Below are 71,918 nucleotides of genomic sequence, written 5' to 3' on the forward strand. Positions count from 1 at the left end.
CAGAATGATCATTTTCTTCCTTTCTTTGTCACTGGTTCTTCTGCCCTACCTTTTGGCTGATTGCCATCCAAATTTTGAGATGGACCCAACTATCTTGCATACTTATCCCAACCATATCAGCAGTCACATCACTTGTAGTAGTTTCTTTTGCACTTGCCTGCATAGATGGACTTGTATCTTGTGCACTTTTCTCCTTTGCTGAACTTGTATTGTCCCCTCAATAGTTCGCTTATTTTTATTTGGATATCCTCTCTTGTTATGTCTGTATTTTTTGTAGTGGCTCCAATTCATCATGTGCCAACCTTGCTAACCTTATGAGGTTTACTTGCATTGGCATAGTTGTTCTGTCTTTCTTCTTTTGGAGCCTTTTTCCTCATCTTCTTTGGCCTTCCAGCAGATCTTCCATAACTTGGAGGATTCATTGGTGGTAGGTCTATGTGCTCCCACAAATTAGGACCATTTATTGGATTAAGTACAAGTTCATAGCTCTGTAGAGAGGTAGTCTTCAAGTAGTGCTGGAAACATGCTTCTTTGGTGCATCGTGCCTCCTGTTGATGGCAACTACAACATGGCCACATGGTATTCCCCTTAATTACCACTTTATACATGAACAGGTTTTGCTAGCCATGTTAACAGTATACTATTCCCCAAATGGACAACTTATCTGATACTTCATTGTCCCAACATATGACGCTATGCATAGACACTGCTCTTGCTTAACTTTTTCCAGTATGTCAAATATTGCTAAACAAAGGAGACATGAACACAGCCAAAGTGAAAACAATAAATTGGTCATAAATTTGCCACAGAAGTTATAAACTTAATACTATTACTTGATAAATAAAATGTTTCTTAACCTTCGTGCTTGGACATTGCTTCTCTATTCCTCTCCATCCTCTTCAACAGGTACAAATAAATGGTCTGCAGCATGGCTGGCTATGATAGGTAGCGACCTAGCCTCTAAAATGACTGCATTAAAGGAATCACATATGTTGTTTGCCAAAATATCACCGTCCAATCCACATCTGAACTGGCGAGCTGAGACACTATAATTGAATGGCCTAGATGTCTTCTTATTATTATTGTTTAAAATTACACACCATAACATTCAAGTCAGTCAAGGGGTTAATTGACCAAAAATATCACTTTAGAACTTAAAGTGATAGAGGCACTAAAACTTAAGGACTAAAGTGTTAACCACTTTCTTCTTTTACCTAGAGGACTTGCTGCAACTTGAACCAATATTTGTCACCAAATTTCTTAACCCTCGTGAACGGCAAAATTATGATTCGCCATAAAATCGAACTCCATCAATTGCAAAAACATGTTTTCAGAATTTGGCTCCCTTAATAAGCCTGAAATATTTCATTTAAGCCAATCCAACAAAAAAAAATAATAGGTTTTTTTCCTAAGGCAAAAAGGGTCAATTGACAAAGACACTAACTAAAGAGTAAAGAGCCAGAAGGGAAAAAATTGGAAATCTAAATCATGTATCCCCATAATAAGTTATAGACTAATTTGTATGCCCTGAGATAAAAAAAAAAAATTTGAAAAAGGAATTTACAGCCTATTGTTGTTTTTAAACGCAAACTTGATTGAAGTGATTTTTTTTTCTTTCCTGCTATTTTTTGCTTGTTTATAACAAACACATTTTGAACTTGGGTAGCGCATTTGTTGTAACGAGTCGTCCTGCTATTTTTCCAACTCACACAGACACATATGCACACTTCAATAATAGAAGATAGGAAAAATTATTCGCAATAATAATCATTCGACTCATTTTCACAACATTCTTGATCCAACCCAAAAAATTTGCACAAGACAAAAGAATATGAATCCTAAACAAAACGAAAAAATGTAATAACAAATCATTCTCCGGCTCAAATTATAGTATAAACTATAGAAGAAAGAGCTTTAGAAGCTGGATTTCTTGATCTTGTATCGATAGAATGCCTTCTTTTTCTTGCTTGAAGAATTCTGGATATTTAAGAGGATTTTCCCTGGTTCATGGTTCTTGAAAGTCTTGCGAATTGGTTCTTCATTTGAGGCCAGTTTCTTCTCCTTCTGTACGATAATGGTATACGAGTTCTCATCAGTTGGCACAAATTCTTCTTTGTAGCTCACCTCCCATCCTACAACTGTCAGATCCCAGACGAATGTGGTTCCAATCTGCCATTATTCAACCAGAACCAATTAGACACAATCGCTTTCTTGAGAAATCCTAATCTAGTTATATAAAATCAAGATTGTTATATCTGTTTTTTCAGTACCTCTGGTGCTGGAATTTCAACAATTTCAGTTGATCCACCCTTGATGACAATTTCTGATGCTTCACCATCAGCAGTTGAGAACTCAAAATCAACATCCCTCTTCAGGCCACCATACTGAATAGGAATTTCCTGAATTGGAATATACCTGTTTTCAAGTACAAAAATTTAGTCCCACTTTGTTTTCAATCATTTGATCAGGTCAGACTTATTATTCTGAAACATAATGATACTTACTTCAGTAAGGTCTCAGTGACCTTAGCCGGGCGAGCGATGATGAATTTGCTCTTAGTTCTTTGAGTTAAAAATGGTGATAGCAGTGCATGGAAGGCATAGTACCAAAAGGGAACATTGATAAATATCTGCAGATTCGGAAGAAAATAAAAAGGTAAGAAATTCAAGAACCTAAGACAAACCAGATACAATCATACAAATGAACTAAATGAAGGCCGAAATTTGGAAAGAATGTGGAACAAGTTCTTACATTTTTGGCTGCAAATTCAGGATAGTTGTCTTGGAGAAGAGCAACAGCTTGTTTTGTAGCAACACGAACTTCCTTCCTGGATGGCCCGGGTGAGTTCTTGAGATCATTGATCTGAAGCAAGGAATTGACACCTCCAGGCTTGAAATCAAGCTTTTGAATTCCCTTCTCCATAAGCTGGACTCTCCATCTCAAGAACTGAGTGCGCTTCTCCTCAGTCCCAAAAGTCTTCTTGTAGAGCTCCGCATCATCCAAAACTCCAAAAATATTGTAGCAGATGGGGCGGCCTTCACGATCAACTCCATTCATGTATGTAACAGATGCAAGATCAGCCCCTAATTCTTCATCCAAAACCAAATCAATGTTCAACTCTTTTCTCCATTGAAGAGTTTTCTTCAGCATCTCAAATGCCTCATTGACTTTGAAGTCCCTAGCCCTTAAAAATTTCAAGAGAACCACATCAGTTCCCTCATGCCCTTTACTAGCCAAAAGGGGCACTCCCCAAATGAAGATATCCTTGTCAACCTCAACATCTACATCAGCCTTCTCACTCTCCTCACCATTCTTCTCATCACTCTTTTCTTCGGTATTTTCCTCAGTTTTCTTCTCTTCATCACCTTCCTCTTCCTCCTTTCCATCTTTCTTCTCTTCAACTTTTTCTTCACCTTCTTTTGCAGCCTCCTCTGTTTCTTCTTTCTTCACTTCACCTTCCTTTTTCGGTGACACCTTTGGAGCCTCTTTTGCCACTTCTTTCTTAAAGAGCTTGTTCCCCAGAATGGCTTCTTCCAGCTTCGACTTCAAATCATTCAAAGCCTTCTTCTCAAACTCTTTCAGATCAGAAGGAAAATTACTTTCTTCCCTATAAGAAGAACTCTTCTCAACCATCTTCCCTTCTTTGCATTCTTCACCATCAATCACATCCTTCACTTGCTGCACTTTCTCCATCTCCTTTTCTTCCTTCAAAACCTCTTCCTTTGTAACAGCCACTTCAACCACCACCTGAGTTGCCTCTGATTTCTCCTCAACAGTCATGGTAACAATGCCTGAAATGAACGTAAAAACACCAACAAATAAAAAAAAAAACCCATTCAATAAATTAACCAATTACAAACCAAATACGTAAATTAATGAAAGCCCAACTCACTTTTACTTCTGATATTGCTGTATTTCTATCACAAATCCTCCTCTTGCTTCTCCACTGCTGGTTCTTCTTTGGCCCTCTGAAGAGTTGAGAGAAGGAAATCAAGAATGGTTTGAGAGGAAGGGGAAGGAGTAGGGGGGAATGTAACGGTTATATATTTTTTTGAAAAACTGGGTTGTAGGGCCCACAACGGTCAATTAAATTGCTGCCACCGCATGTTAAGAGCCGTTAGGATTCTTTTCCGGGGCTTGTGCTAGTCTGGACTCCAGCAAAATTTGGTTTGTCACAATCATTTTGGGCCCACACCTAATATTTTTTGAAAAACCAAAAAATGATTCAATCTGTTCCAATCAAATTTTAAAAAATCCATTAATTTCATTGAAAGATGTAGTACTAAATGCTAATTAACCTTAATGTTGTCTTTTATTCCTATCAATTAGAACAATTATTCTTTGATTGACTGACCTCAATGATTTTCCTGCATGTGCTGCAGCTCATATTTAACTTTGGTGTATCTTAATATTTATTTATTATTGATTACTACTATTTATTTATATTTCTTTCCATAATAATGTATTGAAAATGTTTGGTAGATTGACGAATACATGAGAGAGATAAAGATTAATAGGACGGCCAAATATTCATGGTATAAAAAATTGGATTTTTCTAACGGACACCCATTGATATATCTAAAATTTTCCTAACATATCAAGTATATACATATACTAACAATTATTATCGTCCATTGCATTTATATACTTTTTTTATTTCATTTTACCTATCCTCTTTTTGTATTTATTTACTTTCCCTAATTAATCTCACATTTTCAAAAATATGACGACTGAAATATATCTTAACAACATCCTAAGAAAAATTAACATGGATCCCACTTTATAAAGTCTTGAGGCCTTGTTTCGATTACAATCATTCTCCAAAAAATTTCTAGTTTTTTCGTGAACATATTTTTCAATCTTTTTTTACCTCATATGCATCAAATCGTTATAATACATTTTTCTACAAAAAAAAAAACTTCAAAAATTTGCTACGATATCTTTTTACTTTTCTTGCTTTATATCTTTTTGTTTTTCTTTTCTTGGGCTTATACATTTTCTCAACTAAAGACAAATTATAATTTGTAGTACACAATTTGTGAAACCCTTAAGGGTCCACCTCCATGAAAGAGAGAGAAGACTTTGTCAAATTAACAACTGCATCTTTTTGGCAATGCCCAACAAATAGTGCTATATAACTCACCAAATTTTGGAGTTTGTGAACTTGACAGAAAGATATATTCTAGCATTTCTACTCCCAACAGCCATAATTTCCTGTCAGTTGTGCTTGCAAAAGAGACCAAATCACTTTCTTTAGTTTCTTTCCAGAGGACCAGTTCATTGATTGTTCACCTGAGGATATATTATTCATATTCTTATGTGGGTTCCAAATAATAAGTGTCTCTTATTATTATTATTTTTTTAACTAAAACGAGGATTTATTTATTTTTTTTCAGCATTTAGATTAAACTCACACATTCAATTAGATTAGAAACACTCGAAAATTACAGTTAAACGCCCCATTAAGAGAAATCTAAAGGGGACCGAGGATTTATTTTATAATGACACACAATCCAAAATCAGAAATCAATTTGTGACTAATAATACCATCTTGTTGAATTTTGAAACTCTTTTGTTAGTTATAGGCCAACGCTAGTTTAAAATTTGGTTTGGACTGCACATTTAATTTCTCTTGTTATTATTAGTAAAAAAATATTATATAGGTTTCATATTTCAAACTTATCTAGCCCAATTCAAACAAATTAAAAACTTATATTGGGGATCACTACCCTATTATAATTTAACATTCAATCTTCAACTATGATGCTAGTAAATAGCAGAAGAATTATGTATTCCCTCTGTTCCATTACTTCACCATTTCAAGAGTCACCAAAATAAGAGTCACCATTTCAAATGTAACACGTACTTTTCAATTTTACCATTTTTAAAAAGCAAATTTTTAAAATCCCAATGCACAACGAACAAGAAAATGTTTTAGATTCAAAAGATATATATCTATATATGTAAATTCACTAATGCCATCTCATCTAAGCATATAATGATTATTATGATTTCATGAAAAGTTGAATTCCCAAGGAACGAGTACTTTGTTGCAACTACTGTGGCACCATGAGTGTACATCTTAATCCAACAGGATGAGCATTTCTTCTTTCCAGACAAATATTAGAGAAAGTTTTGAGCATAATTTCCCTCATTTGTTGGGTCAAATTCCTTGCATTCACTGCTCAAATCTCTTTTATCTTTGTTACTTAAAGAATTTTCTTTAAATTTAGAGCCAAACTTTGATATTTTAAGAGCAAAAAAATCAGAAACAACAGAGAGATGCAATAGAATATGAGCTGCCCATCTGCAAATTCTTTCAGCCGAATCAAACTTGCCAGCAAGACTTATCAACATCCCTCAATGGTCCATCATCCACGAATATTCAAGATGCCCATATATTCAACAAGCAGCAACAGGAGACATGAAATCCTGATTCTGGGCGGCGGCCAATATACAAGCCAAAGCCAGACATGGTATAACTAAGCAAAATGGTCATAATACGACAGTCAAGAATCTGCCTGCAACCAGCAGGGATTTTTGATGCTCAAGCATATTGTTTTTCTAGCATCTTTTTGTCATTGTATTTCTGCCCATTTGATTTCTGGTCTCTTCTTCCCATATTTAGTTTCTATATATGTGATGAATCCTTGACATTGGTCACACGAAAGCATCACAAGTCCCAAGTATCAAACAAAGACAAACACCGTAATGTACAGACTATTTCTGGGAATAGCAGGCCATGCAGAATTTTCTATTTTGGAAAGTGAAAGGTAAATGATGAAATCCCTTTTACAAGTTGTTTTGGTGGGTGGGGTTGGGGGGGGGGGGGGGGATGATCAGTCAATTAGTCCATGCATCAGTTTTTGTACTCAAATACTAAAACCCAATAAACAGATCTAGTTATACTTGTCAAAGATGGACTTGGGCAATGGAAAACTTCTGCAAAGCATCACAGCCAAGTCCTCTGTTACAGCAATGCTGAATAAAAACTAAAGCAATTGCAGAGCTGAAAAGCAAACTTCAAAGAAAGCAGTTCAACGAGTATAAAATTAACTGGATAACAAACCCCAATTAAAAGATTAATGTATGCACCACCTCCTTCAAAAGTATTTTTTGCAGCATTGACTGTACAGAAGTTGACTGCCCAAGAATAAGTCGAAAAATGTACAAGGACGATAACCCACATGCGACACCAAAAGCAAAATATTAATTACAGAAGAAAAACTAAAATACGCGAATAATATCAGGTGTCAAGAAAGTGGTATGTTAACCTATATTTTTTGGTGAATGAGTACCTGACCACTTTTAAATAGCTTAGCAATGATTTCTCCTATTTTACGAGCACGGAAACCACACAGAGCATTTCAGCAGCTTGGATTCCACATTAAGGAAGAGGCTTCTGTTACAACAATGAAATTAGTAGATTGACCTGTGAGGCGCAAAAACATTATCTCCTGCCTATTATCTCTTTCAAGCATCAATGTCCATGTATTCACCAGTAACCCTGTGCAAAAGGAAATTTCAGCATCTAGACCAGAACCAAAAATGATTTTATGGAGGAAAGGGGTAGGTAATACATGTAATTCAATGGCAACCAGCGAGAAGATGAGAAGAGAGTAAAGTTTTCAACTACCCAAATGTGTCATACTACATGTAAATTGATGCAACTAAAGCAACATGAAACAAACAGTTGGTTTCGATAAAAAATTACATGGACCATGACTATGAAGGGCAGAAACCACTTTGATCACGAATTAGCATTAGGATTAAATTCTAGAAGATTCCCACAATTCAAAGAGGTTGAACAGAATTCTTCATGGTATAATGTTATTAAACCCAGCCCAAAAATCAAACCAGTTAAAGGGGCCAGGTAAATTGTTTAATCAAACAGTCCAGGCAGAAGCATTGTAAATGTACTTTCCAATTAACTAATTAATGCCATTTCAATATCACAACTATGGTAATTCTATGAATGTATCAGCCAAATACATGTTCATTTGTTTATGGGAAATACTAATCAATCAATAAAGACAATTCGGTTTCTGGCGTCAGTTCACATTTCCCAACTCAGAATACTGAGAAATTTCTACAGGAAATATCCACAAACATTTTAGGCTACTATGCTTTTTATACTTGAACTAGCAAATATTGAATTTAGAACTATTGGCATATTGTTTATTTAATCCCACAATTGTGCTAAAAGTCATTATACTTCAGAGTATTGCAATAATGGTACATACATGTTTTAAAATCTTTAGTCTCTTTTGGAGAAATATGTTATTCTATTTGGACAATTAGAGTTAAAATAAATTAAGTTCCAATACGTGTTATACCATAACTTTGGCCATTGACAGAAAAAGGAAGGGAAAAAAATAATTTCAAAATTAACTGAAATTGGTGAGTCAATAGCGAAAAAGACAGATGCCTATGTGAATCGAGGACCGGTTTAGCATGTTAAGTCTTTCAGCAGTTTACTTAAGGTCCAAGCTACAAGTCCTGAAAACCCTTACATAAGCCGTTAAAACATTCGCTTGCCAGTTTCACCAAAAGCCATCAACTGACCCCAATTACCCGGAAGGCTGTCTCCTTGGTTCTACCAGTTACTTGAACAAGTCCCAATTAGGCAACTGCCTCGACCAATAGCCAGTGGCTTGGTCAGGTTTGATGGCTATCCACTAGAGAAACTTACAGCATAAGCTACCAAAAAATTCAGATTTAGATATCAGAGAAGGCTGTAAACCTTTTACTATAATACTCTGATGGTTTTTCTGTTGTTTTGCAGAGGTTTGTTACTTCTACTTTCAAAATTAAATGTTCTCCGACAATGGGATTCCAGTTAATAACTCCCCTGTCCTTTATGCAATATCATATCGATGAGATCTTTTCTATACTTATAATTCTGTCAAGGTAGTGGGTAGTTTCTCTAACTAATATCAATCTCCAGTATCCATAAAGAATTTTCAAACAGAAACGACACACATTAACAGCTAACATTGCATATGTCCCAGCAATTCTTTCATCTTTTTTCTTTTCACCCACCAAACTATAACAGTATCTAGAGAAGACAACTATCAAAATGGAACACTTGGAAAACAAAAGTAAACTGCAGTAAAACGTCTAACCCCAAAAACTGCAGGTCAATATTTGGTAACTCAAGGACATGTTACGGCACAAGGTAGATAGAAGATAGTACTACTACAAAGCTATCAAACCATCCATCCAATGAACTGCATCATCACCACTTTGAGAACAAATTAATAAACATACCTATTATAAGATAGCCAAGCTTCACCTATGGTTCCTATGACTTTATTTCGTACTTTCCGCACGCAAACCTGTATTAGTAAGCTCAGAGTTTAGAAATCCATCTCCAGAGAGAGAGAGAGAGAGGGAGAGAGAGAGAGAGAGAGAGAGAGAGAGAGAGAGAGTCACCTGTACTTGATCAATGGGGCCAACCTCAGGATCCCTGTTACGGTGAACGACAATCCCATTGTCACATTTGTTTATAAAGTGAGCACTTCCGCTGATGTCATATAAGTTTGGCGGACCGCCAACCCAATGATGCAACTATTTACAACGTTAAATAGTTAGCACTTTGACATGTACTGTAACAGAACAAATAATTGCTAACCAGATACTCTAGCAATATTTTGCCAACCTGTCTTGGATGTGCAACAAACCACACATGACATGAATGATGTTGAGCAAACCTTTTGATCTTTGTTAGCATCTGACTAACATACTCCGTCTCAGTCCTGTCAAGAAATAAGTTAAAAGCAGGAGACAAGACTATACTAGCGATAGAAATAAACACCAAAGAAAGACTTCAAATTTGCAAGAGTAGAACCATTGGGTTTATGTAACATATATAGTTTCTCAGAGAAATAGTCTTTCTGTATGTACTCAATGAAAATGGTAACAGGAATTTTGACTTAACCATGAGTAGCTCACTATATAGAATGGGATAAAATTATATCCACCGCTAGAGCACAGACAGATATACCACCACCAAAGGAAGGAGGGGGAGGAAGGGGAGTGGAAGAGTCAGCGTCAAATTTATCAAGAGAAAAGGATCTGCCAGCTTCCCCATAGAATACCTCAATTTATCAAATCCATGACAAAGCAAGAGACACTACATTGACGTGGAAGTGAATTTAAAAGAAAGCTTCCCTGATGCTTTCTACAATGCCTCAATTCATCAATCCTATGACATAGCAGAGACACTACAACATTGACGCGGAAGTGAATTGAAATGCTAGAGAAACTTGATATACTTTCTAAGAAGTTTCACAAAAAACTAAAGAGAACCCTTGAGCTCACTCAAGAAATGTTTTAAGTCTTGATGATAAGCTATTGCAATACCTTAGCTAAAGAGCATGTAAAATATTTAAGGAAAGATAACATAAAAAACACAGACAATAAAAGCCGCGCATTCCCCTGAGGAAGATCTGGCCCACGATGCGGTTTTGGGACCCATAAGGATCCAGTGCCATATTAGACTTGACTCCAATTGTCCAGCACCATGCTCAGAACTTTCCAAGCAAATGGTGCAACGGACATAACTAGAAAACAAGAAAAATAAATAAAAAGATGTAAAAACTACAACAGTTTATGTCGGCTACCCTAATTAAGAAACCTAAAGAGGTCAAGTTAGACCCAAAAAACTAAGGCTCAATGTTCAACATCAAAATTTTACATACTAGTTTTAGGTGCCTTATTAGTTTCCCTTTCATGAATTTATGCATTTAGGAATATGTCCTACTCAAATGAAATAAAATGCTTGAACACCAACGGGGATATCAAAAACGCGTTCATTGCATAGTAATCAAAAAAAATTTCTTTAAAAAAAAATTGAAATCCAACACTGTTCCCAGTATCAATCATCCACAACTTAATATGATTAGTGCAGTACTTGCTTTAATCCAAGCTCACAATCTAAAGAAGCCAATCGATTTCTTCCCTTGCCTCTTTGCACTAAAACCACCCTTTAATGTTCATCCACCTCTTCCTCAAATTTTCTTCTGTAAGAGAAGGATTGAGAACACTGGTCCCTTTCAGCTATAACTTTAAGTTGTAACGCTTGTCAATCAAATCCAGAAATGCTGCAAAGTGCATGTAGATCATCTATGCAATGCGTTATAACCATAAGAAGATATCGAGCATATAACCATAAGAAGGGAGATCTGATTTTCAAAGATTAGCTTGGCAAGAGTGGAGATTTAGCTGGGGAGGATATTGAACTCAGGTCATTTTCTGTCTTAAGCAAGCTTTTCTGCCAAGGATACAGTTCAGAACTACTTTCACAGCAACAGGCTATAGAATGGGCTATTTAATAAGTACTATAGTTGTAGGCTTATAGCTACACAGAATTGCTAGCAAAAAGTTGGCCACCACGGTTTGCTTCAGCGCCAAATTTGACTTGAGAGCAAGTATTACAGATCTCCCAACCTATTGGTTCCATGAAAATGCTATGTCTTAGCTTTCTATGGACAACTTAGGTTGTCTTGAGCAAGCTAATGATAGACCTCAGCTTTCAGATTCAGAAGAAGATATTTTCCCACTCTTAAGCTCCAAGTTCACAAATCAATATCCTATTTCTGGCAAAAATCAGCAGCATGGCAGCTGTCCAATCCCTCCATCAGCCAATCTTACACCAAATAACAGGCTTATAAGGCATACAAAACATTGCCTATTAACACAGATTTTCCCCAGATTTTGAAGCCCCATGACATATAAGATGATCAAGATTCACATTGTATTGTGCTGAAATCAGACTGCAATAACCATATTTCTAAAGTGGTTAGTGTAACAGCACAAATGTTTGTAGTGTGTAAAAAAAATGTCAAAGAGGAGATTTCATGCTGGTAATTCACATCCGTAAGTTTCTTACGTTACTACAAGCAAAGCAAGTGTCAAGTTGTGCAGTGCAAGAGACTATAGGTTGAGACAGATTTATCAGACTATTTTCACAATTTTGGAGACAAATCACATGTAGTTCACTCACTGGCTAACAGGGCGCTGATGATCAAGCTCATTGTATGGATCAATAACCAGACCATTGATACCATGTCTGAGAACAGCTGCTCTTGCAAGATCAAGAACCCAGTTTATATTTGGAAGGCAATCATTCTCGCACCTGTGGCATAGAAGAACATAGGTTTTAAGGGCAGTCGAGGGAATGTACTTTAGAATTAACTGTACATCAAGATCATACACCATCTGTAACAATTAAGCTAAAGTTACCTAATCAGATAAAATGTTTCGTTGAGCCACACCTTTCCTTCTTCCAATTCCTCCACGCCCATTCTTTCAATAGAATCCCCATACCTATTTACCAAATAAATGAGTAACTAAATCAAATACAAAATCTGAAACCAATGTACAAAAAGGAGAAAAAGACAATAACATCCTTGAGGTAATTAGCAAAAAGGGCAAAAGAAAAACACTAGCAGGAAATTTAAGCCAGCAATTCAAAAGAATAACAGCCCAAGTGCAGAATTTAATGCACTCTATAATCCCCGGCTTATGATAACATAAGATATAATTAAAAAAATTGGTGTGAATTTGTGCAAAGCAAATTGCCATGATTCAAAGGCACTATTTTGGAACAACTGGGAGAGCTTGATATAAATTTGCTATTGGCATCAAGGTATTAATTTTTGACAGGTTTGAGCATATTATCCTGAGTCATCCCACTAGAAAGCCTTCTTTTTTCTTTTCACTCCTCTCAATCCAACAAATTGGATTAGTTTGACAATGCACTAACATTAAAGAAGCACCAAAGAGCAAGGATGCTGCACAACTTGTGCATTTAGAAACAAGTGAAGTTAGCACCCAAAACTGAACATACAAACTGCTGGAGGGAAGTTCAAACTTACCGCACATCAAAGAATGGCTTCCTAACATGCTTCTCCAAAAGTTTTCTTGCATGGTCCCGTACCTTTATATAAATAAACCATTCTATGGTCAGATAATTGCAAAAACATGTGTAAAGAAATGCAAATCAGAAAACAATTCTCAAATATTCAGGCAGTTCTGAGAACACCACTTTGAAAGCAATCCATAACCACATTCTACATTAAAAGTGTCACTAGTTTAACCCCCAAACCTAAGTTTATCCACAAATATCAGATCGAAAGCATGCGTAGATGCCGAAGAAGAAGAAGAAGAAGAAGAAATGCATTTTCATAAGATAGACATCTGTAGGAATCTTGAATGAGTAATCTTAGGAGATAAATTAGTGGAGGAAATCAGGGTGAATGTAGGAATCTTGAATGAGTAATCTTAGGAGATATTTTAGGTAAATTAGTGGAGGAAATCAGGGTGAATAAGCTGTCTCCAAAATTAAGGGAATTAGATGTAGACTTTCCTTGTTTAGTGTACCAGAAAGTTGTATATATAGATTAGAATGTATTGTAGAAAGGAACAGAATTAAATAAAATCTCTTTGATTCTTTTCCAACATGGTATCAGAGCCCGTCTAGGGTTCTGGGAAAAATACCACCTTTGCTTCTTGTCAATTCCAGCCTTAATTGCTGGTTCCTTTCTTATTCTCTCCAGCCTTCATTGCTGTTCCTTTTACTATACATTTTTTTTTTCCTCCTATTCAATCATGGCAGATGCTACATCCTCAACGCGGCAATTGTCTTCAACTGTGGAAGAAGAACAAAGTACACGGAACACAACAGAGCTTCAAAACATCCAGGCAGCATATAGACTAAATGGAAAAAATTATTTGAAGTGGTCTCAATTGGTTCGAACATTCCTGAAAGGAAAAGGAAAGTTGAGTCATCTATTGGAAATAGCACCGGATAGTGAAACGGCGGGGTTTGAAGCATGGAAACAAGAGGATTCAATGATCATGTCTTGGTTATGGAATTCCATGATTCCTGAAATCAGCGATACATGCATGTTTCTTCCTACAGCAAAGGCAATTTGGGATGCCCTTCATCAGACATATTCCAAGGTTAATGATGCAGCTCTTATCTATGACATCAAGACAAAGACAACTGGAGCAAAACAAGGGACAAAAACAGTGACGGAGTATGCCAATTTTCTGCAAAACCAGTGGCAGGAACTGGATTATTACAGGACACTTGATTTGAAGTGTAGCAAATGTGCAGTGTTTATCAAGAAGTTCATAGAAAGGGATCGAGTTTATGATTTTTTGGCTGGCCTAAACTCTGAATTCGATCTTGTACGAATTCAAATTCTGGGCAGGCCAGAATTTCCCTCTTTAACAGAAGCAATATCGCAGGTACGTGGAGAAGAAAGTCGTAGGGGTATTATGTTAGAGCTACCTTCAATAGAAAATTCAGCCCTTTTAAGTTCCAAACCTCAGCGGTTGGTACTGAACAAGGTTGCTGCAGACAAGACCAATCAAACAACTGGGCAAAAGAATCGTGAGGAGTTGTGGTGCACATACTGCAAGAAACCACGACACACCATAGATCAATGCTGGAAACTACATGGGAAACCACCCACTCGTGAATGGGGACAGAAAGGTGGCCAGCAAAGGCAGGCTCATATGTCGGTTCAAGATCCAACTCAAGTGATTGGAGGGTTTAGTATGGAGGAAATTGGGAAGCTTAAAAGTATGTTAGAGACAGTGGATAAACCAGCAACTAACAATTTTCAATCAAGGAATCCGGGTATGTGTTCATTGACACTTTCAGGTAAGGCTCTAGTCTCTTTTGCGTTTAGTGTTTTAGGCAATGAGCTTAGGAATGTCTGGATTCTTGACTCTGGTGCTACGGACCATATGACTCATTTTTCAAATAAATTCAAAACCTATAACCCCTGTCCTAGCAATAGAAAGATTGTTGTTGCAGATGGTACTACAACCACTGTGGCAGGTATCGGAGATGTCCAAGTTACTCCAAATTTGATTCTTAAAAATGTTCTTCATGTTCCTCAATTATCTACAAATTTGGTTTCTGTAAAAAAACTTGCCAAAGATCTAGCTGGCTCTGTTATATTTGATGAATCTTGTTGTGACTTCCAGGACCGGGGCTCGGGGAAGAGGATTGGACTAGCTAAGGAGCATGATGGACTCTATTACTTGGATACATCAAGTCAACCAGAATTTAGTAAATCTGCTCTGTCCACATTGTTTTCAAGCTCCAATAAGGATGTCATTTGGTTACATCATAGACGTCTAGGTCATGTGTCTTTTTCTACACTAAAAATAATGTTTCCCTCCTTGTTCAAGGGATTTGATGTTCAGTCTTTTCATTGTGATATTTGTGAGTATGCTAAACACACTCGTGTACCATTTCCTATCAGTAATAAACGATCGTCTTTCTCCTTTCTTTTTAATCCATAGTGATATTTGGGGGCCATCGACTATTCCAAACATCTCAGGATCTAAGTGGTTTGTCACATTTATCGATGACTGCACAAGAGTCTCTTGGGTCTATTTACTCAAACATAAGTCTGATTTGAGTCATATTTTCCCTGTTTTTCATGCAATGATTCAAAATCAATTTGGCACCAAGATAAAACACTTTCGTTCAGATAATGCTCGTGATTATTTCAATCAAACCTTGAGTCTGTTTTTCCAAAAAGAAGGAATCATACATGAATCATCCTGTATTACAACTCCACAACAAAATGGAGTGGCAGAACGGAAAAACCGACATCTTCTTGAGTGCACTAGAGCCTTACTGTTTGAACAAAGTGTGCCAAAAGCATATTGGGGAGAAGCTGTACTCACATCAACTTATGTCATAAATAGAATTCCTTCCAGGGTCTTGGGGTTTCAAAGTCCACTAGAGAACCTATCCAAATTCTACCCCGATATTCGATCTTCCTTTAATCTCACTCCTCGAGTTTTTGGATGTACTTCCTTTGTTCATGTCCATAGTCATAACCGTGGGAAGTTAGATCCTCGTGCTCTTAAGTGTGTCTTCGTGGGGTACTCATCTACTCAAAAGGGTTACAAATGTTATCATCCACCTACTAGAAAACTCTATGTCTCGGCAGATGTTACATTTGTTGAAAATAAGCCCTTTTTCATCACTCCTTATCTTCAGGGGGAGTTAGATACACTTGAAGATAAGGAGTTAAAATTTCCCTCCTTAGAGTTGTCCACATCTGAGTCATCCAAATCTGAATTCCAAGAGTCAATTCTTCAATCTGATGTAGTAGAAGAAAAAAAGGAAGATCGTAAAATCTATGACTGGTTCCGGTTTGACCAAGTGTATACAAGGAAAGGAGATCCCATCGTGGTTACAAGGCAAGAACAATCCTCTAAACCAAGCTCCAGGAATGAGGTAACAATGAGTGAATCAATTCTGAATTCTACACCACCGACCGACCATTCTTCCAGCTCTGAATCACCTTGTCCTGAGCCTCTTAGCCTTGATCAGGACCTACATCTACCTATTGCTGTAAGGAAAAAACCCCGAGAATGCACCAAAAGACCCCTATACCCATTGTCTCACTTTGTGTCTTTTGAGAAGTTTTCCCCAAGCCATCAAAGCTTCCTTTCCACCTTAAACACAGTCTCTATTCCTAGCTCATTGTCTGAAGCATTATCAAAGAAAGAATGGAGACTTGCTATGGAAGTAGAAATGGATGCATTAGAGAAGAATGGGACCTGGGAATTAGTTGATTTACCAAAGAACAAGAAAGTAGTGGGCTGTAAGTGGGTGTATGCAGTAAAGTTTAAAGCAGATGGGTCCCTAGAACGCTACAAGGCAAGGTTAGTCGCGAAAGGATACACACAGACATATGGAGTAGATTATCGGGAAACGTTTGCTCCGGTAGCAAAGATGAATACAGTAAGAATTCTGCTATCCTTAGCTGTTAATTTGGATTGGGAATTACAGCAGTACGATGTGAAGAATGCTTTTCTTCATGGAGAGTTAGAGGAGGAGATTTATATGAGCATTCCACCGGGATTCAGTGGGGTTGACAAGAACAAGGTTTGTCGGTTAAAAAAGGCATTATATGGGCTGAAACAATCCCCACGTGCTTGGTTTGGACGATTTGCCAAGGTAATGATAGCTAATGGTTACAAGCAAAGTCAAGGAGATCATACCCTGTTCATCAAGCATTCAGCCTTCGGGAGAGTTACTGTTTTGATTGTTTACGTAGATGACATTATAGTGACAGGAAACGATGAAGTAGAGAAGAACACTTTGAAGTGGTGCCTAGCCAAGGAATTTGAAATAAAGGATTTAGGAAAATTAAAGTATTTTCTAGGAATTGAAGTGGCTCGATCAAGGCAGGGAATTTTTATTTCTCAACAGAAGTATGTTATGGACCTGCTCAAGGAAACAGGCATGACAGCGAGCAAACCAGTTGGAACTCCCATTGAGCAGAATCACAAATTAAGTGAGGCTCATGGAGATACAGCAGTGGACAGAGAGATGTACCAAAGACTTGTTGGGAAACTCATTTATCTTGCACATACTAGGCCAGATATAGCTTACTCAGTCAGTGTTATTAGTCAGTTTATGCATGATCCTAGAGCAGTTCATCTACAAGCAGTTTATCGAGTGCTTCATTACTTAAAGGCACATCCAGGGAAAGGAATTTTATTCAAAAAGGGTCCTGAAATTGATTTGGCAGTTTACACAGATGCAGATTTTGCAGGGTCTCCAGTCGACAGGCGATCAACTTCGGGATATTGTACATTTGTTGGAGGAAACTTAATATCATGGAGAAGCAAGAAACAAAGTGTGGTAGCAAGGTCAAGCGCTGAAGCAGAGTTCAGGGCTATGGCAGCAGGGGTATGTGAATTATTGTGGGTTAAAATTATCCTAGAAGACTTGAGGATTCAATGGAGCAAACCGATGAAGCTATACTGTGATAACAAATCTGCTATAAGTATAGCTCACAACCCAGTGCAACATGATCGGACAAAGCACATAGAGATAGACAGGCACTTTATTAAAGAGAAGCTAGAAAGTGGACTGATTTGTACTCCGTATGTTTCGACAGGACTTCAACTTGCAGATGTGATGACAAAGGGACTGTGTAGCAACACGTTTCATGAGAGTGTTGTCAAGCTGGGAATGGAAGATCTATATTCACCAGCTTGAGGGGGAGTGTAGGAATCTTGAATGAGTAATCTTAGGAGATAAATTAGTGGAGGAAATCAGGGTGAATGTAGGAATCTTGAATGAGTAATCTTAGGAGATATTTTAGGTAAATTAGTGGAGGAAATCAGGGTGAATAAGCTGTCTCCAAAATTAAGGGAATTAGATGTAGACTTTCCTTGTTTAGTGTACCAGAAAGTTGTATATATAGATTAGAATGTATTGTAGAAAGGAACAGAATTAAATAAAATCTCTTTGATTCTTTTCCAACAACATCACATGCAGATTCTATCATATTCCCAGGAAAACTCAGTAACAGTGTATTCAAGCATCTCCATATAACATTGATGCCACCAAAAACACAAGCTTTGCTGGGATTCCGTGGTGCACGAAAGGATAATGGCAGTTCTATTGAACACTAGTTTTGAAGCTTCATGGTCATAGGTACCATTCAGAATCCAGAAATGAAAACCTCGGGAATTGCAGTAATAGCACAAAACAGTACTATAATTTAGTTAAGCTTATTTTCCCATTCAAATTTACTATGAGAATTCAACTTTGTTCTGTCAATTGTTCAGAATCTCTCTTGCTCGGACTCTATTCCTCCCATACCCGTGTTGGACATGACAAGACACAGGTACCAGTAAAGGATCTGGGTCTGACACTTCATTTAAGTTTTCAACACCTCAAAATTAAGAACACGAAAAACAGAGGAGGCAAAAAGAATACAAAGTTTATATCATGATTGAAACCACTATGAGTGCATGAGTTAGATTTTAATTATGATGTCTACCTTCTTTCCTTCTCTCATATGCTTCTTTTTCCCAGTGCAACACTGAGAAATGATTTAACACAACACATGCACACATGTAAATATATACTTTCCTTTTAAACATGAGGCACAAAATAATTTAAGCTGGTTGGTATTGTCATATTTTTTTTAAACATGTTACTTACAAATGAGGATACAGAATGCGCACCTCTATCCATGTCCAAGTGTTTAGAGGTGTCACCATATCTTAGTTTTAGAAAGTTAACAAATCTGACACCTAGACACCTAACCGTGCATACCACCAATACCAAGTTGAGGTAACATTGCTTAGAATCAGTCTTGAGGAACTTGGATCTTACAAGGACAAAAAGTTTTTGAAAGGTCAGTAATTTATACTTAAACAAGAATTAAAGTGACAATAGGAATGTTGAGCTTGAAGCATTTTATACACCCACTTTATCTTTTCAGAATCTGCATCAGATATCCAGCATGAACAGATTCCAACAGGTTTAATTAGTGGTTAAACTTCTTTTCCAGTTTACTACCGATAAAGCTTATATGGTAAAGGATTTCATCACTGTGACAAGAACTAAAAGACAAGAATCAACAGTGGTGGTCCTAGTGCACCACTAACAATCTAACACAGGCACTTCATTCTCAAAATGTCAGCAAATCTATCTGGCAAACCAGAAGAGTGCTTGGGACTTGGAAAGAACCAGCTTACCCTGTTTTCCATAGAACAAAATGCAAATTTCCAGCCAACTCTTCGGTTAAGATTGCACAAAAGAGCATCAATCCACTCACTTTTGCCTGAATTGGGAACTCCAGTAACGACAGTCAATTCCCCTGGCACAACCTGGGGAGGGTAGAAATTCAATTACTGGAATGCAGCAGGACATCCGAAGTTTCTACTCTAGCACGAAGAAACCAATCTCTAAACATCAACATGAAGCTACAAAAGCACTGAACCAAATCAAACCGTGACGCAATCAGACTCTAATTTGATTTAGTTTTATTTGTGCTTCAGTTCCAGCTTGAATTTAATACTTACTTGATATGTATTCCTTTCATTGTCATAGCCTCTATGCTCAGGCACACACCAAAGCTCAATAAAACACTTGCACAAATTTTACAAGATCTATTCAAACCCCTAGGTGTTAGTTTACATATTACAAACAGCAGTTAATTATGAATCCAGAACATGGACACATTTGTATTATACAAGAACCATGGTAAGTCCATTCAAAGAATGTCTTTGTAAGACAAAAATGTTCACAAGTCAGGCTAGATATTTTCAAGCTTTAGATTTCATTAGTTAAATCCATGCTGAAAAATTTAGAACTAAAGTTGCATGCAGATTCAACCTTCAAATCTGACCATTAAGGCCAAAGTATTTTTGCAACCCTGTTCAACACAGCCAATGTTTCACAAGCACAACATCATACATTTCAGAGACTAACTAACTATTCTAGTTCTGGAGCTCCAAATTGAAGTTGCCATTATCCATGCATTAAAAAGAAGAAAGACACAGGAAAGACCACTACGTCATATTTTTAAATGTCAAGTCCCAAGATAAGAGTCGTTATGTCAAATCAAGAAAAAATTAGCAACACCCCAAATACAACATCTTAACCTTTTACATATATATACCAATTAATTCTCAATTAGAAGCAGTTTTGTATTTTAAAAAAAAAAGCCCAATCACATATCACCATAAAAGTTTGGCTTCCAGAAAACAGCTATGACGGATAAAATCATAAATGAAAGAAGAAACAAATGCACAATTTTCCTAATAGAGGAAGACCACTCCCCATGACCCATGTTTAATGTTATTTTCCTCCCTTCTGGATGTCCAAAGATGAGGGGTACTATGTAAAAGTCAACACGAAATATTAGCAACTCACCAAACATGCCATATTTGAAAAAAAAAATTGTTAAAAAATACCAATTAATTCTTAGTTATTAAAAAATTTGCAACAAAAAATGCCTAATCACGTATCAATACAAAAAAGAAATTGAATTCTAGAAAAAAGACTAAGAAAGATAAAATCATTAAAAAAATGAAAACAAAGTATATTTTTCTCCAAACACAAATTTATCTCCAAGATCAGAATACATCTCTAACTAGCTTCAGAGGACACAAGAATATAGACCACCTGCAGACAATGTTCACAGAAACTCAATATGACTTTGATTTAATAAAAAAAAAACTAACAACTTCACTGTTTAGATAACCACATGACTTTGCCAAAAGGTTCATCGGATAGTGTGCCACTACTCCAGAACAAGGGTGATCCCAAACATAAACTGTTTTGTTCATATTGCGATTCAAAGTTATAAATATATAAGAGAAGTTATCAGAAGTCTCCAGAATTAGATACATCCTATTAGCAGTCATGTACAATAATTTCAGAACCAAAACAGTTTCAGGGCAAGGCAATTGAAATTTACTGCCATAGAGTTCAAGTTCAATGTCAGACAACAGTAATAACTTATCTAGGGTAGTAACTTCAACAGAAAAAAGGTCTGACAAACTGCCCACAGAGTAAATTTCCATGTTAAACTGCCTGTGGAGTAAATAACTTGTACGTCATGATAAACTGCCCATGGAAGTACTGCTAGTAGTCAATCCTATTAGCAACCATATACAATAATTTCAGAACCAAAACAGGTTCAGAGCAAGGCAATTGATATTTACTGCCATAGAGTTCAAGTTCAATGTCAGACAACAGTAATAACTTATCTAGGGTAGTAACTTCAAAAAAAAAGTCTGATCCTCCCAAATCACTGTGGCAAAAGCACCTATAACCACAATAATAATCATGAGATTAAGCATCAACTACAGCACTTTCTTCTATCAAAATCTAAAAGCCAAAGTTAATATGAGAATTTGAAACATGTGATTGAAGAAATTCAATTTATCCTGATAGCTGTAGCATTTTTTTTATGAAGACATTACTAAAACAAGTTTCTTCAAGAAAAGCCAACTCAAAACGTCTGGAAGAATGATCGATGGCAATTTAAACTGAGGCTTAGAAAAAACCAGCTTGCACTCACATTGTATAACTGGTCCAAAGCCCTCCATCCAGTTGACACTCCAAGGTCATACCCAAGGGTTTGATGATAATAAGCATCAATGTCAACAAAAAAATTTTTGAAATCGAATAATCCTCTTATCGGATAAAGCTCCGCATTTTCAATAACTTCCCTCAGCACACCAGGTCCCAAAAACATAAGCACCTGTTATGATCAATGCAAGGGACAAAAAGAGTGAAAACCTGAAGCTACAAAATTTTTTATAGCTATCAAGTTATATGCATGCTAAACTACATAAAATACAGTAAGGAATGGTATAAGAGGCTGCTACGGTAGCATAGGCTTAAACAGCAAAACCCCTGCATGCAATCAGGTATTTCTGCATGCAGACATCCAATTATCAGAAAAATCATCAAGTGCTGCATGAGGATTTGTTAAAGTGTCAATCAAGGTAGAGAATGTGTAGTAGGTCATAACTGTCATCCTAGAATAGCATAGCAAGTGAAGAATTTTAATAAAAATATAAGCAAGTTGTACATTTTAAGCTTCAATCTATAATTTAAGTAAACAACCCCAGCTTCCCGCTCCCCCAATGAAAGGACCAGGGGAGAAAAATGAGGCACAATAGTTGGGCAAATAGTACTAAGTGGCACAGATCAAGGAAAACGTTTTTGTCATTCACAACCAGATCAAACAAATGATAATACAGAAACCAGAGCTGCATTAGAAATTCCATACACCAGGAACTGAACAACACTACCAAATTTTTAGCTCAAACATCAAATGCCGACTGGTTCTTGAAATCCTCAATATGCCATCATGCCCTTTTCCCACCTCCCCAGGATCTCACCACCACCCCAACTGTTCCACTTAAGAAAAAGTCAGGAAGGAATATGATCACTTGCCAAAAAGAACCACGTTTACAACCAAGAAAGGACATCACCTTCAGTAAATAGTCATATTCTTAAAGCTTACCTACCACAACCACAACTTATTACAAGATCTGAGATTGAAAGCAAAAACGCAGGTGAAGTACCTCATTTGCATCTTTGAAATGTTCAACATCATTCTTCTTAGGCCATCTCACTCGCCAGCACCTATTTAGCCAGCAGAAATTTAGGAGAATTGGTTAAAGAAGGCACATGACAATAGCTTCTCTATACTGTTTCCAAGAAAAATCTGACTAGTTAATAAAACAAAAACCTTTCTCTTCCTAATCGGCGTGCAAGTTCTTCTGCTAAGGCTTGGCCAGGTGGATCACCATCTGTCGCAAGTATTATACGAGAGGCCTATATAAACATAGAACAAAAAAGCAACCTAATTCAGCAACTTCTTACTTGATATAAACAAATTGGAAAAGCAAATAAAAATTGGCAAACCTTTTTTAGGTACTCCTTGCAGTTCCATAGATACTGGTACTTTGTATCCTAGCTTTACCAAATCCATCAAAAAACCATTAGACACGAGAAATAGGAAGCCAATAGGCATTTCACTAAACCAAGACAACATTCCAGGTCCACTACTAAAATCAGAGACAGGTCTCTTTTCCACTCATTTACAGTGTTAGTAATAGAAAGCCCTGAAACTCACAAGAAAGTAGCAGCAGAAAAGGACAAGCAACCTAAGAGAACTACTAACTGGGAGAGCACAGCTGCCTGTCAAAATCTAAGTTAGAATAGCACAAGAACTCTAATACATTGTGCTTACTAAGAAGCAAAAGAACCATTGGATTTCACAGCTACAAAAGCATATGCTGTTGACAAGAAATGCTAGAATTAGCAGTTCTGTGAAAGCAATCACTGAAAGAGAGCAATAAATAGCAACATCAAATGATAGAGACCTTTTCTTCAGCTGGCAAATCTTTATCTGAAACTTTTGGCGGTGCACCATCAGGAACGCTTACACAGTTCTTGAAGCCAGCCTCTTCCATTGAAAGCTTGTCCATTTCACCCTCAACCTACATATGTTATCATGTATAAAGTTAATCAACTTGATACAAAATTTGTCAATGTACAGACAAAAGGGAAAGAAATCAAATTTACAATAATGATATCACTTGCTCCCTTTATATCATCTAGCCCATAGAATATCTTCTCAGTGTTGATCTCCTGAAAATTAAAAGCATTAAAATAATGAGCTTTCAAGTAGTACATAAAGAATTACATATTCTGCAGTCAAAAGCTAAACATATTTTCCCTCTTATCCTGTCTAAAACTAAACTATCATCAATTAATTGAAGATTATTACTTAAAAGCACACAGAAAGCATATTCTAAGATTCTGAGTTCACTTTGAACATCCCCACAAACATAAACTTTTAAGTTGTGATAGTTTCAGGTACAAGGCCCAAATTCAAAAGTTCTGCAAATCTCATTATCTGAAGGCGACACTAATCATTCCAAAGGATAATGGACAAATTATATCATCAATCAAAACAAGAAAATATTTATACTACAACTGGAGCATCAAGCCTATTTTCAACCAATGGTTTAGGAGAAAGATTATTTGATCTTACCAGCCATCAGCTAGCAGGACAATCTTTACCCCAACAAAAAAAAAGGAAAATTGTAAACATGTACAATTGAAAACCTGCCAAAAGTTTTTGGTGCTATCCCGGTACTTGCAGCTTACGAGTACTCCCTCCCTCCAGTAGGTAAATGCAATAACACTCTGAATACAAATATCTACAAATTAGTACATGAACTACAAATAATGCTATATTTAAAGCAAAATCTTATTAGCATAATTTTCAAAATGTATATTTTTCTAGAAAGGGAAAAGAGTGAGGGATACGATAGAGAGACATCCCTACAATTTGCTTGGCCATACTTCAAAACTCATAATAGACATTAAAAGATAAGCTATATATTTCCCAAACCAGAATGGAACAGTATGGCATACCTGATTTTCTCCATATCTTCTTTGCATCACAGAGTTCCTCCTTAAAGTTTCCCCAGATATCATTCTCTCAGAAAAGTATTTGTGCAGCTAAAATCGAGTGAAGATAAATAAATATCAATGTCATTCCACAAGTTGTTATGAATTATCTAAGCACAGAATTTGAAAATTTCACATTAAAGTTAATAAGCTGACATATAACAATTAATTCAGTAAATGATAAATTTTTTTTCTCAACCTCGAAAAGTTAAATTTGTTCTTCAGAATGAACACCATATGGCATCATAGTCACTACAGCTGATTGGTTGCCATTATGTTCCCTCATGACGCTATCTTCAACAACAGATTTGCTAATCTACATGTAAACAGAAATATGACCTATAGGTTCTTTTTTGGGATAGACAGATAGAGAGCTTTGGAGTTTATTGGCTACCATTTTCAGGTGTCCTTGTCTCACATACTTCAAACTCATTTCATAACACCAGCATGTCATTCAAGGAAAAAAAAACTAGAATCGCACATTATGCAGCCATTTACGCGTTACTGAGCACCCAATTTTTTGTTCTAATTAGGATTAATATTTGTCCATATTCAGAAGAGAAATTTCTTAGGAATCATTTCATGTGCCTATTTATCTTGTCCTTGACATACAACTTAAGGTAACTTTTATATCAATTGAGGCTTTTGTCCTATAGTCATAGCAAGCCCTGAAAAAGAAGGGACGAGTTGAGATTTCTTCTCCCTACTATTTAATTTTTCAATAACTATCAATTGAGAGCAACTCTTAACCTATAAGAAAGCTTTACTGCTTCTCCCCCTCTCTCTGAAGGGATAAGTTATTCTTTCTCCAATCTCCAATGAGAGGCCTGAGAAACTAGCAATCAGTAAAGACTTCTTGTCTCTTGATTTCCCCTTTCCCTAAAGAATACAGCAAAAGTTAATCTTCCACTTCCTTAAGTATGAAGCAGACACTCAACACATTAACAAAAAAATAAAAACACAAAAAAAACTCTGATAATATAGTACACATTTTACAAGACGTACACTAACGATAAGCAATTCGAAAGAATGGTCTAGAACAGCAACTGTCAAATATCGTGAGTGGAAAGCCTGGAATGGATTTTAGATAACTTTAACTTTTCCCGACACTACCCCAAATGAAAGGACAAGACTATGTGTTGGACTTTAGATAATTTTGACTTTTTCCCCACTTATTTCGATGAACAACAATGTATATTTACATGAATATTTTGGTAACTTTAGTTTAGGCAAAAGGTTAATTTAAGTTTGATTGATTTAAGATATTTGAACTTGTAGTCCTTATTTATTCTTGGTATTTGCCAAAGTATAACTGACCAATATAAACACAATAGAAATAGTACTGAATTAATACAACAATACTAACACGTCTTCATTAATCTTCCTTATAGGGTTGGTGAACGTTTTACCTCAACCAGCTCAACACCAAAACCATTTTCTACGTGTGGTCTTGTAGCATCCATTAGTTCTGATCTCCATTTCTTCATGAACTATGAACCATCCCAATTAAATGGAGAATCTGTTTGTTTTAAACTTTTCACAATTATCAAATAACAAAAACGAAGGTCAATCTTCTTCCTTTTTTTTAACTCTAAACAACTATGCTTTAAGCAAGTTGCATTCTTACTTGGAATATAAGATCACAATTACAATTTGTCTAACTTAAGGATTGATTAGTTCATTATTGTAACCAGTTTTAAGGGCACACCCAATGTATGTGCAATTTAGAAATAACTAAAATGAATTAATATCATATAAATTTTGTTTTCCATATAAATAAAATTTATATAACTTTATTAAAGACCTTTGATGTATAAGGCTATAGTAATATGGTAGTTACAATACTTAAGGTAGTTATGAGTAGTTATGTTGGCAAAATGTGATTAAGGTAAAATTAGTTTCTATAAGGATAAAATTAGAAGCCCAAAAAATGACAAAAAAAGTTTACACTAACTGCCCCCCCTCTAGCATTATATATTGTATAGATATTCATTAATTAATTATTATTGTAATATTTTCTAAATTGTTTAATCAAAACTGTAGTTTTTAGTGACTTTAAAGGCATTTGCTCTAGAGAGATGTTTGAGAAGGAAGATAGGAATTCAACACTTAGCAACCAAGAAACTAAGGAAGACAACTATGAGAGTTGATTATACCCAAAAAAAAAATCGTATTGTCTATGAAATGAGCAGAGTTAAGAAAAAAAAAAAACTAGTGCAAAAATGAACTTTTGGTATCATCATATCATCATCTCTTCTGTGTTACCTAAGAATACATGCATTACTTCTACGCTACATAAATGTTTATCTTATGTTCCATCTTGTAGAAAACTAAAATGCCTGGTATATGATATTCGTCCCATTGAAAAGAAAATAATTCCAGCCTCCAATCTGACCACCCTCACCAGCAAAGTCACACAAACCATAGGTTATAGCTTCAACAAAATCTTCATCATACAAAGTCATGGTTTATTAATCAAAAAAATTAATCTCCCATTTCCCAATATATTGAAATTATATTGCGAATCCGGGGCTCAGTTATTTACAGGACAGAACATGAACATGCCATTAATAGTTTTTTTATGAACAAACACAGCAGTAAGAAAATTGGAGACCGACACATTCAAAGCAAACCATTGAAGGGGACATTAACACGAAATGTACTGTCATTGTAAAATTAATATGAGAAATTCAAATAAAGTTAAGTATGACTACCTCATTGGATAAAGGTTCCAATCCCAAACTCTCCTCTGAGATCTCTCTATATGGCTGTTTGACTTTGGAGATCATACTCAGATTTCCATATGTTGACTTACCATCAGCAAAGGCCTGCAGATTTTGAACACTGAGAGCTTACCAAACATCTAGTAAATTATATAGCATGTAACCCACAGGAAAAAGTAAATTTTCTTAATACCCGTGTGCTTCCTTTCCACCCACATTTAGCCCGGAAGCAGGTCCACATAGCTGCATCACTGTGCCATATCAACATATATCACTTAGGTTAATCTTGAACAGGGACAAGATACAGGACCACACGAGTACATTAAGGAAATTATGAACTTACCCTTCCTGAGTGATGAAAAGAGATAAGCTCTTCTCCATTGAATCACCACCTTTGCACTACAGGGACAAAGAAAATGTTCAATATAGGAGCATTAAAACACTAAGTAAACGGAAAACCAAGAACAGTTTACAGAACCAAAGTTCCTAACTTCTGGAATGAAACTAACACTCAAACATTTGAAGCTTATGCACACATTTTGCATGGTCCTATTTTTCCTTTCTGGTACCTTACTTAACTTATAGTTCGGGCTGCATTGAGAAAGACAACTTGAGCAACATTGAAGTCTTTCCTATTGGTTATTTTCTTATTGTATCTCATAGAAATCAGTTGGTATCAATACAAAATTAGCAAAACGAGTTGAATTCAAAATCATATCTAAAGTAACCAACTAAAAACCATTCAAGCTTGAATTGTCTGCACCAATAAAATCAAAACAAATGGGGATTAAGACAATTAAGTCAAGAATTTAGTGTCATAACATAAAGACATACATTCTGTAAACAAACAAGCAAAACCACACAATCCTCTTATTGAGAAACAAAACAAAATGGAACGAAATTCAATACAAAAGGCATGACAACTTGCCGGAACTGTGAGAACCGCTACTTCAAGTTCTTTCACCTCTGTGGTAACAAATAAATGAAAGGCATAAAAATTGGTAAGATTCTTTCATAACCTAAGTTTGAACAATTCCATAAATTCTTCTGTCTGGGCAAACTAACATCATTTATTTAATAGAAATTGCTGGTCTTAGTAAACAAACCCTGTCACAATGGCCCTTTCAATATTCAATCTCAATATGTACAGCCACCAACATAAAACATCTCCCTACTTTTACCCTAAGTCGTGATTAAAGGGTTGAAAAAACTATGGAAGAATGAGAAGAACAATGAAGCTATTGCAAATTTTCATTTCTTTACTTCTCATTCGTCTTTCTTGACATCCCAAATGTATGAGCAAACCTTTAGAGTTCACCTATATGGAGTAAGTTTCGTCTCATTCATCCTCAATGAGTAGTCCAAACGTCAAATCAACAACAACCATTAGTCAAAAACCAAGGCCAATGTTGATCTGATTATTTTACGATTGTTAATGCCAGTGGCAGAAGCAGAAGCGGGCCCCCCAAACTTCTGAAAAATTGATTTTTTTAACTAAAACACTTTATAACATTTTGATTTAACTCCTCATTCCCCCCCCCCTGGCCAAAAAATTCTTGAACTTTCTCACCCCACCCCCCTTGGCCTGACTTTTTCCTCCAAAATATTATAGTTCTTTATTCACTTTAAGTTTATCTTTGATTGATTTCAATCTGTCCATAATGGATTAATTTTTTCTTTTCACCGTATGCAGCATTGTACCATAGGTGCAATTTTTGTACTTTCGTTTGTGACATTGTACATACGTGTAATCTTTATATTTTTTTTCCATCATGCCTAGAAAAATACTCCATTTGAATCAACGAGTTTATATTTAAAACCATCATTTGTAGAAATAAATATTAAGCTTTTACTTCTTTATTAACATTTTTAAGTAGAGAGAAGTACATACAATTTACATTGTAGAACAACTTATGTACAGCTATTTTATCCCCAAATTCACCCCCAAACACTGGCTCTGCCGCTGATTAATGCAAGATGCTAGTTAAATCTTGGAGACCTTAAATTCAGTATGCAAAGATGGTAGAAAGGCAGGTAAAGGATCAGCAAGAATTAAGATTGGCAATGCAACAAGAGAGAACTTCGTTCTCTGCCCAAGTTAAGGTATTGTAAAACAAAGGGTTTACATGCACCAGGGTTGGCTTGAAGATTCTCAAATAGTAAATGTAAACAAAAGATGACAGATATAGCTATGAAACTGGTCATCTTGAAAGTCAAACAAGGAACGCACCATCAGTTTTAAGATTCATACCATGTAGCCAAATATCTACAAGAAATTACTTGTTCAACAATATAACATTTGACCAATTTAGAAACCGAAATTTCATGACTAAAGGAATTCTTCTTTCAATTGCATAAACATGTCAGATCTGACATCCCTTTGCAGGGCCTAAGATCATAACCTCATGTGATACTACAGAGTAAGGCGATAGTATATGTCTAGAAAACCATACTACCTTATGGTAGTAGCTAAATCCAAGATATCCAAGAGAAAAGTAACTGGGCTTAGCTTGGATCTAAGGGTTTATGCTTGACCATCATCATTGATGTTTTTAACAACTTCAAAGTTTTCCTCAGTGTGTTTTGGACAGTAACCAGAAATTGCGCACCAGACATGCATTCAGCAACAATTCAAGCCCTAAAATTTAGTACTGCATAAGAAACCAGGATTCCACTTCAAAATGACTAAAAGAAGCAGAAACAAGTACTTCATTGTGTCATAGAAGTGAACGCCCAAACCCAAAAAATAGGTTTTAAAATAATAGATACTATACAAACACAACACCACACCACAGACTTATACATCAAATAAAAGGTTAAAAACCAAAATCATCCAAAACAACATTCCTGGAGACTTACCATCGGACAAATCAGACCATTGTACTGCCCCGGCATACAAGATTCAGAATTAAGACCAAGCTTCTCCAACTTAACCCTCAAGAACCTCAATTCTGCTGAATCAATTACATCTTCCTCTCCAGTCTCCAAAGACACTCCAGAAACAAAGCCAAAACACACAACAACAGTTTAGCAATAACTAAACAACCAATGTCTGACAAACTTAAAAGTAAAGAAGAGACACAAACTCTGCAATCCAAATTTGTTAGGACTTATCAACCACTTAAAAACATGCTTACAAGTATATAAATACACCTCAACGAAATTAACAACAAGAACAGCTTCAACCCCAGTTTAAATTACAGAACATATAACCCAAAATACCAAAAGCTGCTGAGGACATAAAAACGTTTAAGTAAAGGAAAATACAGAAAGCAGGGTACCTGGCATGGGAATAGGAGCATGGGGTGTATACGACAAGCGAGACTTTCTACAAAAAATTGGGGATCTGGGTTTTGCTAGAATGGTGGAAAAGATGAGTTTTTTAGCGGTAAAAGGGTAAGTCTGTGAGTAAAAGTTGGCTGCTTTGGGTGGTGTAAGAGTGTGGAAGAAGAGGGACGACTTGAGAAAAACCAAGTGTTTGGAGCCAGCCATGATGAAGTTGTTGGAGTTGTTGAAAAGGTGCTTATAACGAGGAACAAGATGCATGTTTTGCAGCAGTTGTTAAGGTCTATGTTGTTGTTGTCTGAGAGAAGCAGAAGAGGAAGCCAGAAGCTGCAGCTGCCATGGAGTTTGGGCAAAAGCCTCTGGTAAGGGGTTTTGGGAATCGCTGCAGGGGTTAAGGGAGGGATGTATTTGGGCCCAACTGTTCCTCTACCGGGTTGGCCTTTACCCGACCCTGTTGAGACATGATTTGGGATTTGAAATTGCAGCCACGGATTTGTTTGCCCGGTGGAAATGGTATTGGTGCAGGTACCGTAAATTGGACCGCATTTTTTTGAGTGTAAGTGGGAGGAGTATAAAAATTTCGAATCGTCACGCTATAAGGTAAAGTATAAAAATTTCCTTTAGTTTAGTATGTATTAGTTTCTTTGGTTTTAAAATTTACTATTTAACTCTTTACTTATAGTTGCAATAAAAAAAAACTGTTAAATTTAACAGTCAAACTTCAATATTCAAATTATTTTAGATAAAATTATTATGAGATTACAAAATCATCATTTAAACTAAGGTTAACATAATGTTTTAAATGAAATTTGATGGCAAATTATACTTTTAGAAAAAAAATTTAATTAAAAATGAAATTTCAGATTATAGCTTGTATTTATTTTGTCTTCAATGCTATCTATTGGACTGTTGGCACTATGATTTTTTTTAGAAAAAAAAAAACTTACATTTTTACCGTGATTTTTTCTTGCCAATTTTTAAGAAACAAAGTAAATGTAAGTTTTTTTTTTGTAATATGGTGATAGCAATCCAACAAATAGCATTAAAGATGAAATAAATATAAGTTTTTCCCTAAAATTTTATTTTTATCTCAAATTTTTCTAGAAGTATAGTTTGCCATCATATAACATTATTTTAACCTTAGTTTGAAAGGTGACTTTGCAATTTTATACTAATTTTATTTGAAAATATTGACTATTTAAATTTGACCGTTAAATGTGATGGAGAATTCAATGGTCTCAATTCAATTGCAACCATAAGAAATTAAACTATAGGTTTCCAAACCACAAAGAGTTAAAATTTTACTTATGTCAAACTATAGGGCATTTTTTTGTCGTATTTTATTCTTGTATTTTAATAGGATTAATCGTTCTTACATTGTATGGGTAGTAATTTCTGGTACGACTCAAGCACAATATGAATTAATAAATTAAACACAACTGGAACATAAGTGAGTCTGTTAACGACATGAATGTAAGCACGTTAGGTTGGATCAACATGTAGGTTAACATGCCATCTCGATAATAATTCAACATAAGCTGCACCTCATCTTGTTATTTTTTCTATTATTTGTTATTATAACTTTCATACCTGATTGCATGTGAATGTATTAGACTTTATTTCTATTGAAAACTCTAAATCTTGAAATTTGTTTTATGTTTTGAATTACATATTATGTTTCAAAAAACTTTGAAGACATTTAAATTATGTGTTTTATTATGTTGTATCTCAGTGATTGATTGTCTTGGAATTTCCTTTTTTGCTTTAAATTTTGAAAACTGTTTCGTGCATCTTGTCATTAAAAACTTTTCAATAACAAGATTAAATGAGTTAAATTGTGTGTTAAATGGACTTATTTGATAATAATTAATTTTTAAAAAAAACATGAATTCTAGGACGAAAACATGAAAGTCATCAAAAAAAATTAAGGTAAGAAAACATATTTTGTCTAAATGAACTTAATGAAACCGAAATGAAAGAAAAGCTTTCTCGTTGTATTTTTCTTAATAAACTAAGATGCAAAGAGAAGAAGAGTTTTATGACATTATATTATAGTAGAAAGAAACCAAATAAAATTTTCGACCAATTTGGCTGGAAATTCTGTGCTTTAAGATCGCCATTCGTTGTTGAAGAATTGTATCTTATAATTTTCAATGTACAGGATTGCATTAGAATATGTCACTCCCTTTTTTTTTATTTTTGGTAACACGGGTTTTCTTTCTTATTTTATTTTAAATGTGCACGTTTATTTTTAGTCAATTGTTTTTATTAGGTACCTAAATGTTGCCAGGGCATGTTTGGATCTACGTAGAATTATGTAACCAAAAATAACGAACTGGACAAAATCGAAATAGAAGGCATGAAACAATTTTTGGAATAAAAATAATTTTAAAAATCTAGGAAAAAAGAGTGGAGAGTTAGAGATTCAATGAGAGGTTTGAATTGAAAATACCTCCTCAAACAGATAATATATAGATATTTACTCTTGCCTTGACTTATGAGATTTTTTTTTTTGTAAGTAAGAGGTGTTGAATTCAGAATCTACTATCTTACCAGACAACCCAACCCTCCATCTTCTTTTACTTATATCCTTGTTAAAGTACTCTTAAATAACCTAAAAAAATTTTTTGTTTAAAAAACTTTGGACTAACCTGATCTTGCCCCCGAAGCCCGAGTAATAAATAGGTCAAGATTGGCATAACTCCGGCTGAGCTAGTCTCCAGCCAATACCAACCTTCCATCTTTTTTTTTTATGCATAGCGTAGAGCCCTCTATTTTTTTTTCTCGAAAATGTGAGAGGATTTTATTGAATTAGCTAAACTTTATAGTATTTGAGCAACGGCTCAATCATCTTTACAAAAGTGTACCCCGACGCTTAAGAAGTAGCAAAAATTCTCTCCTCATCTCTAAATGTGTTTGACGCGTAAAGCCCTCTCAGTAGGCCAAATTTTGCTTGTATATATAGATTAATCTATTAAGGATAACTCCTGAGCCTTGACCTCACCAAAAGGACTTATAGTGCAGGAAGGATATAAAGGCCACTCATATATGGGACAATAGAATACAATTACAAAAGAACCTTCTTATGATGCATAATTTAATTATCTTACCACCTAAAATAAGCAAACAAGAGTAACATGCTAATTAAATACCTAGGTCAATAGATTTTCCACCCTATTCTTGAAGATTTATTAGCATCAGCATGCAGTTTGGAAGCTTTGAACAAGAATAAAATGACACCTCTCTCTCCTCTCTCCCTCAACACAAGAGACCTATTTCTGCAATTCTGCTTCTTTGCATTTTGCAAGACTAGCATTTTTTTTTCTTATCCTTTTAATTGTCTTGAAGGGTAAATTAGGGAAGTGATGTTAGTGCTTCCAAAGCAGCCTCTCATACCCTAATTCACTCACGGACTAAAATGTCATCACAGAATGCTAGAGGCCATATATATGGGGGTGCAAATATCAATTTTGAACACATTAAACTTCAGCACTAGGGTTGCTAATGAATCGAATCGCTTGCGAGCTGCTCGAGTCGATCGAATCGCTTGTGAGCTACTCGAGTTAAAGCTCGACTCGAACTCAGTCAACATCAAACTCGAGTTGACCAAGTCGAACTCGAGTTCAAAGATACTCAATTCGTTAGCTCGCGAGTCGGCTCGATTATATATTTTTATTTTTTATCTTAATGGTAAAATTACATATATATATATATATATATATATCCCTAATATTTTATTAATCGTTAAGAAAAATTATTATTTTATTTTTTAAAAAAAATAAAATAATTATTTTTTATTTTTTAAACTCGAGCTCGAGCTGTTATATTGAGAACTCATCGAGAGCTCGAGCTCGATAAAACTAAGTCAAAAATCAATTTGATTAGGTCAAAACTCGACTTGACTGGGCTCGTTTGCAGCCCTACTCAGCACATGATATTCAATAGGTCAACAGCCAAAGAAGGTGCATTACCATGCAGTTGTAAAGCTAATTAAAGTGGACAAAGAAAAGAACCCTCCCATATACTTTAAGTACTTAACCTATAATGCTATAATCCTCCCTGATTTGCTCATCTAATATCAAAACCAACTATACAATAGTAGAATTTTCACCCTCTTGTCCAAAACCTATTAGCATTTACATAACGCTTATAGCTTTACTGGTCTAGCTAATTGAAAATAACCCTTGGTATTTACTTGTTCTGATTTAGACTAGACAATATTCACGAATGGGGCTACATGATTTCATCAATCCCAATGGCCAAAACCTGAAAATGTTATCCAATTAATCGTCCTAGGGAAACTCAAAGCCACAATCTCCAACGTTCAAGACTATCACAAGCCTTCTCTATATAAAGGTCACTTACCCCTTCACCAATTCCATCAATCTTCAGCAACCAAGTTACTCTACACATACATCTTCAATTTTGCTCACACAGTAAAGAAAATCAACCATGAAGAGCCTTTGCTTCTCAATGATCTTGATCCTCTCTCTTCTCTTTGCTGTTGCTCATTTGAGCAATGCAGCAGCCCCAGATTGTGGCACAGTTGCCGCGAAGGCTGCAGCTTGTGTGTCATTTGCTCGAGGTAAGGACACAAAGCCAGCTGCTGCATGCTGCACTGGGCTGCAACAGCTTGCTCAGACTGTCAAGAACGTTAATGATAAGAAGGCTATCTGCAGATGCCTCAAGACAGGTGTCAAGAGCTTCCCTGGTGTTCAGGACAAGTACTTGAGGAAAATCCCTGCTGCTTGCCGCATCAATGTTGGCTTCCCTGTCTCCATGAACACCAACTGTGAGGCGTATGTGTGACACTCTTTTCTACTTTTTAGTTTAGTACTAGTTACTTTTACAGGGTTGATCGTAAAGTAATATGGACTATCTCAGATAAATTGTGGACTCCAGAAGGGAAAGTTTATGTGGGCTAACTTTTTTTTTTTTTTGGTGAGATAATCTGTATAAATTTTTGATACAGCTTTTTTTTTTTTTTTTTTTGCATTACTTGAGTTCCAAATTGTAGATATTGGTATTTGTTTGTTTTTCACTATACAGCAATGCTCTAAAACTTAATTTTCTATTTGCAGGATCCACTGAGATGCTTTGGAAATTTGAAGCATGGATTGGCAATTTGTCAATCATAGGGAGTAAGATTTGAATAAAACACTTGTACTGAGGACCCTTGGATTGGGGCCTTTCTGATGTACCATTTGGTTGTTTTAGTAACTCAATTTTCTTGAGCATCATAATTCCACATTTTCTTTACTTCTGGATCAACCTTCCATTCAGTGTGTTTAAATTTCTAATAATTTTCTTGCTGTTTTTTGGAATCTTGATTAGTTTCCACCAAGTGGTCCATCTATAGAGTCTTACTCTCACTTCAGGTAAAACTATAGTGTCATTTGGATGAAGAATACCATTGGGAATAGAAAAACGAAATGTTTCAAACTGAAAATCAGGAAGGGGTAGATTTAACTATCAATCAAACGGAGACAACATAAACAAAACCCAAAAAAAAAAAAAAATCGAAGACTGCAAAATTTGATTAGAATTTCAGGGGTTCTAATGCCATTAATTTTGGCTAGATAATCTACCATGTGGCCTCATCACTGGCTGGTATTTGGAATATATTCAGAAAATAGAACTACTTGTACAAGAAAATATGTTCTTGCATTTGATTCGAAATGAAAAGAGAAGGAATGGTAGCATAGTTGAGGTATAACATAGGAACTAATATCCTTTCCAATCCAATTATCCCATTTTTATTTTCCTTTATACCTTTTGCATTTAGCCCTTTTTCTCTATCCAATATAAGAGTTAAAAGGCAGTAATCTACAATTTAAATTTACAGAAAAAGAGAGGAAAACAAGCCAAGCTTAAGCCTATGATTCTGATGATGCAAATCTTGACAAGGACATGTGAGTTCTTGGACATGAAATTCTCATATGCTCATCATTGAGCATTCTTTTACATTTTGCATTTAGTGCTAAAGAACAATTGTGGAGACTTTGATCGACTATAAGATTCTATTATCTTTAAGAGTCAACAGCAGAAATCTACTGAGCTGAATAACCACCTCCAAATTACCTTAAAGATTAAACATGATCAAATGCACAGAAAGAAAGTCGACTTAGAACATTGGTGGACCAAACATGAGAAAATACTAGAGAAATCAAATATTTTTCTATTATTTTCTCATGTTTGATTGAATTTTTTGAAAATATTTTCCTCACAACTAACAACAATTACTGCAAAATTTATGTCCTTTTGGAGATACATGATACATCCACCAATATGTGAAGTGCTGCATCTATTTAAAAATATCCATCGATGTATATTAGAGAAAGAGATGAAGAGGAATCGTAAATTTTGTGTGTGAGAGTGAAAAAGAAGATCCAACCAAGAATCATAGATCTGTGTGTGAGAGCGAGAGTAAAAAGTAGATCCAACAAGGAATGGTAGATTCGTTGCTAGGGAGAATAAGTAGGAGAAAAAATGGTTATAGAGGCAAAGGCTTTGTTTTGGAAGAGCAAACAGTGTTAGAGTTGGAAAAAACCTTCAGTAGAAGCTTTGCAGAAGCTGTTTTCCATTCGATCGGGTAATACCTTCTCCCTAGGAAAAAGTTTTCTGGACGCTTTTTGCAGCCAAACATCAGAAAAAAGGAAAAACATTTTCTGGAAAAAATTTTCCATCGAAACAAACAGGCCCATAATTCCTTGGTATTTAGTTCTCCAAGAGACAAAAATAGGAATGAATATATTGATTAAAATTTGCAACAGTAACATCATTCGTGTAAAAAGTAAAAACTCTCGAGCACTAGTAACTTGGTAAACAATACAACCAAACACGAGCTACTTCAACATGGCGCATGTTTGCACCCCGTCTCCCCTCCCCCCTCTCAATTCATTCCGCTCATAGGAACCAAAAGGTAATTGTAATTTTTGTATCTGTTAGCTGAATTACCAGGAGATTTCTGAACCATCCCAGGCAAAAAATTTGCCATTATCAGGGTTCTTTGCATTATTAATGATGCTCAACAGTTTCTGCACTGAGAACTCTTTGGAGAAAAGCTTGTCTTCTGGAACATTTCTCTGAAATGGTCTCGAGAGATCTGTATCGACTGTCCCAGGATGCAAGAGCAGGCATATAAGTGGATCTTTTCTACGAGCAAATTCCACACACATTGTCTTCGTCACTGCAAGTTTCAATTAGAAATTGAGAAATTTAGAGCACATGCATGAGGTGGACCATGCAAATACAATTGTAACAGTCATACTTCCCAAGGCATATTACTCAGTGCAAAGTATGGGTGACATATTGGTGTAGAATTGAATGTCTGTATGAGGTAGAATCTTGCTGATCTTTCAGATCAAAAGCATATCATCTACCCAAACCATTTGTTTGTGAGGCCAAATGTAGTCATTTCACTCAGGCCAAAGCAACAATGAATGCATATCAAGCTTTTAAGCCCATAGTAGCTGTGAGAAATGAAAACAAAACAAAAGTAGATATGACTTCATTACCTCATGAAATCGACATAATTATCTCACTTGGTACCTAATTGGCTTTAAGGTATAACTACATTTGGAAAAAACCATTAGGGTTGAGCGTCCCTTAACAAACAGTACTAAACCTCAGCTTTTTACAGCTGTTTTTGAGGGTGTTTTTAAAAAATTTTACTGTAGCAGAGTTTTTAGAGTATATTTTGGAATATATTTTGGAATATTTAAGAGTAGTAGAGTTTTTAAAATATATTTTGGGATATTTTTTAAACATTAAAAAAAATTAAGACTACTTTTTAAAAATTTTTATAGTATTTGAAAAACTAATTTTTGAAAAACTCAATGATCCAAACAGAGACAGTACTAGTATTTGGACAGGATGATAGGAAAATGACATTGAAATGCTACTTGTTACATAGGAATATCAGCAGATGGAAGGAAAATATGGACGAAAATGATATTCTTTCCCCTCATATGAGTTCTAGACTAGAGAAATTCTGTCTGCTATACCATATTTTACTTTGTGGGATTTCACTGTATGCAATAAGTCCCCAAACCAGATCCCAAGACCTAGATTAACAGATGGTTCGATTTGAACATGATGAAATAAAGCTTAGATAATCATACTTTTCAAACATAGTAAAGCAAATAAGATTCCTTCTCTAATAAAAAGCAAAGCACGGTTTGATGGTTAAAAAGTATTAATGTTGTGCAGAACTGGTTGAGGAAAGCAAAGCTTTTTCAATGAAGTCTCAAGAAGCAAATGAAGTAAGAAACCCATGAAAACAAAGTCAGATCATACACTGATTAAGTGCTGCCTTTGATGCACGATATGAGTGCCAACCTCCAAGTCGATTATCTCCAATTGATCCTACTCTGGCACTTAAGTTTGCCACAACAGCAACCTCTCTTTCAGTCCCAGAGCCACCTCCAACCTTCAGCAAAGGCCACATGTGCTGTTCATGCCAATCATAAGGATCAATTCAGACAAGATAGTGAAGACCCACATCAATAACAGTAGAATGGAAATTTATCTGCCTTGCTTACAAGTAATATGAAAATATGGTCTTTAACCAGCAGAAAACTAAAGCCTTTCCTCATGTGCTCAGAAAAGTAATCACCATAAGCGCCATAAGCTCATCCACTTTTGTTCTCTTTCAATTTCAATATTCAGGTAGCTTTGAGTTATTTTCCAAATTTGGCAAATAATTTCTCCCCACTCCTACCCTTTCTCTCTCCATCGTTACAAATAAAAACTTGATATGCATGAGCACAAGAATTTCTAAATTCATGGGTTGAGAATTCAGATATCAAGCAGGCAATGGGACTATACCTCTGTAAGAGCAAGCAAAACTCCATTACCAAAATAGCACAAAAGAATTGATCTAGAGAATCCTCCTAATTAAACCATTTTTGCTAATCAATAACTTCATTAATCTTACCTTTCAAGCATTAAGGATTCTTTCACTTATCAGAGAGAAAATATGTTTATCATCTAAACCTGCTGCTAATTGCTCAAACTGAACACAGGGTGTATTCTGCACCATGATAATTAAAATTATGCAAACCTCTTATAAACAATACGTTGAATACCTAGGAAACTTAAACAGTGATGTTTTACTAAGTTTTATACTTCTTCCAGATATTGGGTCCGAAATTTTCCCAATGAGCAAGAAATAAATGTTCTAGCCTTCCATATTTATTCCTTTTATTGCTACTGATTTTATTTCCAAATGTCAGCATTCCAGGGGGAATTTTAATTGTTAAACAACAGGAATTCTGTAGAGAAGAAACTAATTACTTTCAAAAGTTTACTTGAAAGATTATCCAACTGTATATGTCACTGGACATAAGAATTCCACACGTTTCTAGATATACAACTGACTTTACCTGCCTGATATGACTTGTTCTTACTTCTAAAAATTATTACAGATATGAATATAAGGTAAGCACTACCAAATCCATCATGATGAAATTTGTTAGCCATCCATTCTCTTTCTTCTTTGGAGTCTATCCAGGAGATGGATTCTAATTGTGTGCATTTGTAAACAAGTGTGTGTGTGTGGTGTTGGTTTTCTTTTTCTTTTTTTTGGGGGGGGGTGGGGTGGGGGGGGTTAGAGAGAGAGGATTTGGCCCAGAAGGATCAAGTCACTTCGAAGAAAAAGTTAATGTCCTCTACATGACGTACAGTCACTCAAGGTTTTCTCATTTTTCCTTTTGGCTTAGTATAATTCAAGAAATAGTTCTTTAGGAAGCTCAAATCCAATGGCAGCCATAGCTTAATAACTAGAGCAATAATATTTCAAAGGGATTGCATCCAAACATGCAAAGGAAAGCATGAAAATTACTCTGAATAAGCTACTAAACTCTACAAACCATTGCCAGACCAGTCATGCATTTTTTCTAAAATATGGTCATTTTGTATTTTTCATTCCATTTTTGTGATTTGTTCATTTAGCGGTTCTTCTTGAATTTCATTATAAAACATGATAGCAAAAATTGCAGGAATAGGAACTGATTTTCAAGAATTACACGAAGAAAGAGGTTATCAGGAAATAGGTTTAAGGAGTACAATAACCTAGGATTTACCAGAACCACCTTGAAAAGTTAAGGAATCATGCCTAAGAAGAAACTGTATCACACCACATCTAGAAACATATTCTATCAATTTCTCAATGAATATGAGTTGCATCTCCTTTCATAGAGAAGGTGTACATTGCATTGCCTGCTTGTTGATTTTACCTCACTATGCCTGGGTCACATCAACTAAAGGGCTTCATTGTTAATTTTGACTGAAGAGTCCCAGTTTTACAAGGAAATACCAACCAAACAAGCTTGAAGTTGTCAATTAGTACAAGTAACTAAGTCTTGGACATTGTAGCAGGCAAAAGTGTTGACCATAGGTACAACAGAAATTCAAATGGACCTCCACATTCTGCACCATTTGTGAGCAAGAACATTGCAGACATCAGCCTTTATTGATCCTCAGAGAATGGTAAGACTTGAATGCAATGAGCAGATAAAATGGGGCATGCTACATGCCAGTTGTATTGAACTTATCTCAAGAAATTGAGATACTGACCATTCAGTAAGGAACTATCATGAAAAGTACAACTAAGATATGCCACAACCAAATACGTCATTCATAAGCATATCTCTAGATATTGAATATTGAAATCAGTGAAGAACCACAGAAATGATATTCTAACAAAAACCATAAGCTTCTTTCCATAATTTCTTCCTTCATCTATGCCAATGATATATGAGTTTAATGTTTTCCATGAGCCTTTTGATCCATCTGTATGAGGCTAAACCTAACGTAAAAGGCTCAGAGCAATAGGAAACATTTCATCTTTTCTATTTGTTTCTTTATGCATCGATGAGGACAAGAATAGGTTTTATTCTTATTCCAAAATCAGTTCTCCAAGATACAATTGTAAGACAAGTAATTGGTGTGCCTCAAAGGCCAAGGCTAGATTACAAAAAGGGAATGCTGGAGGTAATGGCAATTTAATTTCTGTTATTGACACTCAAGTGATGACTTGAAAGTTTGTTTAATCATGTAACCAGTAGTAAGATACCCTTTTGTCTATTAAGAGCTAATTGTACCCACCTTGGTGACCAGAATAGGACCGACAGCATTAACTTCATATGCAAGAAGCAAGGACGACTGTTGCACTTTGCTCAATGTAGTTTCTGTACTGGTAATTAAAGAAACAGGTCATCAATTTGCTGACTCTACCACATTAAAAATTTTAAGCTGGCAAAAAAAAATCTGACTCAAATGTTTGCTTTTGTTGTGTGTCAGTGAGACCAAATTTTACAGAGCTTTGAAAATTTGATGATAGGCAATGGAGAACAATGAAGAAATATTCACACCTGGATGCAGAACATCAGGTATTGAGAGAATTCCGGATGTATTGATAAGAAGGTTTAGAGAGCCATATTTGTTTCTGACAGCATTAGCTGTTTCCTGGAAAAGAGCGGAAGACAACAAATAGGTCACTGATCACAGATGATAGTAATGAGACGTTTCCGAATAATCCTAGATTCAGACCCATTACACACCATTGAAGAAATTAACACTTCCATTTACTTCAAAATGACATCTTCCCTGAGATTTTCAAATTAGCCTTTTGTCATTGAAAAAGTGGATAACTTCACATAGAAATTAAAATTTGCCTGCTAGGCTCAAAATTATTCCCCCAGGTCTTACGCTAGGTTTTTGCATTCCCCCCCCCCCCCCCCCAAAAAAAAAATTAGTCAACCACTGTACTAGAGCATGTGATAAGAGGACTTGAAGTACCTCCATAGTGCTTTCAATTGTTACATCCAACCTCTGTATGTCAAGCCTTTCAATGAACTTATTTTTCAATTCCATTAGCCCTGTTGCAGCACTAGGATTACGGCATGTTGCAACAACATATCCTTCATCCCTTGTCTCTAACAACTGTCTAACCTGACAACGAAGAAGCAATTACTACCTTACTGTATAAATGACTTGTAAGAGAACTGCGTCAAAGCACCAACTTCCCATTTGAATAGTCCAAGAAAGTACAGTAAAACATGAAAAGACTTCTGTGTACAAAGGACTTCAGGGAATTACATCAGCAGGAAATTGCTTCTTTTGGAGCAAGAAAACAAATAATATTTTTTTTTACCAGTACTAGCCAACTACTTGACCCAAAAAAAAAACAGCAAACTAAAATGAACTTCAAGTTTTAAAATGAAACTTGCAAGTCACGTGAAAATGATACCAAGACACAGTGAACAGAGAAATCATTTACGATGCCTTCAAAAATAGGAGATGCCTGAAACAGAAACCGATATGTGAAAAATCACTAGAATCAGTGCAATGCAAATTGTCATGCCAAAGAAAAAGCAGCTATAAGGTAAGGACCGTCTTTTTTATCACTTTCAAGATTTAAAACCATCGTGCAAATCCTCATACGATTTCAACTATTTTGAGAGGGCTTTCAAATTTTGAACAAAAGCAATGAAAAAGATTTGGGATTCACCTCAAGAAGCATCTACATGAATAATTGTAAAGCTTGACTTATAGGAAGTCCTACATCTAATGTTTGATATTTAATTGGATATAAATAGTAGAAAGATTACAGAGTGCTCAAACAGAAAAACGCAAAAAAAACACACTCACACGCACGCACGCACACTGAAAGTTATCCCATTTGTTACATTTTATCAGCATCAATCCAGGCAGTTGCTGCCTAATCAAAATTTGACAGTGTCATGGAGAAGCAAGAATTTGAGGCACCTTTGTCGAGACATGAATGGGAAAACTTCCTCCTCCAATCTGTAAAAGCTATTATGGGAACGTTTTAATCTATCAACAGAAAGAACTTATCACAATTCTGCTCAACAGAAAGAACTTATCACAATTCTCCTCAAACAGTTGGTAATCTATCAACAGAAAGAACTTATCACAATTCTGCTCTAATGATGCTAGGGTAAAATGCAGCATCTAAAAATGGCAGCCAGTGCCAAGAAAATAACTGGGGCACACTTGGTGCATTTTTGGAAGTCCAAAGCAGGAAATGACAGAGGCCCAATTTTTAGTGTGTAATCCCTCCAGAATGCAAGACATTTTTCTGCTTTTGGACTTCCAAGAAACGAGCTTTATGTATGGGTATTAAAAAAAAATCAATATTTGTTGAGCATGCATGTCAGAGTGCTTCTCATTTTAACTATTTTAGTATCTTAGAAGCCTTGTAGATTCTTCCAAGTTTTTGTGTCGCAAAGCCAAATCAGACCTATGATTTTATTATTTCATGTTAATTACTGACTTTATCTCACAAAAAATTAAGTGTTTGACTATATTGCTACAAGCAATAGACAATTACGGAGAAATCATTAACCAGATTACAGTTTCTAAAATTTCAGTTGACCAGAGAGAAGGTTATGTATTGTCGTGAAACAGAGATAAATGCTGTAGATAATTCGCAAGTTTCTTGTTAAAATTCCCCCTCTCCCTCCAACCTGTTTCTAGCACCACCATATTAACATATGTTGCCCCCCCCCCTCCACCCCAATCCTCAAGATTATAACTTTCTGAAGTTTAAGAAATAAAACCCAGAAATCTACAATTACTACATAATCCCACCTTTACTATAACTCAGTCCCCACTGGACCCAATTAACAAATGTTGCACAATTATCAGTACATTGTGGTCAACAAAAATATCTTAACACCAGGAGTTTTGTCCAATGAGTTCATTGTGTAAGGATGTTTAACCAGCATTTAACACACTTGATATCTTGCATTCCACTCCGAGCTTATATTATCTCTCTATAGGAGTTGAAAATGGTAACAACAGCAAAACTATGATCATTTGAACTTCAGTTTTGCGAAGGTGTATAAGTTAGATTTCCTATCAGTTTGTAAGTCCCATAGCAAGTGCAAGAAGTCTCCACATTTCCAAAATAAATCAGCATTAGCGGGCTCAGTCCTATATATTCACTCAATAAATCTAGGCCCAATCAACTATCCATTACAGCTACAGGAAAAAATGATAGCAAACGAATTTCTAACAAATGATGCCACAAGAGAGCAAATTAGAGTTTGTGTTTGATATGAACAAATGTTGAACCAGAAGAACAATTGTGAAATGAATTTTCACTACTCAAATCTTCCACATTAACCCACTTAAACCAACATTAAATCAACCACCGGCTCAGTAATATGGCTTTTCCACAAGAAGTTATTATCCAAAAAAACAAACAATTTTGCCTAAAACGCAACAATTTTGCTCATCACACATACTAACAATGCTTAACAAAACTCTTACAGAACTGGCAAACAGATCAAGAAAATCCAATCCTTGAATTGAAAACGGAAAATCAAGAAAATGGGTTCAGAAACGGAAATTAATCTCACAAATTCAAGGCCAATCCCTCTTGAGGCTCCTTGAACCATTGATACACCGCCATCCCATTTGGGAACAGAGGATGCTGAAGTAGAGGAGGAGGAGAATGTTCTTGAGGTCGCCAAGTGTTTGAGTAAAGGCCTCAAAACGCCGTTGCTAAGGCGATTTAGCTTCATGGCGGGTTGATTCAGGTGGGAATGGAATAAATCGGCAGTTTCCAATTGAGGGAGCGTTGTGTGGGAGTGGCAGAGCGAGTGACGTGGTTGAAGTAGCTGCATGGCATGGGGATGTGGGGGAGAGAGTGCCAGATGGGCTCAACAAGATGACTGGCAACACAAAATTCTTTGGAAATACTTATGGCTTTGGGGTGTTCTTGACCTTGGATACTGCTTTTTGACAGATGTTTTTACTAGGATTTTCTCGTTTGCTTTTATGCTTAAATATTAGATGATGAACTCAAAAAAAAAAAACATGTTACTAGATCATGCTAGAAATTTTCTTTTCCTTTTTCTTTTTCTTTTTGATGATATGGCTTGTTTTTAATTAATTATTTTAACTGATTATAGATTCTAATTTTAAATAATCAAAATTTGCGATGTTGTCGATTGCTTTTTAAATTATTTTGATTATAAAACAAAATTTGTAAAATCTAAAACAGCCAACAACAAGGCCAAAAGATGGAGTATTAGAGTTTCTAGTAAGTGAAAAAAGTTGTAATTTCTGTTAATTCTGATTAAATCATTGTCTGTACCATTATGTTTAAAAAGTCGATGGTCTATCCACTGCTTGTAAGCAATGTTTTTAAACTCGGACCGGTCAGTGAACCGGAGAGGTGGCCGGTTCGCGGTTCGACCGGTCCGACCGATCCAACCGGCCGGTTCAAAGGTTCACTGTTTTTTTTTTTTTTTTTTTTTTTTTTTTTTTTTTTTTTTAGTGTTAAGTACTAAGCAGGTTTCATTCTACACTTGAACTTTACCAACATAACTTAATTTAAGTTATGATAATAATAAATTTTCTAAAAGTTATACACAAAACATGGAATGATAAATATAATTAAAATATCATAATTCACCACAAGTTTTCATAAATACATTATAAACATAAATAGATACAATCCAAATGTGCACCAATTATCACAAATAAAAACACAAAAAATAAATAAATTAAATATTAAAATTCTTTTACAACCCTTAAAAAAATCCATAAAAGAGTTCAAGTTAAGACAAACTATTTGAATAGCAAACTTTTATCAGTGGCATGATAAGCAACCACACCACCTTCACAATTTCATCAACTTAAGCTGAAAAAGTTAAAATTTTATTATAAAAATATAAATCTAATTGCTCAAACTAAAAAAAACTAAAAAATTTTGAAAAACAAATATACAGTTAAACACATAAAAAATTAATTGCTACTAAACATTACTAATTAACATGTTATATTAAATTCAATGATCCTATACCATTAATTATTTTAAATTCAATTATCAATAGCTTCGATTATGTGCCAACTACCATATTTTTGACCAACCCAATGTTATTATTTGTAATTCCTACCCAATTCCTACACGGATGTGCACTACTTTTGCAAAAATTTCATCCTTAATTAATCGAATAAAAATAAAACAAAAATGAGGGAAACATATGAAAATTGAGGGGAAAAAGAAGAAAATGCAAAAAATCAACTAAAGATAATAATATAGAAAAAAACCTTGAAAAGAAAAAAATTAAACTTACTAAAATGTTGGAAAACAAGAAAAGTTGAAATTTTCAACTTGTTTACAATCTGCTAAAGATAATAACCTGATAATAATGGTGAAGACTTGAGAAAATCTTGTTGTGGATATTTGGGTTAAAAATGGTTAAGAAGAAAAAATTGAAAAAAAAAATAAGAGAAGAACTTGATGTTTTAATATATTTTTTAGTCAAGTAAAATTCTCAACAAACTTAAGTATAGTCTAGCGGTAAGATTGTCATATTTAAACTTGGAGACCCAGGTTCGAATCTTAGCTACACCATTCTTGATATTTTGTTGAAGAATTTTAAAAACCGCCGGTTCACGGTTCTTAACGGTTTGCACGGTTCGTCCGGGTTTCAACGGTTCTCCATGAACTTCCGGCTTTAACATTAGACCGGACCAGTGACATGGCCGGTTCGCGGTCCAACCGGTCGAACCGGCCGGTCCGGTCCGGTTCTGAAAACATTGCTTGTAAGCAGAAAATTTCATCGGAAATTGGGTAGGTTGTGCATTCATAAACAAGTATGTCTGCGTTCAGAAAAGAATATGGAAGCAACGTGGCATAGTGTTTTCAAGGCTGTGTGCGGATTGCTTGTACTTGGAAAAATTAGTTTTTCAAATGCAAGTCTATAATAAGACGTGTCAATAATATATGAAAATACGTCAAATATATTTGATCAAAAATACCAAAAAAGTAATGGAAAAACCACCACCCCTTACTCATTTCACCACCACGTCACACATATTGCCATCGTCTCCCTCTATCACTGTCAGACACTTACTATCACCTCCTCTCTCCAGATCTGGGAAAGACGAGAAGTTGGAGCGAGGTTAGGAGAATGAAGAAAGGTGGAAAGAATAAGGGAGGAAGAAGAGGACGGAAGGAGAATAAGAAGAAAGGGGGAGAGAAAAGGGGAAGGAGAAGTGTGGTCGGCGGGATTTGGGGGAGGGACGAGATGAGGAGGCAGTAACAATGGCAGAGAGGTGGGGAGGGGATGGCCTGAGTTTGAAGTAGAGTAAGGAGAAGAACAAGTTTTGAAATTTTAAAAATACTCTAAAAGAGTTCTAAATTTTGAAAACACAAACAAATACAATTGTATAGTAATTTTTTTTTTAAAATGCCAAAAACATCTAATCCATAAAAGGCCCCATGTTAATTGAGGAGTTAAAGTTGATTGTGAATTCCTTACAAACTAGTTGTGAATCAAGGCAAGGGAAGGCAGGATGTAATAGGATTGGGGCTCATGCACCGTGGTATAATTCATCCAATAAAAAGATGGAGTATTGCATACTATTTGCACATATTTATCCAAAATACTGTTCAAGAAAGTTATTGGATTTAAAATTCAAGAAAATTAGGATCAATTTTATTTTACATCTCTTAATTATATCTCGATTTCTACATTGGTTTCTAAACTATAAATTGGGATAATTTAATCCTTAAACTATAAAAAAAATATCCCACTTAGGTACGATGGCTAACTGATTTTCCAAAAATAAGCGGAACATTAGTCAAGCAAGCAAACATGGTTGCATGTAAAAAGGGCATAAAAGGAAAATTGAATTAAACAACAAAAAATCCCAAAATTAAAGGGAAGAAAGGAGTTAGAGACCGACGTAGGAATTGAAGTATAATATAGGACCAAAGTTTTCTAATTTAGAGTTTAGAGACCAAAACAAAAATCATGCCATAATTTAGAGATGAAGGTATCCTAATTTACAGTAAAGAAACAAAGTGAAGATTCGAGTATAATTGAAGGGTATAAAATGAAATTAATCTACAAAATTATTGTAGTTAAAGTTTTCAAAGTAGGACTTGCACTAGATCAGGTCCGTCCAAACTCGATCTCTTTGGCCCGCTAAAACTTTACCTATTCTAGTATAAAATTGGGTTGGACTTAGGGGCTGTTTGGAACTTGGTTTTTAGCCAAGTTTGTATTATACTCGTTTTTTAACAATTTTTTCTACAGGGACCCCCAAAACTTATCAAAATTTTTAACCTACACACTTTAAAATTATCCAAAACACCAAAATAAAATCCCTTTCCCTTTTCTTCTTCTTCCTCCCCCACCCCAACCCAACACCACCTCCGTTGCCGGTCACCACCTCCGCAGCCAGTTCCGGCGCCTATCACCTCTTCCGGTGCCGTTTTTTTTTCTCCCTCCCTCTCCCCCTCTTCCTCCCCTGCCATCCTCCCCCTTTGCCCGATTTTGATCCCCTCTCTTTTTTTTCTCCCTCTTCTCTCCCCCTCTCCTCCCCCACCACCCTTCCCCTCTGGCCGATCTGGTCGCGAGACCAGATCGCACCGAGGGAGGGTGAGGGTGGTGGGGGAAATGGAGGAGAGGGAGAGAAGGAAAATTGCAAAAATAAAAATAAAAATTTCCTGTTGCTGCTTCGGGCGAGGGAAGGGGGATGGGGAGAGGGGTGGCGGGGGAAGGAAGGGAAAGGGGAGAGGGAGAGGTGGCGGGCAGAGGGGGGTGGCGGGGGAGAGGGGAGGAAAGGACAAAGAAGAAGTTCAAGATGAACAACAGCAACAGGAGCAGCTCCGCAGCTATAAAGCCGCCATCTCCAAATGATGAGGAAAAGAAAAGGAGCAGTGGCTCCATCAAACCTGCTTCTGTGCACGAGCCCAGCGATTTCCGTAGTAGTACTACTAGTAGTAGTAGTAGTTTTGGAAATCAGAAAAGCTGGAGTTGCAGTTCCACTAAGGCTGCAGCAGGTGAGGCAGAGGGGTGGCGGGGAAGAGGGGAGGAAAGGGGTGGCGGGGGAAGGAAGGGGATGGGGAAGGGGAATGGAGAAGGAAAAGAAAAAAGAAAGAAAGAAAAAAAAGTAAAAAGAAAAAGAAAGAAAGAAAAGGAAAAGGAAAAAAAGTTTTTTCATCTCACAAAAGTTTTTCTACAACTTCTACAGTGATTTACAGTAAAGTTTTATACAAACACTCAAAAAACTCACCTTTCAAACGGGGCCTTAGTTTGGGATTAGAACTTAGGCATGACTTACAAAGTCAGGTCACGCCAAGTTCAACCCAATCTAAGTTTGGCATATATGACATATACATACTTAGGTCCAATGACATTTGAAAGATATATATTACTCCCTCCCGTTAAAATTGTCATACTTCCTATTTTAGTTTGTCCTAAAATGAATGTCAATTACCATAAATTTGTAGGGAATGATATTGAAGGTTGAGCCAGAGCCAATGTAGAAATATGAGATATAGGCTCTTCCAGTTACCATGAACGGTTACGGTTACGATTCTGATTTCTTTCGGTTATGGTTTCAATTCTTTTAATTATTTTTAAACTCTTGTCGTTATAAAATTGATTCTAAGGACAATGAATGTAGAAAAAATAAAACTTTATTGTATTATCATGTGCAAGAAAAAGATAAAAGATAAAAATTTTATTAAAAAAAAACCTCATTATTGATTAAATTGGATTAGTCTCGAACTTAGATTTAATTATGCTGCTTAGGCTTACTAATGAGATGAGATAAGATTAATTATAAGGCTTAGGCTTACTAATGAGATGGGATAATGAGTTGTTTAGTTAGGATGGGGGTTGTAGGTATTGGGTGTTGATTGTTGATATTGAACTCTAAACTTGTCAAATAAATTTAGGTAACAAGTGTTTTTTAGATGATTTAAACGGGTTCTAAATTGCAGATTTCGGTTCTAGTTCAAGTTTCTGTGATTTTGAACTTAAATTTTTAGCCACGATTATGGTTCCAATTTCGATTTCTAAAACTCGATTTCTATTTTGATTTTTACAAACCACCGATCCAATTTTAGTTCAATTTCGATTCTGATTCAAACTTGAATTGTGGCCACCCTAGCCAAAGGTTTGGAGTTTCAATTCTAGAGTGTATTTATCTTGACTTGGTTTAATTTGATAGAACGGACAAATGAAACTTGCATTTGAGTACGCTAGTCTCCATGTAATTTGCCTCATACACAATGCAGGGCCTAACGGTCATTTTGAAGCAAACAGATACTCCATAAAGTTGTGAAGGATACAGTGTCTCTTAAACTGATGACAAGACTATAGTTAGAAATAGCCAAAAAGCAACGTTAACTAAAACTAATAAAATGTAGCTTGAGTCATATTTAAAAACACTGTCCTAAGAAACTATTTCATGAAGTTGAAATATTTTTCCAAAATTAAACAAGCCTTCTTCTTGTTTATAACAAGAAGGGTCAGAACTTTAGCAAATATCAACTAAATCCAGCAGAGAGGGAAAGAAGGAGAAGAAGAGAAGCAGAGGAGAGGAAGAAAGCTGTCAGGAAGGTATCTACTATCAACTATTGGTGTTATACAAAGTGGAAGCATAGCTGCTCTTTATAGGTAACAGAAAGTGTACGTTGGTGAAAAATAATATCTAACAACGTAAAAAACATGGCTAATTTTCTGTGTAAGTAACGATGGAAAATAATATCTGATAACATAAAATGTGTGTAACTAAAAGCAACGATTAATTTATGCTAACAAATGGTAATATTAAAAGGGAATGTTACGAAACGTACCAGTCTTTCATAACCGATGAAATAAATAATGTTAAAGGTGAACGTTACGTAACGTACCAGACCTTCGGTTATGATAAAAAATTTATTTTCTTAGGGAAGAGTCAAATTTTGATTTGTAAAATCAGTAAAACTCACTTGGGCCGCGTTTAACCATCGCGCAGGGGGGGAAAAATCTGTCAATTTGTACTGAAACGGCCCAACTCAGGTTCATTCTCATGTGCGCGTGCCCACACTAGTTACCAACTTAACATAAGCCCAATAACAAACTACACATTATAAATGATGAGAAGTCATTTTAGTTTTTCGATGTGGGACAAGATCTTTTGAAATATCTCTTTTATTTACAATAATCTCCTTCCTATTTCAAAAGATTTTGGTCAAAAGAAATAGTCTACTGGATTTATTTGGGTGAAATGTAATCAGTTCGGTGTCTTCAGGATTATGAACCAAACTTAAATTGATAAAACATGGCCTACAGAATTATTGATGAAATATGAATTTTTATGAATCAATAACTCTTGATGTATGGTAGAGATTTTATCAATCACACTACAACCCATAACTTGTTGTTATTTTGCACTTTTAGACCGTGGTCTGCCTAGTTATTCATGAGAACTCTAAAGATTTGGCCAATAAATTTTATAGGAGCGGCCTCACTCCACTCTCATATAGGTGAATTCATCAAATGTATATTGTTTCAAATACACCTCCCTAAAGGAATATGAATTCATTAAGAATTTTAAACTCATCCTCACAATTATTAGCAATCAAAGCACTTATCTCTGGAGGGACTTAGATTTGAAGTATTTTACAGTCAATATTGACTTGTTATTACCCATATGAACCTACTTCATGGGATTACCAATCACATAGGTTGGGCTACTGTCTCTATTGATAACTTGTTGGCCTTAGTCCCATTTCCTTTATAGTTTGAAGAATTAATTTGCTTCCTACAGGTTTAGTCAGAGGATCGGCCAAATTCAACTCTGACTTCACAAAATCAATAGAAATAATTTCATCTTTAAGCAGTTGCTTTACGACATCATGTCTTAGTTTTATGTGTCGACTTTTACAATTATATGATTTATTTTTAACAATAGTAATTGCTACTTGACAATCACAGTGTATGCACACAGGAGGCAACAGATCCTTAGTCATAGGAATACTGATTAAGAAGTGTCTTAACTGATCAACCTCAGAACTAGTCAACTCCAAAGTTATAAACTCTAATTCCATGGTTGATCTAGCAATGATTGTCTGTCTAACTGACTTCCATGCTACTGCACCACCACCAAGGGTGAATACATAACCACTAGTGGATTTTGTCTTATTTGAATCCGAGATCCAATTAGCATCACTGTACCCCTCTAATACAGTGAGAAATCCACAATATAAGATACCATAATTCATGGTACCTTTCAAATATTTCATTAGTCTGGCTAATACAAACCAATGTTCACTATTAGGATTGTGAGTATACCTGCTCAGTCGACACACAACATAAGCTATGTCAGGTTTTGTAAAATTCATCAAATGCATCAGACTCTCAATAATCTGAGTATATTTAGACTGAGCAACTGAGTTACCATTATTTTTCTTTAATTAAGTGTTAGCATCATAAGGAGTACTTACCGGTGTCACATCATAATTTTTAAATTTCCTAAGAAGTCTTTCTGTATAATGTTCTTGTGACAATATTATACCATCATTTTTCCTTATGATTTTAACACCCAATATCATTTTAGTTTTATCCAAATCTTTCATATCAAACTCAGAGGATAAGAAATATTTAGTACTATTGACAATATCTATACTTGTAACAAATATAAGCATGTCATCCATATATAGGCTAATTATCACATATTGATTATTCACAACTTTAGTATATACACATTTATCTACTTCTACAGACGAAAAATCGTCTTTCATCAATACTTGATCAAATTTCTCATGCCACTGTTTAGGAGCTTGTTTTAGACCATAAAGAGATTTGATTAATTTACACACTTTATCTTCTTGTCCAGATTCAACACATCCTTCAGGTTGAAACATATAAATATTTTCTTCTAAATCACCATTTAAAAAAGTTATTTTGACATCCATTTGATGAACAACAAGTTTGTGGATAGAAACTAAGGCAAATAAAATACAGGTTGAAACATATAAATATTTTCTTCTAAATCACCATTTAAAAAAGTTATTTTGACATCCATTTGATGAACAACAAGTTTGTGGATAGAAACTAAGGCAAATAAAATACGAATAGAAGAAATTCTTGTTACTGGTGCAAATGTGTCAAAATAGTTAACATTTTGTTTCTGAGAAAATCCTTTTGCTACTAAACGAGTTTTGTATTTTTTTTATAGAACCATCAGAATTATATTTTCTTTTAAAAATTCATTTGCAACTAATAGATTTTGCACCAGGAGGCAAATCTACCAAAATTTGTGTTTTATTTTTCAAAATAGAATCGATTTCTAATTTAATTGCTTCTTTCCAAAACTTGTAATCAGAAGAAGAAATTGCATCAGAATAAGTTAAAAGATCATTGTCGACCAGAAAGGTTTGAAAATCATTCCCATAAGAAAATTTTTTTCTCGGCCTTTTACTCCTTCTCAATTCTTCATTAGGGGTTATTTCTTTATTTCTTTTAACAGGTGCATGAGAAATTTTATTGAATAATGGAAAAATATGTTCAAAAAATTTAGCATTTTTTGTCTTAATAATTGTATTACAATTATGTACATCACTTCTTAAAATAAGAAATCTATATGCAGCACTATGTTCAGCATATCCAATAAACATACAATCAAAAGTTTTAGAATCTAATTTTCTTTTCTTAGGTTCAGGTAATAACACTTTAACAAGACACCTCCATAACTTTAAATATTTTAAATTTGGTTTATAATATTTTCATAATTCATAAGGTGTTTTGCCAGTCTTTTTATGTGAAATTCTATTTTATAGATGACATGCAGATAATATAGTTTCTCCCCATAAATTATTGGGAGGATGAGAACTAATTAACATAGAGTTCATCATTTCTTTTAGTGTCCTATTTTTCTTTTCAACTACTCCATTAGATTCTGATGAGTAAGGAGGTGTTGTTTCAGGTATTTATGCCTTTTTGTTCATAAAACTTATTTAAAACTAAATATTCACCTCCTCTATCTGATCCAATTCTTTTTATCTTCTTATTAAGTTGATTTTCTACCTCAGACTTATCAGATAAAAAAGCATTATGAGTATCATCTTTATTTCTAAGTAAATAAAGTTTAGTATATCTAGAATAATCATCTATAAAAATAACATAATATCTTTTTCCTCCTCTAGTCATAGTTTGTTTTAAATCACCTAAATCTGTATGAATTAGATTTAATAATTCAGTTTCTCTTTGAATAGTTATACAACTTTTCTTGGTTATTTTAGTTTCTGCACATATTTCACATTTTTTCATATCATTATTATTAACACTAGAAAGTAATCCAAGTGATTGTATTTTTTTTATGTAGCTAACATTAGCATGTTCTAATCTAGCATGCCATAAAGAAATTGAATCAATAATATAGGCAGAAGAAGATGCATTTTTATTGATCACATTTGAAATATTGAGTACAAAGAGTCCCTGATTACAGTAACCCTTATCCACAAATACATTATTTTTAGTCATTACAATCTTATCAGATTCAAATGATACTTTCACCCCAACTTTTCCTAGCAATGCTACAGAAACCAAATTTACCCAAATATTCGGCACATGCAGCACATCATTGAGGGTCAAAATTTTTCCTAAAGTGAGTTTTAAGAGAATTTTGTCCTTACCCACAACTTTAGCAGTTCGTGAGTCTCCAAGATAGACCACCTCTTGATCATCCCCTATTGGAATATAGGAGAAAAATGCTTCTCGATTTGCACATATGTGCCAAGTAGCCCCAAAGTCTACTACCCACTCTTGCACATTGACTGCAATGTTGGTTTGAGAGATGACTGCAGCAATTATATCATCTCCTTTGGTTAAATTAACCTTAGGAGGATTGCCATTTACTTTGTTACCTTTCTTTTTGTGCCTACATTGAGCAGCATGGTGTCCTGATTTTCCGCAAACATAGCAAATGCCTTTCTTCTTCTTAAAATTGGGATTATCGGGTTTGTAATTTTGGAATTTATTGGCATACCATTTATTGTTATTTTGAACCAGATTAACTTCGAGTGCCATTTCCCGAGTTTTGACAGTCCTTAACTCCTTCCTACTGGAATCTTCAATCAGAATATGTTTCATGAGCTCATCAATGGTGTAATTTTTCTGCTTGTGCTTCAAGTTGTTTTTGTAGTCAGTCCACGATTCGAGCAACTTTTCAATTAGCATGCCAGCAGTAAATTTTTCAGACAAATTTATGTCTTCACTTTTTAGATCCTCGAATAGCATTTGGTACTCCGTGATTTGCACTTCATTTCTTTGTCTTCTGTCATCTGCCATTGGTTGTATTTTTCCACAACAAATTTTTGTTTAGTGGCGTCTTTAGCGGTGAATTTTGTTATCAAGGCTTCCCAAATTGTCTTAACTTCCTTGCAGCTATAATACACATCAAACAATTCATTTGAAAGTGTTTATAAAATAGTATGCTGACATACCTTATTGGCATATTGCCAAGATTCTTGTGTCTTGACATCCATAGTGGCAGTTGGTTGTGCTTCTGTCAATGCGTAGGCTACTCCATGAACGTTCAGTAGAGAATGCACACATTCTTGCCACCTTTTGAAGTTTTCATTGACAAAAACTTCAATTTGGAGACATCTAGAAAAGATCTTGCCAAAGGTAGTGTGACAGCAACTGAGTCGGATGCAGCTTGTGAAGTGTTAACATTGTCGGAGGCCATAGTTTCTTAGATTGTAGTCAGAAATAGCCAAAAAGCAACGTTAACTAAAACTAACAAAATGTAGCTTGAGTCGTGTTTAAAAACACTGTCATAAGAAACTATTTCATGAAGTTGAAATATTTTTCCAAGATTAAACAAGCTTCCTTCTTGTTTATAACAAGAAGGATCAGAACTTTAGCAAGTATCGACTAAATCCAACAGAGAGGGAAAGAAGGAGAAGAAAAGAAGCAGAGGAGATGAAGAAAGCTGTCAGGAAGATATATACTGTTAGTTGTGGGTGTTATGCAAAGTGGAAGCATAGCTGCTATTTATAGGCAACAGAAAGTGTACGTTGGTGAAAAATAATATCTGATAACATAAAAAACGTGGCTAATTTTCTGTGTAACTAAAAGTAACGATGAAAAATAATATTTGATAACATAAAACGTGTGTAACTGAAAGCAACGGGTTATTTATGCTAACAAATGGTAATATTAAAAGGGAACGTTACGAAACGTACCAGTCTTTCGTAACCGATGAAATAAATAATTTTAAAGGTGAACGTTATGTAACGTACCAGACCTTCGGTTACGATAAAAAATTTATCTTCTTAGGGAAGAGTCAATTTTGATTTGTAAAATTAGTAAAACTCACTTGGGCCGTGTTTAACCCACGCGCAGGGGGGGGAAATCCGTTAGTTTGTACTGAAACAGCCCAATTCAACTTCCCTCTCATGCGCCCGAGCCTACACTAGTTACCAATTCAACGTACATAAGCTTCATAACAGACTACACATTATAAATGATGAGACGTCATTGTAGTTTTCCGATGTGGGACAAGATCTTTTGAAATATCCCTTTTATTTACAACAAAAGCAGCCCTAAAATAAACTACTTGTTACCAACATTGACACTCGTTTGTTTACTAGTAGGGAATGGCAATGACAATCATAATCCAATACCCCTCAATGATAATGGATTTAGTAAGATTCCTTTATTGTAAAACTGATGTTTGATATCTGAAGTAGAATGGCAATCACTATCTCTTTTTTAATTCTTGCTCCTTTTACTTTTTTTTTTTTAAATCTTTCCATCATCTTCCTTATCGTAGCTAATTTTTTGAGGAAATCCCTAGAAAGTCTGAAGCTTGGGCATGGTATAGCAGCAACCCACAATATCTCCTACTACTGAAGTCTTCTTGACCGCCTTCCATACCTCTAAATCATCCAAACCCACAACAATTACACAAAGATTTTATAAAACTGAATTAGGCCCAAAATTCTCAAAAAATATCAAGATTAGATCTGCAGCTCATCAGAATTATAAATTCAAACTTCTTTCTCTCAGCCATCTTACTCTAACCATGTTCATTTTTCTCAAATTTTGTCATGATTTGATCTTTTCAACTCTTCTTGAACACTAGCAAACAAATCCTTCCCCATGTAAATAAATCTTCCCCCCTATTCGTCTCTCTCTTGTCTCTATTTCTTCGTTGCAAGATATTCTCCAACCTCCATCTCAAGGGTGTAGAAAAGTTTGATAAGGAAGAGGGGACTAAGCAAATAGATATTTTGAAGAAAGAGATGAAAAGAAGGATACTTAGAATTTTTTCTTATGTTGAGTTTTGTTTGTTGTATTGGGTTCAATCTAAGAGTCCAACTACAAATAACAACTGAAAATCATGACATTCTTAAATGGTAGTTACGAACATAAAAATCCTAAAATCAAAAAAATAATTCATTTTTAGTTTGTTTTGATCGTTTAACTCGTATGTCGTTTAGCATAAGATTTTTCTTAATTTAATTTTCACTTTAAGGTGGGCTAGATCAGGAATGAAGATGAAAGTGCCCAATTTACTCTATAATAAATCTATGGGATTAGAAGATCTAAAAGCGGATAGAGGCGAACCAAACATTGTGTAAGGGTCTCATTACCCTTTGAATCCCATTGAGAAGGGCAAAACCCCACAACCAAACGGGTGGTATAAATCTTTGACCACCAAGAAGTGAAATGGACATTGAAAGCCTATGTGTAAAAGAACTCATTAAAAGGATTTTAGCGTCTAACAAATCCCAATTTGTCTTGCAGACGAAGAATTAATTTTTTCGTATTCTATGACATCAAAGCATGTTCTTAAGATTGTAAAAAAGGACATGAATTTAATGGCTTTCAGACTAGCTGCCAAGCAGAGCAAATAGGTAAAGACTGGTGCCGGCTCATGTCTTCAAGCTGATGCCCTAGTCTCCTGTCAAGCGTTGAATGGATACAACCCACAAGATAAAAGAAACTAGTAATTAAATTGTATACAAAGACCAAAAGAGCTATACCTTGAAATCTATAAAAATTAGAATCACTTCAGTACAGTCAAAATATGCCTCTTTTCTTTATCCCCACTATATAAATATAGGTACCTCCACAGTAGTTTAGAAATTATACAGTTCCATCTATAGTAGCTTGCATAGACTAAAAAGCAATGGTGTACATGAATATGCCAAAGTGACTCAAGAAACATTTACAAGCAAATTGCTTCGATTAGTCAATTAGTCAATTAGTCACCTAATTTTGGTGGAGGCCGCCCTTGGTCTAATGACATGAAAGACAAGAACATGAAATGATAATGGGCCATGTATGGAGAGAAAGCTATAAACTATAAAGTGCTTGACAATGATAAACCATAAATAGGTTAGTAGAAAAGTTGATGTGTCCATGACTATGGTTCTTAGAACTTGGAATGCACTTAAAGTTGCATGGGATCTCGAAAACGATCCCCAAAAAAAAAGGCCAAAAGCTTTTTGAGTTCTTTGCTATCAAAGTAAAGCTATCAATATCACATGGCAAACCTGAAAGTGCCGCAGAATCCTAGGGCATATTTATTTTTTGTCATCCTGATAATGGATTTATATATTACGTGACAAAGTTGGTGATATGGGATTAGTTTATCTGCGTATGTTATATACTTTAATCACACTTACGTTCTCGAGGTTGCAATCAAATTTGCCTCCAAATCATGAGTAAACTAGTGATTATCCATGAACTGGTTCGAATGATTTTCCTGTGCAGAAAATCTGCGAAATTAATTTTTAACTTGAGCCCACCAAAGCTTTAACAGCTGCAAAGCCTAAAAGTTCGGAAGTTTGGCTAATGGTGACTGTCACATTAAACCCCACCACCACAACAGATTTTGTGAATGGAGGTGACTATGCTAAAGGTATTTTGCCAGTGCCTATGTAAAAGACATGTTACAGCCACAGGAAAATAACATCAATTGGTTAGTGTCTTTCTTCCTTTTTTCTTTAAGAGAAAACCGGCTGTGAAATATTCAGTTCCTCGCCTAGCCTAATATTTTGTAAACATGGTCCTAGAAAATATAGCAAGAATTTTTTTTTTTTGTAATTCTCTTCCCAGCTTTATTCCTTATTGGAAGAGGATTTAAACCTCAAAATATCTATTCGAAAACATGGCAAGCTAGGTCTAATTTGCCTTGGTTTATGAGTGAGTATTTTTAAAGAAAGATATATCCCAAGATTTTCATTCTAAAGACCCATTTTTTTTCTTAAATAGAAAGTTCAGTTTCTAGTGTTGCTTGAAGAGTGGACTATGGAGTAATCAAGGTATTTTGTGATCTTAATTAGAATAGAAGTTAACAAGATTCGGGGTTGATTTGAAAGGATTTTCCGATAATACATTTAATTTATCATCTGAATGCACATATACACATTTATTACGTTCTTACGGTTAAATATTTTTTCAAATTAATTTCAATCTTGCAAAACATTAACAACTTTCTTAAAAGTGTCAGACCCTACTTTAAAATGCTCAAAAAATCGAATTTTGGAGACAAAAGCAAGCCAAACTAAGAAGATAACCATGGACCCCCACTTTGACTTGCTTGATTTATTTAGGTACTAATGTTGGTGGATTAAGACCAAAAATCAAGAATAAAAAAAGTTAAGAAATGAAAAATCTACAACAGGTGGCTACTGGCTAATCGATCTCAGCCGTCCATTTAGGTGGACGTAACCGGTGAAATGGCCGGTAGACGGGCGATGTCATGTGTGTCTGGCGTGCACAATCAAAGTTCAAACACAAATGTCATAGACACGTCTGAGGAGCTATTAAACACAAAGATTAAATAATAACCCCAGATGAATTAATTTAGTCAATATGAACTCGTAAGCATCGATGCAAGGTTGTCAGTATATGGGATGATTTTTTTTTTATTAATTATACCATGGATTAATCAACTGTTTTAATCATGATTAAATTATGGTAGTTGATCACATGGGAGGATGCTTCTGATTCTTGTGGGAAAGACAAGTTCCCCATCAATATTGCTCAGAGAATCCCAGTGTTATTTTGTTTTCTTGTGACTAGCAAGTAGGATAATGAACTAGTTGTAGTCATGCAGAAACGTGGGGTATGTGTTGTCTGAAGCCAATCAGTGATTTCAAGAACTAAAACTAGGGTTTTTTTTTCTGGGGTTGGTTGGATTGCCCCAAAAAAATTATACTAGGGGTCATCCTATTTGTGATAATCTTGGAAATTAATTCATTCATTGGAATCCGTACTTAATTGGCAAGAGTTGTGGGAAAATGGTGTAAGAGGAGAGGACCACCATAGCCTTGACCAAGTTGATAATTAATAACAATAGCAGGAGGTTCTAATTAGCTTTCAACTCCATGCATTACCATCCCAGTATCCCAGTTGCTGCAGTTTTTAGATTCCAATTTCATGTGCACACAATCTGCTTGGTGGTGATTGGAATGGAAACTCTTATATTTTATCATTCAATTTTGAAATTTTGGATCTAAATTGACACTGAAGACAAAGTTGCGGTGTAGAGATGGTTGATTTGAATAATGTAACATTTTTTAAATGTTTTCTAACTCTATATAAATTTCTTGTACCTTTTTACAATAGGAGTGTGATATTTTGTTACTATTTATGTAGGTTCCATATGCAATCATTGTATCTCTATTGTTAAGTATTTTTAAGTTTTATAAGTAAATTTATATAAAATTATATCTTATTTAAAAAATATTACATTATTCCGAACGATTGTTATTTGTCCGACGCAAGAGTATACCTCCCTAACTAACAACAAGAGACTACACTACATAGTACATGAGTTAAAACACTATCAAAACATTCATGGGATATCCCCCAATCCATCACTAAGTCCCAATTAGTCTTGGTTCCAGCAACTCTTCTCCAAGTCCCAACCACACCTTGAACCTCAATAATGATATTAGACACAATTTGTACAGCAGACAAAGAGGGATGCCCAAAGATAGCAGAATTTCTTGCTCTCCATAAATGATATGGATCTATTTTTGGAAGCTATATGTCAGATAAACCAAAATAAAATTACTAGTCATTGGATTGGTAGATAGTGTACAAATTTATCATAATGTTAAAAGTACATGCTACTAAAATACAAAGTAGTCATCAATATTCACTTGGTATATATAGACATTATGAAATCCACAAGTATTTGTTGAATTTATGCATCTAGCATTTGGTCATGCAAGTAATTTTGCTGTCCTAGATTGATGACCAGCCATTTGTGTCTGTGGTGAGAGAGATGGATGGTGGGTCTAGGGGTGGGGAAAGGGGACAAATTGGACATGGAGAAGTAGTGCTAGGGTATGATAATTTTGTTAGGAAAAACTTTGAGGGCCACTAATAAACTTTCATTTGGAGAATAAGGGAAATCAGCAAATAGCCAGATAGCAGATACTTACAATGTCCCATCAATAAACAAAGAGGTCGGTGATATCCCGTGGGATTATTGGCCCATTGAAATCTTCAAACATTTCTAACAGTAAACAACAGCCATCTTTCACATCTCTCGCATCATCCCACATACATTATTGTTATTCAGCAATAGTTGATTTAATAAAAATACACAGTTCAATATCTTTTTACATACAACTTTCAAAAAAACAATCATTTTACAAACATATATACATCATTAAAAGGTTTAGGGTACTCTTTTTTTTTTAACCGTCTTAGCCTTCTCCACATACTTCTCACCCCCAACTGTTAAGCACAGAATTCAAATTCTGAACTTGACGGCGAAGAAGATTGTAATAGTTCTCTCCTGACTATTGGACCAACCCCAGTGATTAAATATTAAAGAAAAAAGAGTACCCCGATGTATCGAAGACTGGCAAAATTTATGACATTAGAAACTTCAAATTGGCTGCAAAAAAATTGACATAGAATTAGAGACCAAGACCAAAATCCACGTATCAAATGACCTTAATTTTTTGCTTCTGAGCTGAAAATTTGATCCTTTCCGTGTTGTAATATACATGCTGATGCAATCTTAGAAAATAATTTTTTGATCATCATCTCGTCATTTCTACCATACTCAAAAGGTCATTGTACTCAAAATTCGAGTGCTTGTAAAATTATATTTCCCATCCCATCGACTTTTGAAATCTACTCGCGAAAAACCATTCAGTCACGTCTAAATAAAGAAAGAGTCATAATAAAGAAATAAATAATGAGTGTATGGCATCGATATTTAATACTCCTAACTAACAGAAATATTCTCCGTTTAATTTGCACCAAATGGAGAGGATTGTAGTTTACTAAATACCCAGCAAACTTGGCCTGGAAGAAACTCAATAAATTCCAAATGGCTTAGGCTTATTACTATCTATATCTGGTTTTCTTCATTCCAACATAAGGATGATGTTTTGCCTTGACGGGAATCGCCATTATGCAAATTATTCTCTTTTCTTTCTTTTGCATTTCTTTAAAAAAATTGCTAATACTTTGCGTGATTCAAATTTCCACCACTTGTTAAATCCAAACAAATTAATAACTATTCATTTGTTTCCCTATCATTGTACGTGATCATGTTTGAAATGGTCTCCAAACGCATTATAGAAAGGTGGCTGGAATTGCAGTGAAATTTAGTGGGATTTCTTTAAAGGTGTTCTCAACTCTCTAACATGGAGAAAGGCCAAGATATCCTCCTAGCACGATGACAAAAAATGCCATTGCGTGAGAAGTCAATCAATGTTGACTAGGAATTATTTCTTGGAAAATTGAAACACCCCTCATTCTCATGCTGATCAAATACATTCTCATATTTGAGATGTATCCAAAGAGGTAGTGGTTAATGTTTAGGAACAACAAAATTGGTTCAAGAATTTAGGTCTAATGTAATGGGTTTTTGTTTAGAGCTCAATGAGGTACAGTTTTGATTCCAATCCAATTCCAGTTTTGATTTAGGAAAAAAAATGCAGAAAAGAATATGAAAGGAAATTTGCCCATTTAAGTAGAAAAAATTGGAGAAAATGCTGTAGCCAGTGGGTGAATATTTCAATCATGCTATTAAGAATGAAATTTTGAAGGACACCTAAGCAGGTGGATTTTAGAAAACCAAACATTCAAATAATTAGTTTAGCAATAGTAAAAGATTTTTAGAGTTTGAAATGCCAGACACATCCTGTGATTATTTTTTGCTCCACAATGGACATGTGGCAGAAATTATTGGATGATGCAGCAAAGTTTGAACTAGTTTGTTGTCCACATATAAAATACTCAAGCAAGCATTTCAGATGATTTCCACATTCTTTCTGATATTGCAAAGCTTTTCAATAAGATTCTTCCCATTGATTGGCAAAAATCTATATTTTGGAATATTTGTTTTGGTAATTAAGGCAAAATATGTAAGAATATATCTAAAAAAGTCCAATACCAGGGTATTGAGAGTTCTATTCTCAGTAAGGTATTTTCTTTTTCTCTTTTTTTTTTCTTTTCAAGACATAATTTAGAATAAAAGGAAAAAACAGTGAATCCGATACGAAAATTCCAAATTTACCATCCAACCCATATATTAAAGCATTTTTTTTTAAAACAAATTTTATACTTTTGCCAGAAAAAATGACATGGAGATTATCTTTTATCTCGTACCCTGAGGGCATATAATAGAAGAATTGTAACTAAAAATTGTTTTTTTTTTTCCCAAAGAAATGTGCCATCAATTGAACTTTGATAGAGAAACCCAAACTCTCAAATTAGTAACTCTATGGGCACATAATGGAGTTGCTTACCAATAAACTAACATGTGTGCAGCTGAGAATGGGATTTGCCTTTGTATACTTATGCCATAAGGAAAGGATTCTAAAACTACCCTTTTACGAAATAATTAATTTACGTTTTCCCCACTGGATTTAGTGAACATTCTGCAAGCTAGCACGCTTCTGCTTTGTTGAATATAAAAACAATAATTTAACATCAATTATGATGAATGCATAGGATACAAGCATGAGAGATAGACAGGATTCCTCTCACGTTGACAGAACAGATTTTTGTCTTTCCCCACTTATTTTTACAAGGAAAAACAGCCAAAATTCTTTGGGTAGAATAACTGAAGTAAAACCACTGATTAGAGAGTTAAATGCACTGGAGTATTTTACATAAACACGTTTTCAAGTTAAATGATTTTTTACAAAATAGAAAATGAGTTTTCCCTATAGATATCCTCAGAATATCCTTCAATGAGGAAGATAAAAATAGTTAAAAACATTGGAGTGCTACATAGTACAATTCAAGTTCCATTTTAACCATTCCATTTGTCACCTATTACATTACAAGACACTTCGATTATCCTTATCTATTGTCTTGCAATTTCTTAAGAGTTCGTCTACTTGTTGCACCAAGGACACACAATAAGAAGTGGATTTTCTTTTGTGGAAGTGTTACACTTCAATGAATTGTCTTAACAGTTAACATAATACAATGGAACGCATATAACCTGAATTGAATGATTAACATTGATCTAGTCATGATTTCCAAAACATTAGATTAATAATTCAGCTTAACACAATCCTAAGGCTACATAACTTGTGCTTAATTTTTCATATTTGGAAAGTCATTTTCAGCAAAAAAATTTCTATGTTTTCCGTGAACATATTTTTCAATCACCTTTTAATCTCACATATATCAAATCGTTACAGTATATTTTTCAACAAAAACTCCAGAAAATAGCAATCTAAACAAGACTATGGCGGGAATCACCAATTGTGAATTCGAAATCCTTCCAAGCTTTACCTGAGAAAGAGAAATGGAAAGATAAGAAAAGGGAATACACATCACGCTTCATTGATTCATGGTCGACTAGAGATTTGGTTTAGGGGGGCAAAATAATTGTCCTTTCTCTGCAAAATGGGTAAATATGAGAAAATCAATTGCAAACAAGTGGTTAGATTTTTCTATAAGACCTTTTTTTTTTTTGGAATATGATTTTTCTACAAGAATAACTGATTTCAGAAAACTTGAAAATTTTGCAAAATAATAAAAGGTACAAATTTCCTCCTCATGACTTGAATCCTATCCTTTCTATCCTTTTTTTTTTAAAGTGTAATCGGGAGTTCTCGAACGCTTTCTATCTTGTTTATTCTTTCACAAAACTCACGACCCTAACGTTCCCAAAGAGCAAATACACTTCACAGCGTTTTCCGCCAACTGCGGCAACTTGCCGCCTCCCTTTTTTTTATTACTCAATTTATTGTCTCTCTTATTTAACTATTTCAGCTTGTCACTTGGTTCTGAAAAATGACTTTTTCCCGACTTCTAACAGCGGGCATCAATAATCCGCTATCAGACAAAAGAAAAGAGAGATTGAAGGAAGGAATAGATAAGTAAAAGTAATAGAAACAGTTGGAGAGAATTGACCCTTTTGATGATATTAGTATTTAATTAATGATCAGGGTTCTTCTATTCTGTGGTCTAAATCACAAAATAAAAAATTGAGTCTGGCGTTAATTTGTATGCAAATGTTTATAATTTTAATGGTAGAGCACACAATTCAAGAGTGAACGGTAAGTGCATAAATAATTGCACGTCATATTGAAACCAAGGCATAATTGAATGATAATATTAGAGTTTTATAGTAAAGTCGTTCTTTTATTTTAATTAATAAAAAGAAATTATACGCTGATAATGTATAAAAAATTTATTTTTATTTTAACTCGAAATCATAATAACATTAAACAAAATTAAAGACCCCATTAAATTAATCACATCATTGTTCATTACAACTCTTGTTCACGTCTTTGTTTGCGTATGGTGATGAAGAGCTGTTTTATGTGAAAAGTCAGCGTCTCTCTCTCCCTCTTCCATCTCTCTCCCTATCTTTCTCTTTGCACCACCACCAGTTCCCTGGTTATTCTTCTCAAGAGCAGACATTACCTTCAAATCTTTCGACCATCAAACTTGCTCTCTAATCATCAAAAAAGCCAAAACAAGAAAAAACCCGCCTCCACACGAGTCTTCCATAGCCAAATCCATCACCAAAGAAGCATAATAACTCAGCAGATTCTCAAGGGTAGGAGGTCAAATGATTTTTAGCATACGATAAACTGTACAGCAGTATCATGTGCAGCCGGTTGTTGCAGAAAATGGAGAATTATCAAGGAGATTTAGCTGATATTCTACGAGCCGGCGGTGGAAGAAGCATAGCTTCTAGCAACATATCATCTGCTGAAGTATCTGTATCCGCCCCAAGAGACTGGCAGTTTCCAAGCAATCAAGTAGGGATATATGAAGAGCCATCATTGGATGAATTTGGCGATCCATTCACCAACATGAGAGATCCACTCCTCCTCCCTGATATGGATCATATGCCAACTTCAGGCTTTTATGATGCTAGTTCAACTGATCATATTATCACGTCTGGAACTACTACTGCTGCTGAAAATACAGGAGGTTTTAGTTGCAGTGACGTAGGAGGTGGCGGCGGCGTTGGTGGTTGTAATAACAGTAGTAGTTTACTTACTCAGAGAATTCTTGATGATCATGAGCTCAGTAGAAGACCTCCCAATAATATTTTTACACGGATGCTTCAGATCTCGCCTAATGCCAAGCCGCCCTCATCTCCACGAGAATCTCAGCTTCTTGTGGCTCCTTCCCCGAGGGGGCTCAAGCCCCCCACGTTGGTTACTAATGACATGATTAATACCTCGAATAATTCCAAGGTTTCAGTGATTGAAAATGCCCCGGTGCAGATCTCGTCCCCGCGAAATACGGGGATCAAACGAAGGTAAGAATTGCTTGAATAATTAGTGGTTGATTGCAGATTCTCTTATATGTTATGTGAATATACCAACTTCTCATTAAAAAAAGCATAGTTTTTGGTGATTAATTAGTTATTATTGAACTTTGGAAGGTACATGTAGAGCTTCTTCATGTTAAGAGTTTCGAGGCATAAGGTTTTGGATTAGAATAAATTTGAGTGTTTCCAAGAATCCAGAGCTGAAATAGTTATTCTACTTTCAGCATAGATAAAAACCAAAACATGCATAGCATCTTGATGATGGATATTGCATACACCTGAAAAAGTGGGCTAGCTAGTGTCACCATGATATTCCCAAGCTCAGCTTTAATGCTACTATCCATTAGTGCTTTTCCCGCATAAACCTGTCTGGAAAGAATTTTTGTTATTAGTTAGCGTGTATAAGATTTTGAGATGTAGTCATGTAGCCATCGTTTTCCGTCCATCAAAAGGAGCAGAAAGCAAAAGAAACGGCCAAATTTCATGATTTTTATCTTCAAAAAGCCGAACCCAAACAGTTATCCACTGTGCAAAAAAGATGACTTATCGGTTTCCACCAATCTCCTTTTACAGTTTGTTCTTTGCAACAGTTTTTTTGAATCAAATTTTCAATCTTCCCAGGAAGAGTCAAGCCAAGAAAGTTGTTTGCATACCAGCACCTGCACCAGCAAACAGCAGGCCTAGTGGAGAAATTGTTCCATCTGATCTCTGGGCTTGGAGAAAGTACGGTCAGAAGCCTATCAAAGGCTCCCCCTACCCAAGGTAAGTGGTAACAATATCCTCGTATTACCAGTCCTCATAAATGAGAAAAGTTCTACTACTATAGCGAGCCATGTTCACATTACATATTTCTTCCTACCTAAATCCTTTTGTTTTTTCAGTTGATAGTAACACTTGCAAAAATTAGTACCTAAGTTAAGCCTGAACTCCTCTGACTTTAAGAAGCATCTTTGAATCAAACAATTCTTTATCATATGTTCTTTTTAAATTGCACTATCTTTCTTTTCTTCTTTAGGGTTAGCATTAGCCAGACGAAATCTCTCTTCTTCTTCAACTTCTTCGTTTTTTTTTTTTGGGTTAGTTTTTTGGTAAGTAATGGGAGGAAGAAGTGGCATAATTAATTGGTTATCTTTTGTTCTTCTATACAACCATCAGCAGCAACATGATTACTTGAGCACTTATCAAGCACTCGTTTTTCTTGATTAGAGGTTTTGTATCTATAAAATAGACCAAAGGAGTCCAAAAATCTTCCTATGTTTATGGTAATGGAAGTGTAAAAAATTTCCAGGGGGTACTACAGATGCAGCAGTTCAAAGGGGTGTTCGGCAAGGAAACAAGTTGAAAGAAGCCGGACTGATCCCAACATGTTGGTCATCACCTACACTTCAGAGCACAATCATCCATGGCCAACTCAAAGAAATGCTCTTGCAGGCTCTACAAGATCCCAGCCGACCAAGAGCGGTTCAACTTCGAAAGCAACAAATTCTTCTCACGCCCAGAAAGCTACCAACTTAAAGGAAGAAGAGAAGCCTGAAACTCAAACTGATAATGCATCATCACCCATTGTAACAGGAAGTTCCAGCACAGGCCAAGTAGTAAAGGAGGAAACAGAAATGGAAATGGAAGTAGAAGGTCTTGATAAGAAAATGGAAATGGATAATCTTGATCAGTTCAATGAAGGTTTCCCACAAAGCTACAAGCCAGGATTGCCTGATTCTAACCATTCTGAAGACTTCTTTGCAGATTTAAGCGAATTGGAAGCAGACCCTCTGAATCTCTTGTTCACACAAGGATATTCTGGCGATGAAGAGCGCGAAAACAAGAACTTGGAATTGTTCAGTTTCTATGACTGGACAACCAATAACAGTTCCATGACCACGACCACGATTATGACCACGACGACCATCACAAGCTCTCTTGAAGAAGCTAAGAAAGGTTCATAGAAAGAAACAAAAATTGATCACTAGCTCAAACACAGAAGAATTTCACATATATAAATTTTTTTTCTTGGTGTAATTTGGCATAAGGCTTTGTTACTCTGAGTTGTCTTGTGGGAAAGTTTTACGTGCTCAAAAAAAAAAATTTCTTTTTCTAGTGGCAATATATTATTTGCCATATATTAGACTACTTTTTATCTAGTTAAATTTGGCAGAGGAAGGGTCAGCAGTTTAGGAAAAAGTGGGTGAAAGAAAGAGTGCTGGTTGATTGGGAGCAAGTCCCGCGAGTCCATTCCTTTTGGGAATATTGGTGGATGGGACAGAAAGCTGAGGAACAGAAGGTTTCAACAGTAAAAACAAGTACATCTATCAGACATGACAGGAAAGCTCAGTAGAGACTGGGATAGATGTTGGATGGGACTCCCTCTCATTTTCCCAGTGGCATAAATAATTGCAAGTCTAGTCCCTTCAAACATAAAAAATTGCTTCCATTGATTCCAGAATTGGCAAAAATAAATAGAATTCTGCCAGTATATCCGTGTTACTGAGCCATATTCAGTGTATCTTAGTATGTGCTATGTTTGTCACACACACACGCAAACACTCCTTTTCCTTTTCTGGCTGCAAGCTTTGGGGTTCCTCAGCTTTCTGTTTCAGTTTTGGGATAATATAATTTACTGTGTGTTTAGTACCTACGTAAAGACAAGGATATATATATATATATAGACAAACACATATATATATACATATATAAAGACAAGGATAAATACATATATATACATGCACACATATATATAATTTGTCACAAAACTTTTACAAGTTTAATTTATTTTTGTTTTTTTCCCCTTGTACAATACTTTTTTTTTGTTATATAATATGTTTTGATTGTCCGTTTTGCCTGTTATCCCCGAGTAATCAGCTAACAGTTGACATTCTCAACATCTTAGACTAAACAAATTAACAAACCAGCATATTTAACTATTAGTTTTGTGGTTCAGAGTATTTATGTGAATACATGGATTGCGGTTTTCCGTCGGAAAATTACGTCGTTTTCCGTGATCACATTTCCCTATTACCTTTTTCTCTCACATACATCAAATCGTTACAGTAATTTTTTCATGAAAAATCATGAAAAATGCAATCCAAACACAAAAAGTTAAGATTTCAAAAATTAAAGATCCTGAAATCTAATCCTTTTATCACCTTTCTGCCTTTTAAATCCCATCATTCCCTTATTGGAAAAAAAAATTTCTCTAAAAAAGTGATCCGTTTGTCATTGAGTATTAAGTATACTCATGAGATTTTTGTGTTTTACTTCTTAAATCTCATCCTTCTCTTGTTGGGAAAAAAATTTTCTCTGAAAAACTGATCCATTTGTCGATGAGTATTAAGTATACTCATGAGATTTCAGTGGCATATTTCATACAATACTACAAGTATTGTAGTATGTTCAATGGTTCAGAGTATTTAAATGAAAGCATGAGTTAAGAAAATTTTGATCTAGTAGCTAAATTTAAGATTTCAAGAATTAGATGTCTTGAATTATAATCCTTTCATCCCCTTCCTGCCTCTTAAATCTCATCCTTCCCTTGTTGGAAAAAAAAATTTCTCTGAAAAGCTGATCCTTTTGTCATATTAAGTATATTCATGAGATTTCAGTATTTCGTTTCTTAAATCACATCCTTCTTTTATTGGGAAAAAGATTTTTCTCTGAAAATCTGATCCATTTGTCATTAAGTATACTCATGAGATTTCAGTGGTAAATTTCATACAATACTACAAGTATTTCCGTTTGGATTGCTATTTATTAGAGTTTTTGTAGAAAAATGCATTGTAGTGATTTGATATATGTGAGATAAAAATATGATTGGAAAATGTGTTCACCGAAATTATATTTTTTTGGTAGAAAATGACCTTTCAACCAAGGGTGCATTCCAAACAAAAACAAAATTTAATTTGCAGATGCCAAAAATGGGTTCACCAAAAATGGAAGTGAAAATACTCTAGACATAATTGGATTGCATAGTGAAAGGATCAATTTTGACACATACATTAGCAGGAAAAACCTTGTTTACAACGTGGGCTTTGGTTGCAGAAAATAAAAAAAATTAATAGGTTCTTTGACATGATTGTAACTTTGAAACGAGTAACTGGGTACCGTGAAGAAATTGCAAAGGTTCCTTATCCTGATAATAGCTTTGAAAATTTCTAAAAACTGTTCGTGGACACATTAATCAAACAAAAGCAAATAGCCACAAACTATTTCGCCTCATAAAACATTTTGAAAGACTTCAAAATGCTTGTATGGCTTGCAAATAATCATTCCGGAAACAATATAATTTTTTTGAAAAAAAAATGTCTCTGTTTTTTATTTACTATTAACATATAATAGTACTCGTATCTATAATCTAGTGTGATGGAATATATTGCAACACGTCTTAGTGTAATCATGTTATGTGTTCCCATTTAGCATGCAAAATGGCTGAAACAGTCTGTCAATTTTATTCTTCAGGCTTTCAATTTAGTAGCACCACACTATTTTAATAAAGTTAGTGAAAATTTATGCTTTAGTACCTACTTCAAAAAATATATTCAAGGTGGACACTTGACAAT

At 35.1% G+C, this 71,918-nt stretch overlaps 5 protein-coding genes across 7 annotated transcripts; 2 read left to right on the forward strand and 3 right to left on the reverse strand.

Annotated features, from left to right (window-relative positions):
* Positions 1 to 1,751: 1,751 nt before the first annotated feature.
* On the reverse strand, positions 1,752 to 3,994 carry LOC113783006 (patellin-4). Its single transcript, XM_027329008.1, has 5 exons — positions 3,893 to 3,994; positions 2,752 to 3,791; positions 2,505 to 2,629; positions 2,271 to 2,415; positions 1,752 to 2,169 (listed from the first exon to the last, which is right to left on the reverse strand). The coding sequence occupies exons 2-5, from the start codon at positions 3,778 to 3,780 to the stop codon at positions 1,915 to 1,917; spliced, it is 1,554 nt and encodes a 517-aa protein (XP_027184809.1). The 5' UTR covers positions 3,781 to 3,791; positions 3,893 to 3,994; the 3' UTR covers positions 1,752 to 1,914.
* Positions 3,995 to 7,022: 3,028 nt separating this feature from the next.
* On the reverse strand, positions 7,023 to 31,180 carry LOC113783383 (twinkle homolog protein, chloroplastic/mitochondrial). 2 transcript variants are annotated; one of them, XR_003469900.1, is made up of 22 exons: positions 30,798 to 31,180; positions 30,376 to 30,509; positions 27,860 to 27,915; positions 27,710 to 27,767; positions 27,508 to 27,621; positions 24,758 to 24,844; positions 24,446 to 24,526; positions 23,900 to 23,965; positions 23,698 to 23,814; positions 23,237 to 23,284; positions 23,061 to 23,146; positions 22,894 to 22,954; positions 21,879 to 22,061; positions 19,546 to 19,677; positions 12,882 to 12,943; positions 12,247 to 12,330; positions 12,008 to 12,139; positions 9,662 to 9,758; positions 9,436 to 9,570; positions 9,271 to 9,338; positions 7,299 to 7,507; positions 7,023 to 7,143 (listed from the first exon to the last, which is right to left on the reverse strand). XR_003469900.1 is itself a non-coding variant. In XM_027329505.1 (21 exons), the coding sequence occupies exons 1-21, from the start codon at positions 31,060 to 31,062 to the stop codon at positions 7,474 to 7,476; spliced, it is 2,100 nt and encodes a 699-aa protein (XP_027185306.1). In that variant the 5' UTR covers positions 31,063 to 31,180; the 3' UTR covers positions 7,023 to 7,473. The 2 variants fall into 2 exon arrangements, 1 of the variants encoding a protein (XP_027185306.1); XM_027329505.1 differs by having other exon boundaries at positions 7,023 to 7,507.
* A 4,053-nt stretch (positions 31,181 to 35,233) lies between these two features.
* LOC113781982 (non-specific lipid-transfer protein C, cotyledon-specific isoform-like) lies at positions 35,234 to 35,980 on the forward strand. The gene is made up of 2 exons (XM_027327884.1): positions 35,234 to 35,600; positions 35,883 to 35,980. Exons 1-2 carry the CDS (start codon positions 35,254 to 35,256, stop codon positions 35,890 to 35,892), a joined length of 357 nt encoding a protein of 118 aa, XP_027183685.1. The 5' UTR covers positions 35,234 to 35,253; the 3' UTR covers positions 35,893 to 35,980.
* A 1,551-nt stretch (positions 35,981 to 37,531) lies between these two features.
* Positions 37,532 to 45,501, reverse strand: LOC113783174 (uncharacterized oxidoreductase C663.09c). 2 transcript variants are annotated; one of them, XM_027329241.1, is made up of 6 exons: positions 45,192 to 45,501; positions 42,604 to 42,756; positions 42,177 to 42,270; positions 41,911 to 41,993; positions 39,142 to 39,253; positions 37,532 to 37,990 (listed from the first exon to the last, which is right to left on the reverse strand). In XM_027329241.1, the coding sequence occupies exons 1-6, from the start codon at positions 45,456 to 45,458 to the stop codon at positions 37,755 to 37,757; spliced, it is 945 nt and encodes a 314-aa protein (XP_027185042.1). In that variant the 5' UTR covers positions 45,459 to 45,501; the 3' UTR covers positions 37,532 to 37,754. The 2 variants fall into 2 exon arrangements, with proteins under 2 accessions (XP_027185042.1, XP_027185041.1); XM_027329240.1 differs by having other exon boundaries at positions 39,100 to 39,253; positions 45,192 to 45,499.
* A 21,190-nt stretch (positions 45,502 to 66,691) lies between these two features.
* Positions 66,692 to 69,311, forward strand: LOC113782278 (probable WRKY transcription factor 14). Its single transcript, XM_027328173.1, has 3 exons — positions 66,692 to 67,356; positions 67,990 to 68,130; positions 68,657 to 69,311. The coding sequence occupies exons 1-3, from the start codon at positions 66,692 to 66,694 to the stop codon at positions 69,309 to 69,311; spliced, it is 1,461 nt and encodes a 486-aa protein (XP_027183974.1).
* The last annotated feature ends 2,607 nt before the right edge of the window (positions 69,312 to 71,918 follow it).

This window comes from Coffea eugenioides, chromosome 9, assembly GCF_003713205.1.
Source record: "Coffea eugenioides isolate CCC68of chromosome 9, Ceug_1.0, whole genome shotgun sequence".
NCBI lineage: Eukaryota > Viridiplantae > Streptophyta > Magnoliopsida > Gentianales > Rubiaceae > Coffea > Coffea eugenioides.

Excerpts from the sequence above, each read along its gene's own strand:
- LOC113783383 (XM_027329505.1), bottom strand. The coding sequence starts at position 31,062 with ATGCATCTTGTTCCTCGTTATAAGCACCTTTTCAACAACTCCAACAAC. Across the intron at positions 12,331-12,881 it reads AAGCCATTCTTTGATGTGCG|GTATGGGGATTCTATTGAAA; the intron begins GTAAGTTTGAAC and ends TTTGGTAAATAG. Across the intron at positions 7,508-9,270 it reads GCTTGGCTATCTTATAATAG|GGTTACTGGTGAATACATGG; the intron begins GTATGTTTATTA and ends CCTTTTGCACAG.
- LOC113782278 (XM_027328173.1), top strand. The coding sequence starts at position 66,692 with ATGTGCAGCCGGTTGTTGCAGAAAATGGAGAATTATCAAGGAGATTTA. Across the intron at positions 67,357-67,989 it reads AATACGGGGATCAAACGAAG|GAAGAGTCAAGCCAAGAAAG; the intron begins GTAAGAATTGCT and ends CAATCTTCCCAG. Across the intron at positions 68,131-68,656 it reads AAAGGCTCCCCCTACCCAAG|GGGGTACTACAGATGCAGCA; the intron begins GTAAGTGGTAAC and ends AAAAATTTCCAG.
- LOC113781982 (XM_027327884.1), top strand. The coding sequence starts at position 35,254 with ATGAAGAGCCTTTGCTTCTCAATGATCTTGATCCTCTCTCTTCTCTTT.
- LOC113783174 (XM_027329240.1), bottom strand. The coding sequence starts at position 45,458 with ATGCAGCTACTTCAACCACGTCACTCGCTCTGCCACTCCCACACAACG. Across the intron at positions 42,757-45,191 it reads GAGGGATTGGCCTTGAATTT|GTTAGACAGTTGTTAGAGAC; the intron begins GTGAGATTAATT and ends CTTCGTTGTCAG. Across the intron at positions 42,271-42,603 it reads CAATTGAAAGCACTATGGAG|GAAACAGCTAATGCTGTCAG; the intron begins GTACTTCAAGTC and ends GCTCTTTTCCAG.
- LOC113783006 (XM_027329008.1), bottom strand. The coding sequence starts at position 3,780 with ATGACTGTTGAGGAGAAATCAGAGGCAACTCAGGTGGTGGTTGAAGTG. Across the intron at positions 2,416-2,504 it reads GTCACTGAGACCTTACTGAA|GTATATTCCAATTCAGGAAA; the intron begins GTAAGTATCATT and ends ACTTGAAAACAG. Across the intron at positions 2,170-2,270 it reads TTGAAATTCCAGCACCAGAG|ATTGGAACCACATTCGTCTG; the intron begins GTACTGAAAAAA and ends GAATAATGGCAG.